The 72,089-nt window shown below is 45.7% G+C and overlaps 1 protein-coding gene across 1 annotated transcript; it reads left to right on the top strand.

Annotated features, from left to right (window-relative positions):
* Positions 1–10,414: 10,414 nt before the first annotated feature.
* LOC139050330 (sodium/iodide cotransporter-like) lies at positions 10,415–57,460 on the top strand. Its single transcript, XM_070526565.1, has 16 exons — positions 10,415–10,477; positions 15,295–15,555; positions 16,836–16,901; positions 19,314–19,365; positions 22,133–22,200; positions 23,867–24,024; positions 27,256–27,396; positions 28,872–29,001; positions 40,467–40,555; positions 41,536–41,645; positions 46,157–46,224; positions 47,298–47,384; positions 49,876–50,060; positions 51,664–51,764; positions 52,386–52,480; positions 54,861–57,460. Exons 1-16 carry the CDS (start codon positions 10,415–10,417, stop codon positions 55,041–55,043), a joined length of 1,857 nt encoding a protein of 618 aa, XP_070382666.1. The 3' UTR covers positions 55,044–57,460.
* The last annotated feature ends 14,629 nt before the right edge of the window (positions 57,461–72,089 follow it).

Here is a 72,089-nt window from a genome sequence, read left to right on the forward strand (position 1 = left end):
AATGTAGCAATAACATGCTTACCACACAATGCCACACCTTTATTTCTGTGTGTTCTAAAGCAAAACCAGCTTTTATCGCAAGGAACAAGAAGAGACTTATTCTTTCCATGTAAAAAAATATATGCTAAGTTTATCATGTGGCCTTGGTATTAAATAAATGCGTTTTTTTAATAACGTGTGAGTCGTAAGCAAACAGAAACTGAAAAGCTATGATGTCCCAGAGCTATCTTCGGGTCAAAAGAGGTTGACAGGAAAGATACGCCTTAGAGGTTTTCCTTTGATACCAACTTATGACGCCACTGGCTGACACGTTAACACCCATATATAATTATTTGCAGAATCTAGCGTTCCGTTGCTTATTTCTATCAGTGTTCTTTGAAAAAATTCAGCCATTTTTAAATGTCTATATGTGTCTATCTGTTTCCACGCCTCACATCTTTTGCGCCAACTTCAGCCGCTGGGTAGATTATGGGTCGAATGCCAGACTGGACTATGGAATGCAGCCAAACGCAAATGTTGGACCAATTTGGGTCATCATGTGTCTAACACCAGGCATGCGCTGTATTTTGATGAAGTTACTTGAGGCAAACATTGGTCACAGATTATATGTCACAGGGTTTGTGTCCCTTATATATAGGCATTATATATGCAATTCATCCACAGCTCCGGACTAAGGATAAGATGGTTTGTTAATAGCTACAAAGTCAATTGTCTATAAAGGATAGAAATACAGCTAATTTTTCTTTTGCCATTAGATAGGTTAGCTGGCGTTAGACACTCAGATCGAGTAACTCATAGTGTATTGATATTCAACTGCTGTAAAAGCTCACGATGCTGAACCCAGGTGAATGACATTGTCGCTTATATGAATAGTTCTTGAACAATGTTGCTGCGAGAATGCTTAGTAAAATATACTGCAGCTATGCCGAAAAAGAAAATCTGAAGGCGATACAGGCTGCTGTGGAAATTGGTGAACATTGGTGAAACATACTTCGTAAGCTAGTTGGGGTCGAGATAGGGTTGGAATCACACCGCAACGCATTTTACCGGGTCACTTTTAGCGTGAGGGAAGTAGTAGCAGCGTCGTTCCCACTATTTGTGACTGCACTGTCTTCGGGATTGGCACAGAATTTTGGACTGTGCTATGTTCGAGATCAGCTTATGTTTCTTGACTGCACTATTCTTCAGATGGGTCAACAAATTGACGTGGGATGACGAGTTAATTGCTTTTAAAAATTTCCCCTGTTTTAAATGCCAAAACTAAGATCTCATTACAGGGCACGCTGTGGTAAGGGAAAAGCGTCCGCGGCTCAAGAGTTACAGTGTGGGTTTGTGTGCGAGAGGTATTCTGCTTGAATTGGACCGTCGGATAATTCTATACATTTACATAAATGTAAATAATTGAGAATCATTCGTTTTGTTGCAGTCAATAGTTCCGGTGAACCATTTACCGCGATATCAAGGCTCAGTGTTGGACTTGAACTCATCAAGCGCCTATCAAAACATGCGTGGGGGCAGAATTTTGGCGCTGCACAGCACATGTGCTGCATGCTCCTGCTGGAGCAGCTGCGCCATGTCAGCTACGAAACGTCTTAGAAACGTGGCATAATTAAGTGTGACACCAGTGGTGGTGCACATGTCGCCCATCGGTGGTACAGTATCTGAAAGCACCGGGATATCAGCCGCTTTCGAAAAATGCACCACGCTTCTCCACGTGCTTGCTGGCGCGCGGGAAATCCTTGAGGACGTTCTAGTCTGCGGCATGAGGCAGGCCTGCGTTGCGTAACCCGACTTTACGTGTCAACGTAACTGCCTTCAATTTGTAGATTGGCGATGCGGGTGTATGAAGCTTGTTGATACGCGTTGCCACTGCACCAAGAATGAGGATGAGGGATGGCTAATGACGTAGATAAGAATCGAGCGGCACTGCGTTTCACGTCATCGACAAGTGGCGCGGTGCCAAGTCGCACTGGCTGCGCGGCGCGAAGCACATGGCTTCAGCGCCCGCTATGACTTGGCACTCGCAGAGGCACGTGACCTGTTCTGCATCGATGATTGAAAAGAACAATTAGCTAAACAAAAGGAGGCTAATTAGACTTTGAACTTTAATTGGACGGCGTAGCATGTGTGCGTTTGTTTTTCTTACGCGTGTATTGATGTAAATAATTTTCGCATTGAATTACGCAGATTTCCGCGCAATAAAGATAACATGCCTGTGCTGCGTATTGGCTAGAATACCGGGCCTCTGCGATATCACTGCGATAATCGAATCCCACCAGCGGTCATACTTTAAATTCATATTTACATACCGCATGCTTCAGTGAACACAGCATTCTTGAAACGTTACCTATGGCAGACAGCACAATTCTAGTTCATGAGGTGGTCTGCTCGAAGCAGCGGACACTGCTCTCACAAAAAATTTAAGTGAAAATCGGCTAATTAATGTAAATTCGCGAATTAATTTTTAAGTTATTTACCTTATGACCCATAGTGCGAATTGCAAATTCTAGACGTAGGGTTCGCAGGGCAGATCCACTTGGAATGGATTCTCAGGATGATACCAGTTCCGAGATAAAAATTCCCGAACTTTGCGGAGAAATGCATCGGCGTTCCAGTTCGGGAATAATTATCTAGAGATTACTGTCGCCCTAGTGTCTACGGGAGCTGCAATTGTGGTGGTTGCAGCTCCCGTAGACACTAGGTGGCATGGGGATTAGAGTAAGTACATGGATTTGCCCAGAATTTGTCCTTCTGGCTTTAAGCGGCTCTTTGACATTGCAAATTTGTCATTTTAAATATAAATACCATAAATAATTATATAGACAATAATATACTCATCCGCCGGCAGGATTCGCACACGTGACCTCTATCCCAGAAGACAGTCGTTGAAACCATTACGCCTCTGACGAATGCATCGACAAGCGGCTAGCATGCCCTTATGAATTTCTTGTTGGCAAACCAGCGTCTTGAGCCACTTGGCGTGTTTCAATTTGGACACCTCGACAGATTGAGCCGCTATTCTCAGAGATCTGTTCAGACATCCGCATACACATCTATTGGTTTTCAATTAACTGCTCCTGAACACTTTGTTACTTTTCTGCAGCCTTGTCCATTATACAGCCTATCGGACTGCGAGCCGCACAGGTTGAAAAGTTAGACCCTACGGGAATTCCGACTTCGCAAGTTCTCGCTACAGCGGCTCGCCTCTGCCGAGCACGCTGTCCACGCGTGCTTTGTAATCTATCGGCACAATGGGTAAGGAACGCCGCCGCGGTTTTTAACATACTTTCTTTGACAGCATGATAACAACGAAGGCGCCAAAATAAAACAACGGACGAAGGAAGGAGACACGAGAGAACCACGTAGGCGCTACGTGGTTGTCTCGTGTCTCCTTCCTTCGTCCGTTTTGGCGCCTTCGTTGTAGTCATGCATAACCAACTCGCCCAAGAGCACGTGTTCTTTGACAGCACTCACGCGCACCGCTGAACCGCATCGGAGTCGCTGCAGGCGCCACCAGAACGATGAACTTGCATCTACATTGACCAGTTAGTAAAGCATGGCAAACCGTTGCTTGAGCCACAACATTTATGCGCTCGAATCTACTGGTGCTATGATGGGTGGTGCGGTTTGACTTAATAATGAGCGGCAGACCCGAAAAAAAAGAACACGCGCTCCAAAGGCAGCTTCGTATATAGCTGCCAGTCGGCCGTTGTGGCGTAGTGGACGTTTCCACGATGCTACCGTTGGCGTTCTTGCCTGCTGAACACATGTTATAAGAAAAAACAAGCCCATCTTTTTGGGCTATTTTTTTCACAAATATTGCGCATGCACATATTATATAAGTTAACACTTAATAAATACACAACAATAAGTCAAGAAGAATATCTATATACCTTTTTGTTGAGGGATGCTCGACAGCAATGTCATTGAATATGCTTTGTGTAAGCTCAATACCTGATGGAACATCCATGTAGTTTATGCGCCAGATCAAGCTAGCATCATGCAATGGCGTCGGTCGGCCGCTTTGTTGGAGTGGATTCTTCGTTATCACACTGCTTGCTACAACAACATACAAAAAAGAAGGAGCTCTCCGTTTGGCTACCTTTTACACACACACACACACACGCACGTAAACAAACACACATGCACACGCACGCAAACACACACACATACACACACACACACACACGCACACACACACACGCGCGCGCACACACACACACACACACACGCGCGCACACACACACACACACACGCACACACACACACACACACACACAGACATACACACACACGCACACAAGATCATATACATGGGCACTGCATAATTCCGCAGCACTGAGTAAACATATTTTGGTCAGTGCCTTTTTTCGTAAAAAGTAATCAATAGGAATATTGCTCGATTAGTATTATGTAAGCCCAAAAGAAGTTTACACAAGAAAAAACAATTGATTCAATACTCTCCACCTTGCGTCCGAAATCAAGTAATTTTCATAAAGTGGATATGATTCCAGTTTACAATTTTCGCGGTATGATTCCAGCCTGAATAAACTGACTTTTGGTTCATTCTCGTGCAGTGCAAAAATAAACATGTTTCTTTTTTCTTTTAGTTTCTGTAATATACCCTTCCGTTGACAAGATTGTTGCACAGTTCTCTCTAATGAGAGCCATAAAAACTTGTAATCCAATCATAGAAATGGCCGACCGACAGATAGACATACAGACTCAATGTGCTAGAAGTAGGAAAAGAATGCCAATCGAAAACATTTTCCCTCGAAGCTCGTGCCCAATTTTAACTTTGTCACTACAGCATTGACATCACGGTTGCGCTCAATTCACTCGTAGCTTTTCTGACGGTTTTTCGTATTGCTGTTTACGCTGGAAAATGGGGGTGAGCGTACAGTCCAGCTGTGCAAAAAACATAGGGTCAGACAGTCGGAGTACGTTTCCTGTGGAAGCACAGACGCTCGACGAAAAAAAAAAGAGCTTAGCAACTGATGTCGTGAAAGCGTAGCCCCTCGTAAGCTACACCTGCCACCAAACTTTTTGTCCTACAGCTAAAACTACAAACACAAAATGTCAAACATGCTAATGTATGAAGCTACGTTGGTACACGCAATGTGTTTCTGGCGCGTCAGTCCAAAGCACCACTGAACTTTAGCTACTGTGGTCTCCTTAGCTGGTAATTCATTGCAGTGTGAGACTCCTGGCAAGCTGCACTGTGGATGAAATTCTCTCCTTGCTTTGCCGGGGACGGAAATAGCCTTTACAAGTGGGATACTTCCCCAGGCATATTTTTTTACACTTTTAAGCGTGTAATAGCGCGCAAAACGTTTGCATACGGAAGCGGTGAAAGATGCCACATGTTTGCCGAGGTGCAGTCGATTATGATTGGAAATGAACCCTGGTAATCTTTCTGGGTCTGATAAGTGAACTGGAAAGCATACGAAGAGTGCCGTTCCATCCCAGAAGTTCACATATCCCTGAATGGCTACTCTTCCGTAAATGGATTCCTTTCTTGCTTAGCCTCTGTTCTCATAGGCAGTTGATAGGTAGATTAGTAGGTTCTTGAGGGATGTCGAGGTCATAAGGCACATCGAGTTTAGCTTCTACGTTGTCTGATCAGTTTGCTCATCTTCCTACCACTTTGTAAATCCGATCGGCTTAACATTATTCCCAGTTCGTACTATATTAGCGATCCACTTTGAGCTAGAGGAGAATTACGACTGCTTTAAAAGCACAGACCGTATAACCCATATTGAACGACGTGCACCGATAGATATGACAGATCGAGCGCGAGGAAACGAACCAGCTGCGGGGAGCCTGGATGCTGTGGACATCGCGGTGTTCTGCATACTAACAGCTGCCGGATACATCGTCGGTCTGTACTTTTCCTTCAATGGCAGACGGAGTCAGGTATGTAAAGTTCATTGCATTACATTAGCTATATATATCCTTATTGGCACTGGAAAGAGTTAGAGCCTAAAACACGAAGCTTAAACGGCAGTAAAATTGTGTGAGTACAGCGATTGCTTTAAGAGTAGTCGTTATGTATGTTACTTACTCCTACAGAGTGTCAACTACTCTCTGATCACACCTCATGAAGACAAACTTATTTACGCCTTTTGCGGGGAGCAAGGCTACTTCACTTCGCTCGATAATCTCAATATAGCACGTCTAAAAAATGTTCGATAATAAAAAATATATGTTCAGAGTATTCCCCAAATTTAGCAAAATTTAGGGTAACATTCATTATGATTGTTGTGTTCATATAGGAGATAGAAGAATGATAGAAGAATGATAGGTGTAACGTTAAGGGATAAGAAAAGAGCAGATTGGGAGAGGGAACAAACGGGAGTTAATGACATCTTAGTTGAAATCAAGAAAAAGAAATGGGCATGGGCAGGACATGTAATGAGGAGGGAAGATAACCGATGGTCATTAAGGGTTACTACTGGATTCCAAGGAAAGGGAAGCGTAGCAGGGGGCTGCAGAAAGTTAGGTGGGCGGATGAGATTGAGAAGTTTGCAGGCACGGCATGGCCACAATTAGTACATGACCGGGGTTGTTGGAGAAGTATGAGAGAGGCCTTTGCCCTGCAGTGGGCGTAACCAGGCTGATGATGATGATGATTATAAACACTACTTGCTAGTAAATTGAAGTATTCATAAATAGAAGATACTGGGATGTTTTCTCATGAAGTGTTGTTAGCAATAAACTTGGCGGTATAGTGAAACAAATGCTACATCTATCGGCATCGAGCAAGAGAATTCCATGTCAGACTTTGGTAAAGCAAAATCAAAGTCCTTGACCGCAAAATATTTTAGGCTACTCCTTTTGAGATCCCACCAGCACCTATGTACTTCCAGGAGAACTTTCTCAAAGTTTTGGAACTCGCAGCTCTAAAGTTGAGATGACTATTTCAAGTCCTGCTGCTCGAAAGGAAAAAAAAAGTCCGAAAAGGTTCGAGTAGCCAGTGCGACAACAATCGGCGGGCAGCCATCTTATGTTCCTTTTCGAACCGGGCAGTCTCCGGCTATTGAGAAAGTTTTTCAGCTTTGTTGTGCATATTAAGATCTCTTTAACGCGTACACCTCACTCTGGTGCTGTGAGTTTTTGATGGTTTTGTGACGTTGCGTGACGGACATGCAAAGTGAATGCAGCCCGAAAAAGGGACCAGTAGCAGTTGGTCAAACCACAGTCTAATCATGCATAATTAGTGTGCATATATAATATCAGGTAGGCGGTTTTCGCGTTTTTGGGGGGTACGTCGTGTGACAGACAGGCGCCTTGGGGGTGGCGCGAAGATTTTTCGACCAATCGTAGAGGTCTTGATTGCAGAATTGGAATCGAAAAGTTTGGAATGGCTTTACGTTATAGCATCATTGCAAACGAAAACTTCTGAATAACTTTACGTTAAACCGCCTCTGGTGTACCTTCTAGAAGTCATGCGGGCACCAACAATTACGCCTGAAGGTTCGTTGAGCCATGGAATAATAGCTTACTGAATACTTATTAATTCAGCGAGAAAACAATGGAAGACACTGAGTTAGAAGTACGCAGGGCGAGCGCTGTCTAGCAACTGAAATTTACTGACCAACAACCAAGGGAAGGAGCTGGTAGCTGCCACCATACCGGCCAGAAATCCAGAAACGGCGGAGGAAGTAGCCATCAGACACAGCAATCACAGCAATAATCTTGAGCGATTCGCAAATGGCATGTAGAAACCTACGAAAAGGCCGAATTTCTGCCGCAGCAGTGAAGATTCTAAAAGAAATAACAAGACGCCAAGAACTACCTGAAACCTACGTCGCATGAACCCTAGGCCACGAACACCTGGCAGGAAACGAAGCAGCACATGCTGTGACCTCAGAGCATACCAGCCGGGATTTCCTGCCGCACGGTCTCCAGAAAGCGACGACGGTCGAGGACATTCCCATCAACTACGCCGTAATATTACAACATTACCGACTGGAAAGAAGAGAATATCCTCTACCACATCCAAAATTAAGGAAGGAAGAAGCCACCGCTCTCCGCAGACTACAAACGAATACGTTTGTCCATGGAATTATCATGCACCGGATGCACCACACTAAATGCTCATACCTATGGCGATATTGTCATGTACCAGACACCCTCCAACACATGGTGTTGGTGTGCCCACACAGCGAGAAAAACAGTCACGATGACGCCTCAGAACCTCTACAAGCGACCGAAGAAACGTGGGAGGCACTGTTAAACGCACAGAGCCTGGAAGATCAGCGAAGTCTCGTGGATCGGGCCCGGGCTGCGGCATTAGTCAACGGCTTTCCGGACTAAGAGAGCCGCCCACCTAGGGCGAAGAAAGAGCACTTTCTTGCCGTTTCTCACAATCAACCTTCATTCCTCCTCCTCCACTGATTCGACGCCTTTTTCGTCATTTTCCCTAAGCTATTAGTATAACGTTTCTGGCCCGTGCACTGTCTGTTACACGATACCACAAAACCGCGAAAATGAGATTAGCTCTAACGAGAATTCACATGGAAATGAATTAGTAGTGACCGGAACGTTTTAATGAAGCGTTAAAGTTAGGGGTACGCGTTGTAAAAGTAATAATATGCCGAACGCAGCTGAATTCTTTTCTTAATAGCCGGAAACTGCCCTGTTCCTAAAGGAATAGAACGTGGCTGCCGGCCGATCGCTCTGAGCTTGGCTACACGGGGGTGCCGGTTATCATGGATTTATTTGAATATAATAGAAATTTTATCGCGCCAATATAATGCTATTGAGCTCTTCCGACACGGATAAGACATTGCTCTGCCAACTACACTTTGCTGAGGATCCGTTATGGCGGCATTTTTAAGCTTCCGATACGCTCCGCCGCAATTTTTGACCAACCATTCAAAGCTCAGTAAGGGGAAGCGGCCCAATCGCAGACGCCGGCACGCTCTCTTCATCCGGTTATCTACCTCCACTGTGCTGGCTTGGCCTCATGGAAACCCTTTACAGTTCAGCATGCTCCTCCCGTTTTGTCAGCAATTCGATGAGGAAATCTCTTAAGTGTAGGCAATGCTGTTCGTTCTGAAAGTAAAAAAAAAAGTCATCTCGCATAAACGAGAAGCACCCTTGATTAGGCTTTCAAACTAACACTGCGGATTACAGCCCGGTGCTTGCGTCAGTCGTTACGTCAATTTGATGTCAGGGCATTGGAATAAAAAGGGGTTGGAATAGTTCTACGTTAAAAACCTCAGGCTTTCGACGATCACCAACTTTGCACACCACTATCATTGCGCTTGAGTGTTACTTGTGTTACTGGGCACAACTTCGCCGAAGAAAGAGCGAAATTTGAAACTCACAGTTTCAATACTGCGTGTTCTTCCCCGTGAGTATTGCGTAACAATATTCTACCAGTATAAAGGCAATTATAGTTAACCTGCCTCAGTAAAAATATCGCACATGTGAACAGTTCTTGAACATTATACTATGGCAGCTGGAATAATTAGCAACATGTACCGTAGCTACAATAAAACAAAAAATTGAGCAGCCATTCTACTGCAGGAAGTTTTTAAAATGAAAAGCACTCTGGACGCGAGTTGAACCGAATGCATAATGTTGCAATGGCCAAGAGTTACTAAGGCTATTATTTATTTTCCACTTAACTAATGTATCATTTATGTTTAATTAATCAACTTTTTTATGTATTCGCAGTAGACGCTAAGTGTGATACGTAATGTTGTAGAGCACCTTCAGAAACCTCTCAATAAATTGTTTTCAACACAATATTTCTCACGTGGTCTTTTCTTCCGCGTTCCAAAGAAAGCACGCGTAATATGAAAGAAAATACCACGTGACGGTGTGATTGCGCTCTGTTATTGCGCAGTTCTCAAGCCTGCTATGGATGAACAAGGTCGGCTGCAACGCGACTAGCCCGAGGGCGTTATGTCTGGTGTAGGTATCTGGGCGTGCGGCCGTTATCGCATGACGGCGGAAATGCGTCCTGCTGGCGCGGTGCCGAAGCGATAAAGCGTCTAAGGAGACGAAAGAGAACAAGAACATAGCTTTATTTTTGATGCTAGCAATGGACAAGAGAGCTGGCAGCCTGCCGACGGAGTGGAATGGGGTTGGGTGGGGAAGCGGCGTTACGGCCGGAATGATTTTCCAGTGACCATCAATCCAAAAAGCGCCCTTTGATTATAATGCTTGTTCGAAGAGGCCAGCATCTGCTGCAATGCAGATTTGGCATCTCATAGGCATATTATCCGAGGCATTCTTGGTCATGGTATCAGGCGTCGAGTTGCAGAGGTGTGTTATTCTTTTCTTTTACGTTCTTTAATGTTGTGATTGGTGTCCGGTATACTTGATCCTTGACATAGGCCTAGAGAAAGAAATCGATTGAATTTAAGTCTGGCGACCATGCCAGCCAAGCAATGGGCCCATGCCGTCCAATCCACTGCTGCGGGAGTACTTCATGCAGCCAGTTGAAAGCTTTGCTGCTGCCGTGCGCGGGAGCATGCTAATACCAAATATTCATGTTGCGAGCCGATGAAACTTCGCAAAGAAAATCCTCAAGCGCCCCATCAAGGATGTCCTTGACGTAGTTTTTGCCTGTAAGCCTGTTGTCAAAAAAAGAAAAAAAAACACGGTGCCAATGATGGTACCAGCGTAAATTCCACACCACACATATTGGTCATGCGTCTTCAAAAAACATGCAATGCTGAAACTATTGCACGGTTCCTTCTTATTATATTTCGTGCCTCGTTACTTGCTGGAAAATTACCGGATGACTGGAAGATAGCCAGAGTTGTACCCGTATTCAAGAAGGGCGACTGTTGATTGTTAGAAAATTACCGTCCCATATCATTGACATCCTCTTATTGTAAACTAATTGAACATATTGTTGCGGATAAGATTAACGCATTTCTAGATGAAAAATCCCGTACTGTATAATTTTCAACACGGTTTAGAAAAGGTTATTCAACAGTTACACAGCTTGTCACCGTAATTCATTCACTCGCCTCATGTCTTGATAAAATTGGTCAAATTGATGCTGTATTTTGTGATTTAAGCAAAGCCTTCGATACACTTCCACATGGCAAACTAATACTAAAACTTGGACGTCTTGAGCTTCCAGAAATATTGATCGCATAGATAACTAGCTACCCCAAAAATTGCCGCCAGCTTATGGAAAATAATAAGCATCAGTCTGCCTGTCTTCCGGTAAACTGTCAACTTTGAAGTTCCTCAAGGATGTGTGCTAGGACGATTGCTCCTTTTACTTTACATAAATAATATTACTACTGCAATTCATTCCGGTAGTGCAAATGAGGTTGTTTGCGACCGACTGTGTGGTTTTTAGAGAAATCACTTCAACAAATGTTCAAATGGATCTAAATACTTCTCTTGCTGGCATTATAGATTGGCGCAAGATGCGGGGTCTACAGCTTCAATTAATCAATCAATCAATTAATCAATTAATCCTGCATGCTATCTGTCCAGTTCAACGTCTAGGCTTTCTCGACACCATCATCCGAATTCACTAACACCTTATTTTGCACGGACGGAGTTATTCAAGTATTCTTTTTTTCCCGAAGTCTAGCACACTGGAATAACCCGTTGTTGCCTGTTTCAATTGATTGACGCATTGTATTACTGGTATGTGTTAGCACCCTTCTTGACTGATTCATGCATTGTATTACAGTTGTGTTTTACCACCCTGCTTGGACCTGAACGAGGTCTGCAGTATGACGTAAATAAAATACCATAATAATAAGTAAATCCCAGTGAGGGTTTTTGTCACTCCAATAGTGAGCGTTGTGGATGTTCACTTGGGCATTAGGTGAGAAAGTAGCTTCATCGGTCCCCAGTATTTTGCTGACAAAGCCTGGGTCCTCTTCCATCTTGATTGTAATCCAGTTTGCAAATTCCTTTCGATTTTAGAGATCGCAGGGCTCGAACATCTGGTGCGGCTGAATGTGGTACGGATGAAGTTGCCTCTTCTTAAGTACTCTCCACACTGAAGACTTTGTGTGTGTGTAGTGTTTTTATTTTTTTAAATAATTCTCTCACCTTTCGCATCCCCTTGCCCCTCCCCCAGTACAGGGTAGCCAACCGGAGATAATATCTGGTTAAACTCCCTGTCATTCCTTTGCCTTTCTCTCTCTCTGTCTCTTTCGACACTTCAGCTTTAGCATCCACACTACGAACACTTGCATGTGGGTCTGAAGTAGACTTTAACAGGATATCTGTCTCCACGTCCTCGCCCAAGATTGAAGATTTATGTCGTTTGTACGTAAAAGTCCCAGGCTGTCTCAGCGTTTGATGTGCACGCACAATATTATTTGAGCTTGGACGCGTAACTGGATGCCAGCATTGAAATGGCTCAGATGCGCGCCTTCTATGTCGACTTGGCGCAACTAGAGCCAAAACCATATCCGCTCTTTCCTCATTGTAGAAAGCCATATCTGCTTCTAAACGTTGGTCACAGCCAAATACCGTTGCTCTGGAAAACACGTAGGGACACGGGCGCCTGAGGAGCACTGGATATAGTGCAGTTCGCTGGGATTGGTTCAGACGAGTCACATACATGAGGTATGATCTAAATCCGGTAAACTGGAACAGCCTGCGGGCGCACTCTCTCAGGGACTGACGCGCCGGTCACGGTGCACAAGTGTGAAGCCAGGCACGGCCACCCCATACTGCGACCACGAAGCGATGCGCACGTGATGGGTGCTAGATCCAAAAAAAGAACGCCTGGTAAGCAGTAAGTGGGAAAAGGAGAGCACACGGCGCCTGTGCGCAAAAGCGTCATCGTCTGAAGACATGCGTAATCTTCCTCGAATATAGCCAAGGTTTTTTTACGACTAGTTAGTTTTGTCCCTGCGTGATTTATCCGCTGTTAGTCGAGCCCTAAGGTTTAAAGTTGTAGCAACATCGTTCAATTCGAAAACTACTACAAGTTCATTTGTGTACAAAGGCAAAATTGAAGCATCCGTCATCGCCTTCCATCGTTCCCACGCGCTTCGCCCCTTCCTTCTTTGAAGCGCAATCAAAATGCTGCTTTCGTCTTTTCTCTTTGGTGGCCTTAGACGCTTTATCGCTCCAGCAACGCTCGGCCAGCAGTATGCATTTGCAGCGTCATGCGATAACAGCCGCATGTCCAGATACCCACACCAGGCGCAACGCCCTGTCGCGGGCCAGTCTCGCTGCAGCCGACCTTGTTCATCCATAGCACGCTTGAGAGCAGCATAGAAACACAGAAACATAGCAGCATAGTACGCAGGCTCCCCATCACGTGGTGTTTTTTTCATATTTGGCGGGCTTTCTTTGGAACGCGGAAAAAAGGACCACGTGAGATATATTGCGTGGAAGCAATTTATTGGGAGGTTTCTCAAGGTGTTTCACAACTTTGCGTATGACACTTGGGGTCTCCAGCCAATACTTAAAATGTGGATTAACTAAACATCACTTATCCGAGAGTCAAGGGGCAAATAAAAAATAGCCTGAATAGCTCTAGGTGAGTGCCAACATTATGCAATTGGTTCAACACGCTTCTGGGGTGCTTCTCATTTTTAAAACTTTGGCTCAAGTTATGTGGGCCAACCTGTATACACGACAGTGGTTGAGTAGTTAACTGACTTGGATTGGTGTGGCACTACGAACTAAATTCTTCTATCATGAACTGATTGAACCATTTCTTCTCTGGTTTTCAAATATCTACGTAGAAGTCTCAGGCGAATATCACAGGGTAAGTGTCCACACGGCTATTCCATGCAATTTGCGTGGCCACGAACTTATTCATATCACATTTGGGTTTGCTTGGAGATATTGTGTCATTGTGATATCCACAGTGGACATTACAATGACACTGCCTCGTGATCGTGAGCCAATATGCTGCTCACAAAGGATTCCAGTATACGCATCAACTGGAAACAATGGATCCCGATTTATTTATTTCATTTATTATTTATTAATGTTATTATTATTAAGGGCGGAGTGCTCGAAGAATGCCTCACCTCAGCCGTGGATCGGCCTAGCATTGCACTATCGCCGGGATCGGACCACGCTCACCTTGTTTATTGTTGATTCAATAACCCCAAAAATACATGAAAATCTTCATTCATTCATTTCACTTAACATCGTTAGGCGCGCAGTGCATGAAGCGTGCTTCACTTCTGCCACAGGTTGCCAGGGTACTGCACAATATCCGGGATCAGCACATGCTCAGCTTATTTATTGTGGCCGCACGGGCGCGAAAAATGCATTGAACCCTAGCTTGATATACCTTCGCTGTAAAAACATTCTGTCATCATCCGAGCACACACACCAAGAACCGCTGCATGGGCTTGAACATGCTCACATAATATAGTGCTCAAGATGTTTTGCCAATGGCTTCAACGCATTCAGAATAATAAAGAAGCAAATTAGCACAATAGAGTGGCATACTTCAATAATTATATTCTACGACTGTTTAGAGAGCGGCGTTATTTAAAAAATCCAGCACAAATACTGTTTTTTTATTATTCTAGGATCATAGTCATAGGTGTCATAATGTATTAGCATCATCTAAAAAGGAAACGATGGTTCCCCTGTTTTTAGGACGAAGCAAAAAATGTATTTGGTGTACAGACCCACAGCAGCTTGAGAGGGGATGAGGTCGCCCGGAATAATCAAATGCACTTCGGGATGAATGCCGCAGAAGTGGCCCTTGAGAAAGCGCTCCGCCTCATGTGGACATCCCCGTGGCCAGCAGGCGAATTCAACGCCTGCACGAAGATTCCTAACTGCCCTGACATGCACACTTACCTTTTTTTTCTGCTCAGGTTGTCCTTCTTTGCAAAGAAGGCACATGTACAATATGATACACTTTTGAAGAAGCAGAGCACCGAAGAATCGATCACACATTGTTAACTCGAGCATGTCCTCGTATGCGTCGGTAAATTGTATGGTAAAAAATAAATGACTGAGTAATAGTTATATTTTATCGACAGTTGAATGACATCTTAGTTGAAATCAAGAAAAAGAAATGGGCGTGGGCAGGACATTTAATGAGGAGGGAGGATAACCGATGGTCATTAAGGGTTACGGACTGGATCCCAAGGGAAGGGAAGCGTAGCAGGGGGCGGCAGAAAGTTAGGTGGGTGGATGAGATTAAGAAGTTTGCAGGGACGGCATGGCCACAATTAGTACATGACCGGGCTTGTTGGAGAAGGATGGGAGAGGCCTTTGCCCTGCAGTGGGCGTAACCAGGCTGATGATGATGATGATTGACAGTACTGAACCGTACTCTCAGCAAATCTTCATTCTTCTCGATGAAAGGTGCCGGCTGGCGACCGCAGCGGAACGTCGGCCATTCTGGACGCATTTCTGGGTGGTCGCAGTTTGCCGGCTACCGCACTAGCCGTGTCCGTGCTTGCATCAGTGGCCTCCTCAGCGAGTGTGGTGAGCTTCGTGGGCCACTACTACGCGTACGGATTCCACGTCGAGTGGACACTGGCGGCGATTCCGCTTGCTGCTGCCACGTGTTCGCTCGTCCTCGTTCCCCTTCTCTACGATCTGCAAGTGGCGTCTGTTTTTCAGGTTAGTCCCAGCCACGTAGTGTGTCTCTGCGTTCATGAGTTCTGCTTGGAATTTTGCGAGCACCATTCCATGTATTTTTTTCGCTTAATAACACTTGGCAGAAAAAGGTTATTGATGGCTTCTGCTTTATAGGGTTAAAGGATTAGTGTTAAATGGATAATTGCGCGAAACTCGTCAATGAGTTGCGTGTGTTTGTCGTGGAACTGAACATTCGTAGGCAAACGTGCATGGCGCACGTGACACAAAATTATTCTTTATTTTACAATTGAGAAACAGGTTTCAAATAACGACTTTCGAGGTTTCCCACTTTTTAAAAAAAAAGACGTGCCTAATATTTCTGAGCTGTCATGTTATTTCAGCTGTTAACATTTTCATCTGGCAGAGACGGCGCCATTGGGCTTCGAAGGAAAAATGTTCCAACATTATCAAACAAGAGTTTCAGTTTTTGTTTACTGTTATTCTTTATGCGATAACAATAAGAATAACTGCAAGTAGGTGTGAGCAATATTACACATCTTTCTGAAGTTTTATTATTCAATGGGCGCCTACTGCTCGGATGCTTTAAGTCCACAGAAAAGGGTTTACGCCAACTAGCTATCAGTTATTAACATGCAGCGAAAAAAAAGGACTGTAAATCGTTCTCTTTAACATTACAATTTTTTTAGCACATGCAAGTGATACTGGTGGTCGCTTTTTCTCTATCTACCTAATATTTTAAATTCGTGCTTTGTAGCAAAAACACCCAGTAAGTTCAATACAAGTTTCGCACTAATACATTTCTCTAAGTACATCCTATGATGAGCCACTTTTATATTAACATGCCTACACATTTGTGTTCCGCATCCTTAAGTGTTGCATCTCTTGCATTCTTGGCAAGTCCTATGCAGGCGCTTTATTGGTACGTTTATATCAAATAAAACTGCTGCTATATCGGAATGTATGACTTCTAAGTTCTCAATATATCCCACACATTCTTGCTCAATGCACAGAAAATTACTACTGTACCAGCACCACAAACACATCTATAACGGGAACCAGTAAAGCAATGAACTCGAGCAGGGTTTGGGTCAAATTACCTTGTAGAATTCATGTTTTGAATTTGCAGTGTCGCACGCACGTCCCTTAGATACGTTGGCTTGACAAGAGTATTTTATTTCAAGGATAACACTTCAAATATAGATGTCTAAAACAGTGCGCGTTACAGAGCGTAACAAAGTGCCGTCGTGCTGAACTATTATTTATGAATGGCGGATCGGTCTTTCTTTTTTTTGTAATTACAGTACCTACGCATGCGCTTCGACAACACAGTGGGCATCACTGCCTGCGTCGTCTACTTCATCCTCAGTGTGAGCACAAATTTCCTGCTTGTCTCGACAGCAGTCTCGCGACGCATCTTAAGGGAAGCATCACTGAAAAGAACAGTATAAACCCAACGTTTTCAAGAACACTCTGTTCTTTCTATGCTTCGTGGCTATTTCCCTTTTCTCAATGTGTTTTGGACCAATCTGCCACCCGAGAATCACATGACACTGAAGCTGCTGACGAAGGCAGGGTAAACCATCCTGAAGTCACGCCTGTATAACACGTGCAACGTTTTCAGTGGTCTCAATTTACGCTTTAGTGTCTGTGCGCTCTTTAAGTGTGATCTCGTCTGGCCTAGTTTATTTATTAGGTCAAGAAATGTAGTTTCGCCCTAAGTGAGACGCATTGACGGCTATATTAGGGTATAACAATCTTACACCATCTAAGTCTCGTAGATTTACGGGGGAATTTACTATAGTGCCGTAAACGAACACGCCCAAGGAGACACATAACCCGGTCCGGTGTAACGTAAGACCGTTTCAATGCGTTTTCATGGCAAATCCGCCTTTGGCCCTCCGTGGTACGTGAAGATAGCTTAACCGCCACCCACATACTTCGGAACCGGGCCATTATAACCTGCCACGGAGGGCTACTGGCGGATTTGTAGTAACAACAGATTAAAATAGTTTTACGTTGTACCAGCCCAAAGCTCACATGATGACTGCGAGCAGTCGTGGTCACAACTCTGGCAGGAGGAATGCCAGCACCGGGGTGAGCGCGGGAGCCTCGAACAACGAGTGTTACCTCCTGCACTTGACGTTGCCTTTTAATTTTGCTCCTCCACCGAAAAGCTCAGCATAATACGTGACCCACACGAATAGGCGTGCCAGAAAACAGCACGCACCGGGACCCCGCTGCTTTCGTCGCGTTAACTCCTCGTCCTCACTGGAGGGATGCAAAACTATCGATTGCATAATCCATAATATCGGCAGCTTTTTCGCTATAAAACTAAATTTCGCCATCAATAGCGCCCAATAAATTAGTGTTGACAGCAAATTACTGATCGCCATAGTATTATGGGGCACACTATATCGATAGTAATATTGATAGTGTTTAAAATCACGCGATGTACCGCACGTATAACCTTCCACACGAAACTTGGCGATGTTTTCCCTGTTCTGCATTTGCCTAAACTGAGTGTTACTGATGATAAGTTATCGAAAAAAAAACTAGAATGGCGAAAAAAATATTATCCGCCGTTATGTCAGTAGCGAACCACCGCAATACTAACAATAGCACTACCAGATATTGTTTTTGTTACATTATCGATAGTTAGCAAAATATGGTAATTCTATTGATATCGCTGTCGATAGCAATATCATCGGTAGTATTTTTTACACTATCTCAGTATTTACACTATCACAATGCTATTGACAGAACTGATAGGCAATTTACCGATAGGTCTGCATCAGTGTGCCGTACTTGCACTGTATGCTAACTCTCGCAACCACTGCCGATCACGTGACCTGCAATGACCAGCGCGTCGCCTGCGCATACACCGACTCACCCACGAAAGCACAGCGGAAGTAACGCCGCGATGGTTCCTGGAGTACCCGTTGTCGCAAGAAAACGCTGTAAGGGGTGAGCGCGTGAGTATTAAAAAATGCTAACCTCACAATGATAGCATCGTGTCAATAATAAGTAGTATGGATATTACGTTTTGAAAGCCATTATCTGGGCTTTTTTCTGAAACCCGCCATTGAGACTACGCTGCCGCTTGGGGGTTGTAAGTTCTGGATTTTTTTTTCAGTTTAGAACGTAACAGACTTCTAAAATGCAAGCCCTGATTTCCTTGCGTTGTCCAAGTGCAACGAAGATTTGGCAGTGAACAACAGCATGAAATAACCTGTTTAGTGCAGCCAAACTTGAATGTCGGTGTGGCCTGATTTTTTGTGAACAGCCCATTGCAATATTTAGGCCAGTCCGTTTGATAATATTAGGCGCGAAAATTTTACATTGAATGTGGTGTCGCAGTTAGCCTTTCTAAGCGACAGTGATTTTCGGAATTTAATTCTTACTCTTTATAATTAGCACTCGTAAACGACAAAATCACCACGACCGCAGAAGGTGAAGGCTGCCCTTAGATGCGCGCGAAGAACGTGGAGAGAAAGACAAGACAGCTGGAACCGTGATTTAGATGGTCACACCTGTTGTTTAACTGATAATTTTCTTATTGGGTCTGCTCAAAATATTACACGGCACTCAATCAACGGCCATCAAAGAATATAATTGCAAAATGGAAGTGCTGTTTGCTTGCATTGGTGATGAAACGAGTACCTCGGCCAAGCATCTACAAAATATTCGACCATTAAGGAACGAGCTTGTACATCATGTACACCTGTCATGCGCACGGTAAATAATTGATAATATATGGCCTGATCTTTTGTTCATCGCAGCAAAGCGTCGGCGCTATCGCAATGTTCAGCTCTGCCATTGCAGTGTCCACAAGTGAGTATACTTATTACCAAGTTATGGCTATGTACTCGAGAAGCAACGGGAAAAAAGCCTCACTTATTCGTTGTGTTCGCTGCATACTATCCAACAACGTTTGATGTGTCCGGTTAGAGATATTACATAGTGTAGTCCTACATAAATGCAGTGGCAGTGTCGTTTAAAGCGTGGTGTGCTAAACTTTAGACATGCACTGTAGTCTGTTTCGCTTTATCTCTGCACTAAAAAAAAAAAACGTTTTCGATGCAGTAACGATGACCAACATGAAACAAAAATTTCTTGCGTCAAAAAGAAGGAAATGGTAAAATGTTCTGAAGTTTCCCCGCTGTTCTCAAGACTTCAATCAGATTTGAGATACCTGCAGCAAGTTCCCCAGAAGACAGGGCCTGACTTGGTACCTAATATTTTAACAAGTTACTTACCAATTTTATACACCCTTTCCTAAAAACACCCTATTGAGACACACGTGTTTGCCCGAGGAATACCGGTGTATATAAATGCCTTGCACGTCTCTAGTCGAGTAGCCTTGCCAAAAACACGTCGCCGTGCATGCGCAGGGAATGAGAAACAACAGGTTTTTAATTTCCTCGGCTATGTCTGTCAGCTGTGCTCATACATTTTGTATTTCATTTATGAAAAGGGGTAGTTGTAATGGGAAAGCCTCGCGTAATGTTCAAATGGCCTGCGACGAAAGGTTTTGGGGATACCTCTCGGATCGCAAGTCACAAAGCGTGGTATGCGTATTTTAAAACTGTTTTCGATTTGTCTCTGAGAAAACGACGACGAAGTTTCCCTGCTAAGGTGGCTGCTCATCGCTCCTGTGAAAAATCTCGACTTCCGCGTAAATACGTTCCATACATCAAGAGATTGGACCCGAAGACATCTGAGGACGCTGCGAATGCTCGTGCGCAGTCTGGTGTTTTGACATTCAGCGAATGTCACTCCATCGGCTCTGCAGCTGAATTGTACATCGGGACTAGGCCTAGTGCCTCCGGTGACGCGCTGGCGGCGGTAGATTCGCCGGAGCCGCTCGTCTCGACGGCATTTCCGGCTGCGCAATTGACACGTGATCCTGGATCGCAGCTGCTGCTTCCTGCTCCAAGTCCTTCGGCTACAGCCCACCCATCGCCTTCCCAAAATGCACATCAGACCGTGAGTGATCTGCCCTCAGGGCGGAGCCCGGCGATGGCTTCCCAGACACCGATCGGGAATGGGGCTCCAGTTGTTGTGCGTGACGAAACGAGTACCCCAATGGACTTGTCTTCTGCGCTACCATCTGTGCCGTCGGCCTCCCGTGGTTCTCAGAAGCGTCCTTAGGAGCAATCTGCACCAGATTCGAGCGCAGCCAACAGCAGCTCCCAAGGCATGCGTTCCTGTCTAACGACTGACCAGCCAGTTGTGTCGACACCGGGCTCGGTTTGCTATAAAGCAACCATTAAAGCTCTGGCCTCCACAAGCCTTACGGAGATTCCGATCAGGATTATTCAGGCGAATCTCGACGCTTGTCTTGGCACCACAAGCTCCTATTAGTTACAGTTAATACACTGACTCAATAATGGCGGCAATGTAGTTGTACTACAGCACATTATAGCAGAACGAGCGGCTACCTATGTGTCATCCTCACTTCCAGTTAGCCAGAAGAGACTGTGTTATCCTGGTTGATTCTCCACTGTCGAGTAGTGTAACTGAAATTGTTTTCTACCAATAATAAAATACACATCAGTGCGTATCACATGCAAAACTGTGAAGCATTTTTTAACCTTTCGAGCTGTACACGCCAGTAATGTCTTTGCAAGGAAGCTTAACATTCCAATTTAGACTGTACTCATATTTTAGGCCCTGCGTTAATTCGCGATTGTGTGCCAGAACTTTAATCAAACAGCAAGAAGTTAATGGTACCAGGAGGATCAGTAGGAGGCTCCATTGAATTGTGAGGAGGCCTTGAGTAACAGGGAGAGGATACTTACCTAAACGAATTATTCCGTGAATCAAGGATTTAGCCTCGCATCCCCCCTTTGACAGGGGGGATGCGAGGACTAAAAGACGCAATGGCTGGACAACGGGTTCCGAATCCCATCAGTTGCATTGCGCTTGGAAGAAATTATTTCCCTCGAAATTTCGATATCTTCAACGCTAGGAGTGATTTGCCATGTAACTTTTTATGTTTCAAATGTGAAAGCAAGATTACAGTCACAACAATACCTTCTAGGTATCTACACGTGCGGTTTGTAAGCTGCTGGACTGCATTAGCGGAATTTTTTAAAAATTTATGCTGCAGCTCGCTTAGACGACTGATTGACCATTGAAACGCGATTGAGCACAAAATGTTCGATTGAGCATAAAAAAGGAGCCTAGGTTGAGTACGAGAAACATACTTTATTTTTGTACTTTATGGTACTGCTAAAACACGAATCTGCAGTTGAATCCGAACAGTTTCACATAAAGATAAAGAGCAAGTAATAAACTGTCGTTCAATAGGGGCTTGAGCCGGGCGACATTTCTGACAACACTTGCCTTCGTCGGGTCAGTGGGGGTTAGGCCTCTAGCCAGGCAATATGTGTAGTGACTGCACCGCGCTGGTAACGTATTCGTGTTGCTGGCACTTTACTTATCAATCATTAGAAATTGATGGTTCGAGGATGATTACAAGGTCGAAGATTAAACCTTCTCGAAGTCTAAATTTGTGGTAGGCCGAACAAACTCTTTCAGAACTGACGCACAATATTATTGGCTACAAATTAAAAATTGTTTCTTCTTGTTTTAGTGTTTCCTGTTTCCCTTGTCTACTCGAACATTGCAATTGGTTTGGCAGGAACAATTTATACCGCTCTGGTAAGTACACGAATTATATATGCGCTGATGTTTTCGAGTTACAAAAAGGCGTGGCAAGCTTTCTTAGCCATATAAACTTCACAATGTCAATAACATTTAAAAAAGGGCATTTGGAAATTTTATTACACTTTTTAGAGCACTGCATTATGCAGCAACTGACATAGACTGCTAATATAAAAAAGATGGTCATGACAATGAGTTTTCGACGTTAAACGCTCAAATGTGTAGCTTTACAAGCGCCGGTATTAGGCTCCCTCACTTCTAAACAATAGAACATTGGAGTAATTTGAGGGTACGACGCACGGTACAAGTATGCGAAGTATATGATAGTTATAATGTCGGGTCCTCTTTAAGCGTGCGATTAAACGTGCATCTTCTCTTCGCGCCATCACGATCGCTAGCGAATAGGACATGTAATGAACCTTCCATAATTATAATATGCATAGTAATCAAACAGTTATTGAGGAATCTGCTGAGTATGACTAACTGCTCCATATGGCTTCATAGATTATCAAAAGGCATTTGATTTAGTTGAGTTACCATCCGTCAGGCACTGCGTAATTAAGGAACAGAGGAAGCACATGTGAATAGCTCATAAAATATTTACAGAGATACCTGAAATCTCCACAAGAAATGTGGAACAATAACTATCAAGAAAGAATGAAGAAATGAAACATTCTATTCACTGCTATTCACTGCACGCTCAGAAGTATTCAAGCTATTGCACTTAGAAGGATTACAAGTCTCAACAACCTTAGCTTTGTAGATAACGTGGCTCTCGTCAGAGATGATCGGGACCAATGGCAATAAATTGTTGTGAACCTTAACCATGGAGATCTAAGAGTACGGCTGCAGAATAATATGCAGAAGACAAAGGTAATGTTCTATAACCTGTCAAGAGGAGAATAATTCGTGATTGGGAGTCAGCCTCTAGAATGTGTGAAGGGCTGCATTTATCTAGGTGAATTACTCGAATGGAATCTGGACCATGGGACAGAAAATGCTACATAATAATAAAAATATTTCTGAGTGAACACGGCACCCATTGAAATATATTGGCCAGGAGCTTGCCGCTGTCGTGGAAAAGTCTACAATCCTTGCATTCAACCTGCATTAACATGTAGGGCGAGAACTTGGAGGTTAAAAAGCAAGCTTCAGAACTGGTTACATCCCGCGCAAACAGCAATGAAAGGAAAAACTTTAGGTGTAACATTTAGACAGGAAGAGATCGGTGTAGATCAGAGAGCGAACGGCGGTGCCCATTACTCTAGTTAATACTAGGAGAAAAAGTGGAGCTGGGCAGGCTATCTAATGCTTATGGCATATAATCAGTGGTCTATTAGAGTAGCACAATGGCTGCCAAGAAGAAGAACAGTACTGTCGAGGACAGCAGAAAATTACGTGGCACGATGAAATCAGGACAATTTCAGGACATAGCTTGGAATCATCCAGTGCAAGAGAACAGTAATTGGAGATCGCTGGGGGAGGCTTTTGTCCGGATGTGGACATAAACGAAACGCGGATGATCATGAGTTATTGACTGTAAACGTTGTCGAATCTTGCCAGGTTTTGCTTAAACCAGGAACAAAAGATTCGGAAAGGCAGTGCTTCTTTGTGATTTTGCAACAGCATTGCCGTCTTTTTCTTTCTCACTGTTTCGCACAAGGGAGGTCTTCGTGGAGTTGTTTGGGCTGACTGCGCTCAAGCTGCTGTCATGGTTATGTCACCCATTGTCATCATTGGAAAAGTGGTATACGATGCGACCACTGCGACACCCCCCCTCCGACCCATGAGCGATACAAACATAACAGACTTTGCGTTCCGGTGAGTCTCGAGGGCATAATTAGCATGAAATAAAATGAAGTATCCCTCTGGCTGTCGTGCATGAGCACCTATCAGAGCGAAATTCTGCCTATGCGGTTTCCGAGGAGGTACGTTGGTGAAGCAACTTGTTACTACCGCACTTTTCGTGGCAACGACAGGAGTTATCACGCTACTTCCACTAAGTGCGACCTAAAGTTGCTTTTAGTAATCACTTATTACAGCAGTTTGTATAAACAACGGGGGACAATCGTAAATATAAGAAAATATCTGAAGGCTTCTAGGCAGAAATGTGGTTCATTATTGAACTGTCAGCTTGAAGGCGTGTGGTTTATGCAGCGAGGATATGTAGCTACCTTTTTTTTGGGGGGAGACACATGGTGCCACATGTTGCGTCATGTGTCTCTAGCACGAGACATATGATGCGATTTCGCGTGCGACTGCTCGCATTACCAGCCCCGCCGGGCTGACCCAACAGGTTCCGACAGCACGCGGCGTCGTATCGGACACCGCACATGTGACGAATTTGATGAATGAGTTCGTGCAGCTGCCTAATCACGCTGCCTTAATAATCACGCCTATATCCGTAGTGAATGACAGTGCTGGCAGTCTGTGTGCTTCATGGTCACGTGGTGCGCAAGAATAGATGTGGCGCATTCGGCGGAGCGGAGCCAGCGAGCCTAGGGTGTCTCAATGTCCTCCTCTGCCGCCGTGTCCTTCAGGATGGCGACAACTGCGTCATCTACTAGGGCGCGTGTTGAGCTCAATGTCACTGGACAGCACCGTGCACCTACCGTGGGAACACGAGATGGCCTTTCTTTGCGGGCAGGTGCTGGTGCAAGGTATAACTATGCTATAGCCTTCTGAAAAGGCGCAAAGTTTGACGTATTGCGATTCAGGATATTTGCCTATCATTCGCTTTCTTTCTTCTTTTTTAGTAGCCTGGGAGGCAGCTCCTAAAATACAGAAAGAATTGTGAGTGCAACGTTGGTTGGGTAGAGAAAATACGGGGAATGCGGGAGATGGAAATTCAAGAAGATAAAAGGAAGAACAAGCTGAAAGTAGCACCCACCTTTCGACAAGTGGACTTGTCTTTTTCAAGGCGACATATGCTCTCCTCGGCACACTATGTATAGGACGGTTCTGCTAAATTGGGGAGAGGGTAAAGTGGGTAAGCGGTTGTAGCGACCAGAGGGTGTATTAGTAGTGAGTGTGTAGAATTGAAAAGAAAGAAGATGTGCTACTGAACGTCGGTGGAGGAATGCGAGGTAGCGCCGTGTGTCAGCTGGTTGATGTGCCAATGTACGGTCCTCTTTTCGTAGAAGGGGCCTAGACGACGAGGGGGGGAGGTGGTGGTATTATCTGCTCCGCTGGATGTCAGTGAACTATCGTTTCTCTGAAAAAGAGAGTACATGTAGCGGCGGAAAATAGGGCACCTGAAAATGACTATATATATATATATACATATATATATATATGAAGAACGATAGGCATGAATGAAAGGATGGGGAGGTGGGGTGGTTCAGATGTCATTGAACATACAATAACAAAAAATACAAAGCAACACAATGAGAAATAAGTAAGTGATGTTGCCTACAGTTTGGAATTTAGCATAGCTAATACCTTCTAAAGCTCGCTTTGATACCTTTACGCCTATTGGTTCCAATTTCTTGAACTTTTGGATGAGGTATGATTCTGTCTATTTTTCGTCTTGCGCGGAACGGAAATGTGACTGTATGATGTAGAGTTTAAGTTCATCAAAGTTTGATCTGGTTGGGTGAAATGCTCGGCAAAGGGTTTGGGAAGTTTTTTAGCTGTGCGCATGCCGATGTCCGTACAACCTGACGTTCACTGATTGTCCCGTTTCACCGATATGTTGTTTCTTACAAAAGAAGCATTCAACAATATAAATTGCAACTAACACACAACACAATATGCAACTAACACACCTTCGGTCGTTACCTCGCCCACCCGCGTTGCCCTCTCCCCACTTTAGAGGAACCGCACCTATATATGGTGTGCCAGAGAGAACATATGTCGAAACATTGGCTCCTGCTTTCATCTTGTTCTCGTTTTGCTCATCGTTTTGGTTCTGTACGTACTTCATTTCCCTGCTTTGCTTTGTGTGCTCGCTAAGGTGTTATTACTTGCTTATTATATTTGCATGTTTACTGTTCGGTATTGTGCTTTTATTATTGTAATAATTGATTAGGGGTCCCGTTGCAGTCCCTGACCGTGGGACCCTTGTCTGTGTGTTATTTATTGTAACAAACTATGTGAACGAATAATAAACTGAAACTTACCGCTTAACCTCCAATACCTTCCAGGGCATTCCGAACAAAATGAGAACCGGGAGCTTCGCCGAATCGGGAGCAGTTCCCAACGGCCTCCTATGCAGCACCTCCTCTAACTGTGACTGTGCTGTGTCGGCCGCGAATGCCCGTGTCTTCTTTTTTTTACTCTAATCTCTATGTTTTCGTGAGTGACGGCTTACGTATTTTTTCCTGATTAGCGAAGCTTATTTAGCTCCAGCTACGGTGAAAACTACGGCTTTGTGCTGGGAAAACTATGGCGCTCCCTTTTTTCCCTTCCGTCCTTCCTTGTTTGCGCCAGAGCGATCATACTTATGGTCTATTCAACAATATGAACCGACTAGCCCAGCCACATGTACTTCTGCATGGCTTTGCGTGTATTTTGTGTCCTAGACTCTGCAACTTGTTTGAGAGGAATTTTTTAATTTTTTAGGAACCACGTGTCTTTTGTCCAAGCAATAGGAAACAATAAAAAGCAAAGTGCCTTTGGCGTTGCTCTGCTAAACCCGAGGGGGTGGTATCAAATGTAGGCCATGGTGGCTGTACTTCGAGAGGGCCTAATGCAAAAAAACAAACAAACAAAGATGCCCATTGGGCGCACCTTCAAAAGTAAAGGAGCCGAAAATTATTCCTGAGTCCCCCACTACAGGGTGCGTCATATCAGACCTTGCATATTTAGGAAGAACTATTTTAGCAGCATGAGGCCCGCGTCAATGGCACTGCTACTCCTGGGGGCTTGTCGCGTTTCCTTGCGAAGCCTTTCGCACATACTAGCCTTTAGAGCTACTACGGGTCCTTCGTGCGGGTGTTGCATCCATACCGAAACAAGCGTCGTGTACAATGACTGGAATGAACCTTGAAGCTTTCCATTTGCTAGTTATCCTTAATTTATGGCGGAACAACTTCTCTCTCGTACGCAAAGGGTGACTTTGGACCTAACAAGTGACGAGAACGTCTGGAGTGGGCTGGCGGGAGCAGTGCCCTTCTGCCTCGTCCGAACTGGGTTTGACCAGATGGCGGTGCAGAGGTTTATGGCTGCGCGGACACTGCGGGATGCCAAACGGTGACTACGCCTTTCTTGGTTGAAAAGAACAAAGAAACGTCTCACTAGGATGTGCACTGAGCGTAAGACGACATGCGAAATGTCAACAGGCGCATGTTGCTGGAAAGTTAATTTACAGCTGCGCTTACGAAAACAAAGTTAAGTTCTTGCTTCTATGTGTGTGTCCATTTTGTTGCCCTTATTTATTACGCTGGGAAAAAACATTGAATTCGCAGCACCAAATGACCGAACGCTAAACCTTGGTGAGCCTCTTTCAGCAATCTTAAGCCCTTGATGCACCACTTATTTCTGTCCATTGGAAAGTTCGTTTCACTATAGCTCTTGCATTCTCATTTGTGAAATAAATGATAGAGACTCAGAATAAATTATGAATTACTATTTCTTCGGTTACAGTGGCCAACTTTCAGGATCCTAGCTCCATGCGTGAACTCTTCACAGAAACGTTCGGTATCAGAAAGTCAGTTATTGTATGTCTAGCGTACCTGGAAAGTCCCAATCTATAGGGACATAAGAAGAAGGCCCTCGTAACATATTGCGAAAGACAGCGGAAGGAGTGAAGTGATGCTCATGGCGTAATTGGAGCACAAAGTACTGGAAGTGCGGAAAGACAAACGTGATGTTAGCGGGAAAAAGCGCTCCGGTGTTTGTGCTTTTTCCCGCTGAGGTCTCGTTTGTCTTTCTGTATTTCAGTGCTTTGCACTGAAATCGCGCTATGACAGCCTATCTCATATGAGATGCGCTATGAGACGACTCGTCTGTCTCAGTCTGCACGTGTCATTGCTTGCGCTGTCATTCGCTCGTTTCGGGCAAAAGTCAGCCAACTGCACCACATAACCTGCCAACTCGTTTTTAGAAAATGCTCGTGACGTTCTCGTGACGCCTGCGGCAGAAAGGATGTGCCACATCCGCCGCCAAGGTTTGTGAGTGATGGTGCTGGATGACACTTCAGGGGTTAGTTCTAGTAGAGGCACACAAATACCCCAGAAAGTGTGTCGCAAAACGGGACCGCGGTAGCTCAAATGGTGGAGCATCGCACACTGAATGCGCAAGACGTGAAATCGTTGCCAACTTGCTGCAAGTTGTTTTTTCATCCACTTTCATTTCCATCAATTTATGTTGTTTTTAATTCAATTATTAAGCACAATTAATTTCCCCTGTGTTGTCCTTGTTGTCTTTGTAGGCTTTTTGTGATATTTTTTCATAGATATTTCGTACTTCAATTTTAACTTCGTTCAGCATTGGTTAAATGCAAGAAGCGCAATATTTTGCAAGAAGTGTTCTACTTACATAGGCAAACCTACGTGGAACTAGATGAACAGTGTCCTGATTACCTAAGTTAGCGTGCACAATTGTGCACAGAGCGCCTGCAGTAGTTAACTGATTATGTAAAACGAAGTAAGGGTGGATAATAAAGCTTAGATGGTCTTCGCAAGTTAGTCCAAAGCGCAGCTTACGAAGGTAATCTTCTTTTCCAGAATAGCCCTTGCGGGACCACTTTTCGTGCTGTTTTTCTTCATCGTGGCAGACTGCGGGGGCATAGCCATCATTTACTGGTTCAGAGACTGTGATCCACTCCTCCGTGGCGCCATCAAAAGTTACGATCAGGTGAAATTCTTGAATTAGTTACTCTACTTTCAGCACTAGCGTCATCTAAGGCACAGTATCTGTAGATAATCAGCGCAGAAAAGTGAATATGTAAATATTTATGCTAGGTCTGCTTTTGTGCCATGTTTTAGGAAAATTTAGCCAATGATGTCGAGCCATTCTAAGAGGACGCGTTGAAACGCGTGTTGCTTGTCATACAGAGGAGCCAGACACATTTTGTACTTGGCGCTTCATCCAGTCAATTTACAATATTATTTGGCTAACTTTGCACGTATTACCCTAACGGAAAAGCATGTGGTGAGAATGCAGTACAGCGTTTCAGGAAACATCTGACTTAGGAGCCTATCATTTTTCACGTTTTACGTAAATATATTTTCAGCGTACCAAAACAATCACACGCAATATTAGAAAAAAACAAAACAAACGAAATGCCCTCTTGGGTGCACCGATTACAATCTTTGAAACCCTCCGCGTAATAACAAGCCCTGCACGTAGGCTGCTCAACAGTCGCTTAAAATAGACCGTGGCTGAGACGCAGGCGTCGGCTGCGCAGCTTGTCCAAGTGATCATCATCGCCGATGCTGCGCGCACTTTCTGTAAGCCTGCTGGTGGAAAAGCGCGACTTATTTTATTAACTTTAGCTTGAGAAGCTTGACATCGTTGTTTCCCTTCCCTCTCGTCTTGCCGAATGGAACGGCTGCAAAGAAAGGCTAAAGAGACAGCTGGTGGTTGCCGATGTTCCTAGCTTGACGAGCGAAACACCTTGCGATGTTGGTTCCCAGCTCAGGGGGCCATCGCAGTGTACGGACGTGTAGCGCGCTACCACATGCCATAGTGATCCGACCAAAAAACAACGAAGACATGTCTAGCAGGCTGACGGTGCGCGAAGAGTGGAAACGGCAGTTGTAAGATCGCAAGGGCCAGCGGCTCTTGGTTCCACTCCCGACTGAGTGAGTGGCTGGCAAAATATAATTTATGGACGTCAGGCACCAACGTCGTTCTAGTTTATGCTCGCCCACAAATTCGTGACTCCGGACATCGCGCCATCGCTCTCAGCTCCTGCCCTACACTTGCCTCGGACGCTTCGTTAGGCCTAGCGTTGGCAGGAGCTCGAGACCGTGTACCTCGCACTGCGCCTTCAATGCAGTAAGCCATGGCCTCGGATTCCTCTCGTCAAGTACCGTCACCAGTGGCACCACTCCGCGAGCCCGAGGTCTCCACTCTCAAGCCGTTGCCGCCCTGCGTGCCCTGTGAATCAAGCTAAGCTGATCGTCCTGGGTCTCGCTGGCCGGCAGCGACTCCCACTGCTCCGCGCTCGAGTGTTGGATGGGGGACAATATATTGATTGCACGGCACACCCCACATAATGTGGATCCCACATTTATCCCTCATAATGTGGAATAGAGTGGCTTTCTCGGAACACCATGGGCAGCGTGAATAGCATGCCGTGGTGTGGATGTTAATGAGGAGGAGAAACTATGGGTAGATACCTGCTTGGACATGTCTCCAGCTGGTAGGTTCCTCTTTGGTGAGTGAGGGTTGGGGGAGAGTATTTTCTTCGCGTGACCTTATAATAATTTAAATTGGACAAACAGTCACACGGTACTGAAGAGGCTAACGTCACATGGTACAGGCTCACCGGCTTGCTGCCAGCGGAGCTTGTCGGAGACTGAATTCCTGCAGGCCCAGTAGCCTGACCTTCCAGTTCTCGTGCTCTGCCCTGGCGCTTTTGTTTTTGCCTCTGGTGCCACGAGAGAGCCAGTTCTTATTTTTGTGTCGGACTGTGTGCATTGTTGTTGACGGTCTGCGGGAGCAGCGGGGCGAAGGCGTGGTCGTCGTCACTGGTCGAGGTGAGTTCCTCTAGCTCATTTAGGTCCGCGAGCTGGAGCGTTTGGGGGCGGGGGTAGACGTTATAGCAGGGGCTGCATTGCTGGAGGTCGTCCGGCTTGCAGACCTGATATCGTAGGCGGTGTACCCATGGGGGTTCAGGAGGCCATGTTACGAGGCGTAGCCGGCCCTCGCCGAGGGCGCGCTAGGCCTAATTGCGAGGCTTAACGGGTCGGCGCCTGCTTCGTTCTTTTTATGCCGGTCGTAGGATGCTGAGTGACCCTACTGGGTTGAGATTGGGGCCCTCAGGACTCCGCCGATGAGGGATCGAATCTCCGGCACAGTGCCTGGGGCGATAGCGAGGTGGACTGGTCAAAATGGGTGAAGGTGGAGGAGCTGAGGTACGTGCGACCACTCAGCCATGCGGCCATGTTGAATCCCGTGGTGTACGGCGTCGACACGAGACAGATGTGCTGCTCATGAGCCTGGCTGCTCCTACCTGCCATGCGGAGTGGCGACCAGAGCCAGCAATTCGTGACACGTTTACGACCCGGGTCGTCTGCGACTCAATGTCCCAAATCTATTTCGGCGGGGAGCTTTCAGATGGGATCGAGCGGGATGAACGCGATTGCTGGTAGCCAGGTGCACCTGTGAGCAGGCTGGCGCCGAGCAGACGTGGCAGGCACATCACAACTCGGATAGCCCCGAGGCGTGTGACTTCGCCCATTATTGCACAAAGCTCTCTAATAGGCGCTGCTCCGCGTCCGTATAATAGGCGCTGCTCCGCGTCCGTCGTTTGTGTGGCCGTTTTGACTGCAAAAACTAAAGCTAAGGGGTTCGAATCTGTCTTAGGCTCCTGACGTGAGCGGGCCAGGCGTCTCATCGGCATAGAAAGTGTGTACACCGTAGACATTAAGTATAAACCCCATGAAAGCAATCTTGCGCATGACAGTGACAAGTGACGCGCTGGAGATGGCTGTCGCGTTCACTCGTCGCCCGCTAGTCGTATCCGACGCGAGCGACGACTTTAAGCGACGTCTCCCCAGTGTTAACGGTATGAGGGCAGCAAATAGGCACGTAAACTGGCGTGAGGCGTGCTTTATAATTTAAGTAGAAATCTTTTACTGTGTTACTAGCACAATATGTATCTGAAAGTCTTGTAGTAGGTTCTTAACCTTGCACGTATGAAAATTTAGTCGCTTGCTCATTCCGTGGGACAACCGGTAGTACTTGACAGATGTACGTCCAGTCAGGCTTCGCGCTATTGGCTAGTTGCTCATACAACTTCCGGAAGACGAGCGACGAATTCAAGTTTCAGAAACGAGGATCTAGCGCAAGGACGAGGATCTGTTCACGCTACTGCCTTTTTTATAACTAGTCACTGTCGCCCACATTATCACTATCATGGGGTTAGGGCTTTATACACTGCATGCTTCGTGGCCGTTCTGACCATCATCGAAGCCTCCTTTAAGACTAAGGGGAACCGATTAGTTTGGTTCTGAGTAGATGAGGATTTCCAAGAAGTATTTACTCGCGAAGTGTAGGCGAGCCTGAAGTGCACCAGTGACAGCTTTCTTTTGTGTATGGCTCGCAATGACTACGTTATCAGATGCTCAGAAGATCGTACGCAGGTACGAGCGATGTGGCGGCACAGCATAGTTCAATCATGTAGGAGAGCAGACAGTCAGGCTAGTTGGTTGAAATGCATACTGAAAAAGTCTGCGGAGACACACGAGGACATGCCGAGAAAAAGCAAGGATGGTGCTCATCCTTGTTTTTTCTCGGCTTGTTCTCCTGTCTCCGCGCAAACATTTTGATTAGATGTATATGTATATGTATATGTATATGTATATGTATATGTATATGCATATGTATAGGGGCTTCCTGTATCTTAGTACTTAATTGCGCCCACTGTGTAGGGCTCTGTTTCTTTAGGCTGTGCACGCATTTCCAATCACGGAACGAACATTTGCTGTACGCTGGTAGCCCTCCTCCTTGTTGAATTTCTGTTGTTATTTTTAGGGAAGGAAGCAAATACTTTGAATTGCGGTGAAAGAAAGTGAGCCTAGACGTTGTTCAACGCTCGATTTACCGACAGACCGCTCACACAGTAATCCTCGTACACGTTTGGTGATCAATGTACCGGCGGACCATTCTCAATTTCGCTCGGTGGCGATTAGATTGTAAATGGTTGAGGCGGGGCACCGAGGGGTAGCAGATGTGGCTCGTTGCCCCGATCAAGCGTTCTGGAATAAATTGAAGGTGCTATGCACCATCCGTTCTGCCAATATGGGTAGCGCTATAGGTGTTCCACTTCCACCTTGTATATCTATGGATATCCCTTGTAACGTCTTCTTGTAAATACCAAGTATCTTCAACGTTCATATGTGCCTGCTTCTATCCAACCGAAGCCTCCAGCGGACTTTTCGCCGCTATCCTATGAGGCGATAAGTTCTCGTCTTTCCGTCTAACTAATTTTTTCCTGTGTTCGCTATTTGACACGAGCAACTCTTTCTAACATAGCCATTCACCAAGTCGCCTGGAAAGAAGTTCTTCTAGACAACCCGTGGGAACAGAGAAGACTGTGAAACTTCGGCCTGTATTGACCGCGAATATCAGAACGTGATACTCGCAGTAAACCAGTATGGCTAACGTGCTTCATTCCATGTCACGAATATGCATAACAATTTAATGAGGAATGAATATAACGTCATGAACAGAAAACATATTGTGTAATGCACAACAGCAGTTTCACTGAAGTCTCAATATGGTGGCTGAACGAGTATTAAATCTTCGTAAAATATCACTTGAATCAACCATGGTACAACAAATTGACAACGAAAATTCAATTATCATTTATGAAAGAGATGTGAAGCTAAACATTTCGACAGAATTGCCTGTCTGATGGGGAAATCGATTAGAACTTGAGACTGACTCCAACCAAATAACTGAATTTTATTAGCCCGACGTTTCGGAGCCCATTCGGCTCCTTCTTCAGGGGGTTGTTCTTCGGGGGGTGGCGGTGTGCCGCTTTTAAAGCATCTTTTTTGAAGAAAGGAGGGGGGGAACACGGGAGGTGGGGAGACACTTCACAGACGGAAAGGTGGGGGGGAACAAAAGGAAAGGGGTGTGTGTTGTTGAGCGCTTCCATGGTGCTGGGATGACCGGTGCTGGGGGGTGTGCTCGCGAGGGTGCCCTTGATGGGAGGCGGGGGGGGGGGAGGTTACAGGGTCGCGCCGACGTTCTGTGTTGGTGAAACAAGCGGGAGTCTATCTGGCTGTGCGTCCTTTTCTTCTTTTCGTCAGGTCGCCAAGGCCGTGGACATACACCGAGGGTAGGTTGCCCTTCACGCGGTTTATGTTATTCCCCGTATTCTGAATGTGCCATGACTCCAGTAGTAGTCTCTTTCGCCAGTTCGTTTCTGTTTGAAGGATTTCAGTTTCCTTGAAAGCAATTTTGTGGTCGGCGTCTTCAGAGTGTTCAGCGCCGGCGCTGCGAATACGGTTGAATGTCCTGACGTCGTTCTCGTGCTGTCTGATCCTTTCTTTTAGATTTTTGGTTTCCCCGATGTACGACGCCGGACAGTCGGCACAACTGATTTTGTAGACGACGCCTTGAGCTTTTTCTTTAGGTGGACGATCTTTTGGTTTAGGGAGGAGGATATTGAAAGTGTTTATTGGTTTGTGCGCCACTTTGAGGCCTTCTTTTTTTAATATTCGGCTGAGCGCTTCGCTGGCACCTCTGATGTACGGGATGGACACTCGCTTCTGGGGTTGGGGAGAAGTCGACGGCTGAAGGTCCCGCATTTTGCTTCTTCTTTTTTTGTTGTCTGGTTGTTTTTCGAATGAAGTCATCTTTGTAGCCATTCCTCTTAAGTTCGTTGAGAACCGTTCTCTTTTCTTTCTTTAGATCCGATTCCGATGAGGAATGAGTTTCGGCTCGTCTGAATAAAGAATTTACAACAGATGCCTTGTGGTTTGCCGGATGGTCGGATTGGAAATGAAGATAGCGGCCTGTGTGGGTTGGTTTTCGGTAGACTGAAAATTTTAAAATGCCGTCTTTTCGTGTAACTTGTACATCTAAGAATGGGAGTGATCCGTTCTGTTCGCGCTCATATGTGAACTGTATATCCGGGTCTATGGAGTTTCTGCAAGGAGTTTCCGGGTTTAAGTGTTTCTGCAAGTTTTCGACTTGGCTCGTCTTCACGATGCAAAAACAATCATCCACGTACCTGAGGAAGACTTTTGGTTTCGGGGAAAAAGTATTTAAAGCTCTCTCCTCGATGCTCTCCATAGTCAAGTTAGCCATGGCAACGGAAATTGAGGCCCCCATAGGAGTTCCTTTAACCTGTTTGTAGTAGCTGCCTCGGAATGTGAAATAGGTATTGGACAGGCACAGTTCGAGAAGGTGGCAGATCTCGTCTACACTCAAAGGGGTTCTCTCACTGAGCATATCGTCACGTTCCAGTGCATCTCTAGTTGCGGAAACAGCCAACTTAATGGGTACTCTTGTGAACAGAGAGATTACATCAAAAGAGACCAGACATTCATCATCTTCGATACGGACTTTTGATGTGAGTTTGATGAAATTCTCGGAGTCGCGCACGTGCGATGCTGTCCTTCAGGGTGAGTGGTGATATGATCTGATGCAAGTAAGTGGATAGTGATCGTAGTGGGGAACACGAAAAGTCTACGATTGGTCGTAAGGGGATTCCGGGTTTATGGAGTTTTGGCAAGCCGTAGAAAGCTGGGGCGGATCCGTTCCTACAGATTAATTTTAGGTAGAGATTTCGAGAATTTGGGTGGTTGCGGAATATTTCAATCAGCGTCTTGTTCAGCACCGACTGGGTTCTCGTAGTGGGGTCCTTCTTTAGTCTCTCGTAATCTTGGCTGTCAAGTAGGGCGGACGCCTTATCCTCGTAGTCCTTTATGTTCAAAACAACGGTTGAGTTCCCCTTGTCCGCCGGTAGGATCACTATGTTGTTATCTTCTTTCAGCGTTCTCACTGCTTTTATTTCGTCGGAAGTTAAGTTGCGTTCTCTTCTGCGGTTGTTATTGGACCTTATTATGCCGATTGCTTTCAGTCTGACCTGTTCCCGCACTTTAGGGTCTAGTTGCTGGATGCCGCTCTCAAGGGCGGCGATCATCTTGGGGAGGGGTGGGTTATCTGTCGTAACATTGAATTTTGACCTTTTGCGAGGATTGAAGTTTCTTCGCTTGTGAGCTTCCTCGATGATAAATTGATCACTGTGTGCTTGTTTAACACTCCTGTTTTCTCGTTTTCGTTGATTAGGGAAGAGAATTTCTTCTTCTGCGTTTGAATGTGTTTCATTTCCTCTGAGGACGCTACGGCCTTTGCAAACGATTCAATTGATGAAAAGAGATGGGGTACCTGGTGTTCAAGTTGTCTTCTGGCGAAGAACGCGTCGACTTCTTTCTTCCGGATCACCATGTGGCACTCATGTATCCGTGCTGTCACCAATCTTTGCTGGGCCTTGTTGATGATGTCCCGGCCTTCTGGTGTGTTGATTGGTTGGCGTAGCTGGAGACTTCGTGGCACGACGTTTTTGTCCTTGCATTTCCGGGTGAAAATTTCACCCTCCGAGGCAGCTACTACAAACAGGTTAAAGGAACTCCTATGGGGGCCTCAATTTCCGTTGCCATGGCTAACTTGACTATGGAGAGCATCGAGGAGAGAGCTTTAAATACTTTTTCCCCGAAACCAAAAGTCTTCCTCAGGTACGTGGATGATTGTTTTTGCATCCTGAAGACGAGCCAAGTCGAAAACTTGCAGAAACACTTAAACTCCATAGACCCGGATATACAGTTCACATATGAGCGCGAACAGAACGGATCACTCCCATTCTTAGATGTACAAGTTACACGAAAAGACGGCATTTTAAAATTTTCAGTCTACCGAAAACCAACCCACACAGGCCGCTATCTTCATTTCCAATCCGACCATCCGGCAAACCACAAGGCATCTGTTGTAAATTCTTTATTCAAACGAGCCGAAACTCATTCCTCATCGGAATCGGATCTAAAGAAAGAAAAGAGAACGGTTCTCAACAAACTTAAGAGGAATGGCTACACAGATGACTTCATTCGAAAAACAACCAGTCAACAAAAAAGAAGAAGCAAAATGCGGGACCTTCAGCCGTCGACTTCTCCCCAACCCCAGAAGCGAGTGTCCATCCCGTACATCAGAGGTACCAGCGAAGCGCTCAGCCGAATATTAAAAAAAGAAGGCCTCAAAGTGGCGCACAAACCAATAAACACTTTCAATATCCTCCCCCCTAAACCAAAAGATCGTCCACCTAAAGAAAAAGCTCGAGGCGTCGTCTACAAAATCAGTTGTGCCGACTGTCCGGCGTCGTACATCGGGGAAACCAAAAATCTAAAAGAAAGGATCAGACAGCACGAGAACGACGTCAGGACATTCAACCGTATTCGCAGCGCCGTCGCTGAACACTCTGAAGACGCCGACCACAAAATTGCTTTCAAGGAAACTGAAATCCTTCAAACAGAAACGAACTGGCGAAAGAGACTACTACTGGAGTCATGCCACATTCAGAATACGGGGAATAACATAAACCGCGTGAAGGGCAACCTACCCTCGGTGTATGTCCACGGCCTTGGCGACCTGACGAAAAGAAGAAAAGGACGCACAGCCAGATAGACTCCCGCTTGTTTCACCAACACAGAACGTCGGCGCGACCCTGTAACCTCCCCCCCCCCCGCCTCCCATCAAGGGCACCCTCGCGAGCACACCCCCCAGCACCGGTCATCCCAGCACCATGGAAGCGCTCAACAACACACCCCCCTTTCCTTTTGTTCCCCCCCACCTTTCCGTCTGTGAAGTGTCTCCCCACCTCCCGTGTTCCCCCCCTCCTTTCTTCAAAAAAGATGCTTTAAAAGCGGCACACCGCCACTCCCCGAAGAACAACCCCCTGAAGAAGGAGCCGAATGGGCTCCGAAACGTCGGGCTAATAAAATTCAGTTATTTGGTTGGAGTCAGTCTCAAGATCTAATGTAAGAGATGTGACTGGAGTGTTCGGGACTATGCGGCACTTTTGCTATTGCGCAGTGATGTAGAAGACAGACAGAGTCATTTAGTTACATTTACAAAAATAAGCAGCCGTTAATATATATATATATATATATATATATATATATATATATATATATATATATATATATATACACATATATTTTAATGACCACTTTGATTTGTATAAAAGCAACCAAATGCTTCTGTCTTTCTTCCACATCCATATATATATATATATATATATATATATATATATATATATATATATATATATATATATATATATATATATATATATATATAGAGAGAGAGAGAGAGAGAGAGAGAGAGAGAGAGAGAGAAAGAGAGCGAGAGAGAGAGAGAGAGTTTATAACCGGCGTAACGGCAGTCAGCGTGTCTGCACACATACAACACTCCGGAATAAACAGGCTGAAACAGTCTCGTGTTGTCAGGCTCACGGTTCGGTCGACAAGGCGCTGTGGGTTAACCCGTGCTCGAGTTGGCTGCGACTACGACACGCCCCGTGAAGCACGGTTCTCGAGCTCGGCACGCTCAGGAGCCGCAGCTGGCATCAGCTAGGGGATGCCTCATTTCGCGCGGTCTCGGTGTACGGCTCGGACGCCGCTTGCGAGCGACGTGCTACAGTAGCACGTCCAGCACGGCCTCTGGGCCCACCTGGTACGCCGCTCGCAATCCACGTGCGGCGGCCGCACATTAGGCGCGCGTCTAGCACAGCAAAATCTGTGATGGACGGGAAACATGCTCGGCACAGCTCAGGTGCGGCAGCTCAGGGACCGGCGTCTCTCGGGTCAGCCAGCGTCTCGAGCACTGGGCAGCAGGAGGCCTGATTACTCGTACGTCCTCGTCTGTGCTCGGCTCCGCGATCCTCCGCCCATTGCTATGGACGTCTCGCCTGGCAGGAACTCTCACCTCGTTCACCACAGGAGCTTGGAGCTGCTGCTCGCCTGGTTCGAACACTGCGAGATCTCGTCTCTTCCACCGTGCTTGTGCGCCCGTTCCCTTCTTCGTTCTTCACGAAGCTCGGGTGGCGGCTCCGATCTTCAAGAGGCACCTCGCGGCACTTAGATGTGACAGCGACACTGATTTCTTTTTTAAAGCGACAATGCAGGAAGAACTACGCAGCTTACAGAAACAAATGGCGCGTAGTTCGTTTTGCATAGGCGTTTCTGCTCAACATTGCACTGACCTCGGTGTTCTTTAATCAATCCGTTAATAGAAACAGTTCATTGTCAATGCTCGTGTTCACGCTGTGTGCGTCTCTCAATGTTGCAGCGCTGTGTTTTAATTATGATGTTCCAAGTAGCCTCAGACAAGCCTGAATCAAAAATGTGCCTTTAGTATTTTAAAGCTGAAATATTCTTGAATAAAGAGGCAAGCTCGGATGCATGTTGGAAATTCGCTTAAAACTCACGCTATATACGTGCTCCTGGGGCCCCAACTTGTGGTTCTCCAAGCGTTAGCGAGGATCACAGAATTTTCGCATTGCTTCTTTTCATTTATACAATACTCGGGTTTTAGCTTGACAGCACGTTGGCCAGGCACCAATGGTGGTGACAAATAGCTTCAAAGATGTTTTACGAGAATATCCAACTATACAAGTGATGACCCTGTTTCCTTATCATCAGCGGAGCCTGCTTAATCTGGCGGAACGCTTAGTTACCTTTTACATTATTGATTCAGGGCTGTCAGAACACTCTGAGGCGACCTCACAAATATGCATTAGAAATACTTTCATTGGAACTGCTCGTTTTGTGAAAAAGGGGAGTGTATCTTACACAAGTAGAAATACAGATGCGTGACTGAAAAACGTTTTCCACCAATGATCCTGAAGAAAAGCGAGAGGAAATATATTCAAGAACGTAAACTCTTTAGGAGAGTTCATCATTAGTGTGTAATATATTGTTTAAGTCACGTGAGTAGAAGAAGCGAGAACAGCCTTAAAATATGAACATGTCTGCGCGAAAAGCGGCAGAGTTACAGCAACCGTGGTTGAACGATATATAGTTGGCTGCTCAACTACGCCAAATGCATTCGTAGGCTCACAACTCTTACGGGGCATTCGTGGTCTTGAGAAAAGCACCCTAATACTGATTTGGTTGACTGATATGACGCTAGTGCGCTTTGCAGTGCCTGCACGGCGTAACTGCCGCATTTGACTTTGTTTACACGTAAGATGGCGTCGGCTTTTGCCCCTGCTTCAGGGCGTCTTTTCCAAAATGAAAAATTCACGCGAAGCATTTGGAAATTTCATATACTGTATGCTGCAACATAATAATCCCATGCCTAAGTTTTGCGACGATCACGGAATGACAATTTCAAATTATTCTTTTCATGACGGTACAAAGGTGGAAATTAGTACCATACGAGGGCGTATTAAAGCAATAGGTAGCATTATCAGAAATAATGAATGACACTTTCTTGCTTCCGACGCTTTTTCTTCCAATTGAGTTGTTATTTTGGGGCGTGCTGTTGCCCAGGTAACATGCGTCATCCGCCATACATGCGCACGTAGCGGAAGCTATGCTCAAATGTTTGATGCCTCGCTAACTGTCCGTATATTCTATCAGATTATTCCTCATTATATGATGACGCACCTCGCCAACGTGCCCGTGCTCAGAGGTTTATTCTTGGCTGGTCTCGTTGGAGCGTCAACAAGGTAAGAACCACAACTGCTTTCGAGTGCGTAGGCATAAAGGAAGCTCCCACATTGCTCTTTTCTGCGGATGCACAGAGATGCAGACACATCGAGCAAGATGTCATAAAGTTTAATGCTAAAAAGCACGAACCGCGTTTAATCTGCTGAATTTAAATTCGTCGGCAACACTTTAAAAGAATCTCCTAAGCGCAGGTCTTTTTTTTATGTGGCGCTAATTTTACATATGGTGAGAAAAGGCATCGACGTACGTGGAAGAAAACTTCGAGGGGCTTCAATGATGGCATATATAATCAGTCATTTAACAGATTGAGTTATTACGAATCTGAAACGTTTGCACTTAGCGTTAGTCATAACGTTCCTTCTAAGAAGTATATGGTTGCAATAATATACTTGCATCCTGCTTTGTACCAAGAGATTTTGCGACAGCTCTCTCTATACAAAATGTGAATTATACCTGTGTTTATTCTGCTGCTATAAAGCCAGAAATGATTCACGATGGACGATTACTGAAAAACAGTACGCGTGTCCTCAGAGGAACTCTATTATTTGCTTTAAACTTCATCCTTTGTACATCTGAGAGCATAAAAGGAAAGACATTTTTTGCGTCACTCTGAATTTTCCGAAATCATTGTGAATGCGAAAGTTTATAAATTTACAACTTGTTGGCAGAATGCTTATCATTGTTGTTGGTTAGGCATTTGGTTCCGCATGTTCTCATTGCACCTTTTATTTTGAAAAAGAAGCAAATATGCGGAAATTGGCAGCATGATACTGGAAGACAAAGGCTGTGCTCGTTTTTTATTTAAGAAAACGAAAGCTTATGCAGACGTGGAAACGATTGGAACTATTCGGATCTCACTTAAGACGTCACCGATGGCCGATTTACTTACCGGTCTCTCCACCTGGAAAGAACAAGACCTCCAAATAAATTTGTGATCGTGTCGCCTTGCCTAATATACATTTTATTTATTCGATCGCAGCACCGTATCATCGATTGTGAACTCCCACGCAGCAATATGTTACATCGATGTGGTCACAACTTACGTCAAGATAAGCGAGCAGAAGGCTGGCCTCGTAATGCGCCTTCTAGGTATGTCGAATGACCTTTGGATATAATATTTGGCCAGTGTTCTTTCGAAAGCACAACACTGTTTTTGTTCGTAAATGGCTGAGGAATAAAGATACTGCTTTTCCTTGCATGGTCATTTTGCTAAGGAATGTCTTTCCTAGAGCACCATGTTCTAGTTCTTTTCTGGCATGCGTGATGTCTTCTGATCTAGTCATCGTGAACATTTAAGAAATGCGGGAAATAGCAGTACTGCTGCACGCTATGCTCATTTATTTTATAATGCTTATGAATTGCTTTGTGAAGGTGAGTTCTGTGTTTTGTGTTTCTCAAAGCAACGCCGTCATTCATGAAGGCATGACTGCATCTTGTGAAAATGAATGCAGCTGTATTTAATGTACGCACTGTGAGCCTAGAAAGATTTGTTTCTTCGCAAGGCACATATAGTTTGTCATAGCTTACTGCCTAATAAAATTCACACAACAGACGAGAATGCCCGCATTAAGATTGTTATTGTTTTCCCGCCGGTGACAGAAATTACAATGGTATTGTTCTCACATTTAATTAATACAGAGGAAGGATTCAGTAAAATTAGATAATGACTAACAATTTATATATTTCTTCAAAGTTGGTTAAACATAGGTTTTAATACACAGTTTTTTTAGACATTTTCGTGTAGTAATAATTAGGAAATAAAAATGGCCAAGGCGATGTATATACTTCCCACTGCCAGGCGAGATGAGCTATGCAATAAATATATGGCGACCCGAGTTCGAAACCAAAGTTGTGCCTGATCTCATAATAGTTCAGAAACTTCTAGCAAAAATATCACCAAGTAACGTATGGGACATGGAATGCAAAAATCGTAGTTTCACCGCAAAAGCGGGTCATCTTTATGTGAAATGTTTCAAACACTATTGTAGAAGGAGCTGAATACTCTACTGTTGAACGCCTGCATTCTTCGTAAAATGTTACCTGATGACGTGTGTCAATTATTAGATTAGCATCTCTTGCGTCTAATAATTCCCCAGGGGAAAGCTCTTCCCGCTTAGCTGCGGAAATCAAATCTCACACATCTGAATAGTAAAACATCTTCCAGACCAAGAACAATGCGCACAAACATGTGACTTTTACAATCTGAAGGCTAAGCGGCTCAGTTTAAATTTTAATCTGACCATTCAAAGTAAGCATTTATACTTTGCGAAGTTGCAAACTGTAACCTACCTCTGAGAACCTGCAACATGTCTTGCTCAATTGCCCAGTGCGCTTTAAAAAGCACACAATCCTACAGTTCAAAGTATGAAAGCGCAATTCATTAATCTTTCGCAATGCTTTCAATGTTTGAAAGCACCACTGTGTACAAAAATTCAATCAAATCTAGATGTAGACAACTTGTGTCCCAATGCGGACAAGGACTTAAATCAGGTGAGACGACGAATTGTTGGTAGAAAAGATTACTGCTTTTATGCATTTCGTAAAAACCTTATTATATATCAAAAGCTCAGGCAACGTATTTTCCAGTTGTGGGTGTTCAGGCAAGTTAGGTTACCCAGCGCTTGTATACGTTGCCTTTCTGCGACGACTGTCACTGATTACTAAAAATAGAAAATTTCAGGTAAGATAGAATAATGCCTTGCCAAGCGTTATTGCTACCGCAAACACAAGGCTTATTTTCGCTAGAACAGTCTTTACAAAAATATCATTAACAACCTTTTTATTACGAACTTTTGTGGCGCGTTATTATAGCACAACCAAAACAAACACGTTATCAAGGCATAACGCTTCGCTAAAACCTTTTGTCTTTTACTATAGGTCTAGGAAAAACGGTATCAGATATATGCCGTGGAAATGTGTTTGTGTAAAGGGAAAATCAGACATCCACCTTGTGGGTTTCCGCAGAACTATCACGTCAAACTCTTGCCTTTGCTCCGAGGCGTTCACAAATTCAATTTTGCCCTGCCATCTGCCAGCCGCCTGGTTAGCTCATATGGTAGAGCGGCTGCAGCGGAAAGGCGGTGGTCCCGGGTCCTAGTGCCGGACGAGGACGCATTTTCTTCAACTGCGAAGCTTTTCTTTTTTTCGAGAAACCCGTATGGGTTTCCTTTGTGGATATTGCTTCGAACGGGTTGATGTCTGATTTGACCTTTAATAATTACTTATCTCCGCCTTGCGGGTTTCCGCAGAACTATTACGTCAAATGTGTTCGTACTATGCACCGTTATTAGCGCGAAAGCCTTAGGTGGATTATACTCCCGATGGTGCGCAAAACGCGGCATACGGAACAGAACGTCATGTTAGGTCGCTTCACGTAGATATGCGCTCGTTTCAGTGCTCGCTCGATGGTTGTCCTCTTTTTCGACAGGTGGCTCCGATGTCGCTCATCATGCCAGCGTTCCCATACTACACCCTCGCGCTCGCCAATTCTCTAGCCGTTCGTTATCGCCTTCATGTCGCTCATCGTGCCAAAACAAAGCCAGAGTTAATTAAGACAGAGGTAATACAGGCACTCGAACCCACGACATTCGGTGGGAGTAGAACCCCGGACCTTATGTGGAAGTCGAACCCACCTCGGTTTGTGTTAGTTGCGGCAAATTTAATTAAGGCAGCATCAATTAGGGTACTCGAGCCCACGACTTTTGGTCGGAAAAACAAGCAATAAGAACTAACGATACGTTCGAATGAGAATGTGAGGTAATTTAATGAATGTCTCTTGAGCACGAAGGCTTTCGCCTTCACCCTTGTTGGTGTACGCTAAAGTGACAGCCACTTTTTTTGTGCGGCATTGGTTTCGCATAGTGGGAAAGTGAAAACGAAAACAGCAGTTGATATGCCTGCAGAATTTTAGTACGTATTCCTTCAACTGGCGAAAGGAAAAAATTTATAATTGGTGGGTATTTTTGTGTGAAAATGCATTTTTTATGTTTTTGTAAAGGATGTTTGAGGTTTAGGATATTTGTTCTCCGCGAAAAGGAGTGAGAAGTGGTATGCCGGGTGGCGTGTCTTGGTGCTATGAGGCTGATTCAGGGGCTCCGTTTCTCTGCAGTAGCGCTCGCTGACAAAGTTTCAATATGCACAACATATCCCAATAGTCGTTCATTGAATAGGCAAGCAGACAAATTTGAGGCCGCGAGTTGCGCAAATCGTGGAAATTTATTCACATTTTGGGCGCTATAACGTAAAACTATTCCAGACTGTTCTATTCCAATTCTGCAATCAGCCCTCCACGATTAGTGAAACACTTTTTAGACCACGCCCACTTCACCTGTCGGTCACGCGACGTCACGAAAACGGTGATAGCGTCCCATCTGATATGACATGGACATGCTGATTATGCATGATTGCACCGTACCAAAGAAAAATAGTTATTGCTGATTCGACGCCTTTTAGACATTAGGTCTCGGCTGTTGGTCAAAAGTTTTCGGGCTGCACCAACTTCACCTGCATGTCATGCGACGTCACAAAACCACAAAAACTGACCGCGTCAAAGTGATTTGTACGCGTTAAAGATACATTAATACGCCGAACAAAACGGAATTTTCTTCTGGAAGGCCGCAAGCTGCCCTGTTCTGAAAGGAATAAAAGATGGCTGCCGCCGGATCACTCAGGCACTGACTACTCGCACCTGCCGGAGAGCATGGGTTTATTTGCGTGTGTGACGAAGATCGGCAGGCTGAAAAGCTCCGTTGCCATCGCGTGGCTCGTACCCAGCTCGTTCGCTGGCTGCGCCCCACCTGCTGGTGCTGAGTTTGTCGCGCTGCTGCTTCTACGAGCAGAATAAACCCCCCTTTACACGTGCAATAAAACTTTTTGCGTGGCCGTGTAACGTTTTCAAGCACTTTCGGCACGTTTACGTCCTCGTTCTGCCAACTCTTCTTTGCTGAGGATCCGTTTTAGCGCCATTCTAAAGCTTCCATTGCATTCCGCTGCCATTGTCGACGAGCCAGCGTAAGCTAAGTAAACGAAAGCGAACCAATCACAGACGACGGCACAACCTTCTCCATCCGGTTATCGATTTTCAGTGCAGTGGCTCGACCCGATCAAATCCCTATCCACTTGAGCGTGCTCTTCACCTGTTGTTAGCTAATTAGATAAGACAAGACGCTCAGTGTAGGCAATATTATTCGTTTTTCATGCAAACAAAAGTGACCTCCTATGAACGAGGTGAGCGTTTGGTTGGTCTCTTGAGACAACCCTGCGTGTGACCACCCGATGCTTGCGTCGGCGGTTACGCAAGTTTGACGTCAGCAAATTGGAATAAAAACTCAATGGAATAGTTTTACATTATAGGACACTTGTACTTCTCGGTTTCCAAAAAAATAGTCAAGTATCGAGCAAATTTTGATGCTCGTTGCTGCTGTGAAGTTGGGCTTGTGAAACGTTTAATGTTTTCTCAGATGCCTCATTTTAGTAATCTACAGAGCAAACGGTATAATGGAACGCGACTGTAGCCTCAGCATTCTGACGTTTGTAATAGTGAAGTCGGAACGTGAAATCTTGCTCTAAATCTCAGACACGCCTGCAAAATCTCCTTACAGCTTTCACAAGTGGCACTATAATGACCTTGTGCGCAATTGCTGTACCTTATCTTGGCACCGCAACACGGGTACGTATGACCATTCACTGCACCTAATTGTACAGGTTCGGATCACAGTAGCCGGGTTTCTAAGATTGAACACGCATATCAATTGCTATTCTATCGACGTTGTATTACAAGGCAGCCACACATGAGCGCCATATGCAATAGAAGTCTGCGAGGATTATAAGTTCAAAGAACATTACATCTTTATTATCTATTCATAGACACCTGACATCTTGAATATCTAAAGGGATAACTTGCAGAAAGAAACCACTTCCTAGCAATGAAGATAACATGTACTTAATAGTAAATTGGTTATATTTAGCCCAGCTGTAGTACCACTTTAGATGTGCTGTTAAGAGGCTCAAATCTTCACAACTTTACGCAGTGATCGAACAAACAGTGCCTAGATATCCTCAGTGCAATAAACATACGCCTTCAAGGTAACTCCTTTATAAGGCGAAACTTTTATGTCTTCTCATTCGGCCCTCCTTATAGCTCTTAGTGGCAATGGTGTTGCACTACGTAGCACGAAATCGCGGTATCATATCACGGTGACTGTGGCCATATTTTGATGGTAGCGAAGTGCACGAACATCTGTGTACAGTGCATTGGGGGTATGTTTTGGAACTTCAGGCGGTGAAAAACAATCCTTTGTCCCCAACTACGGCGTGTCCCGTAATGAAGTTGTGGTTGTGACAGGCAAAACCCCAGAATAAAATTCATTTTCTTCTTTGCCGGGGACGTAACCTGTCTATTCGGTGGACTGGTCGCGGCGATAGTGAGCAGATTCTGGAGATATTGAAACTGTGAACTAGGCAGACGCCGGCTATTGTGCAGTGAAAAAGTATTTTGACCCAAAAGAAAGTGTAATCTGCGGTCACGTGAATCGCGTGGGAGGGGGCAGGAGGAGGATTGCACGTCTTGCTCATTTTCCGGGTGTGATAATGATTACCCAATAGGAACAGTTTGACGGCATTTTATTTAACCGCCTCACTATGCGTAGATTCCGTACTGTGCGCTGCAGATGCTTAATTTTTGTTTGTGTGTTTTGCACTTTTCTTGATGGTTTCTCTTCATTTCTGGGCCTTTATTGACAGCTGTTCATGGCACTTTTTTGTTCCGCGGCGGGACCATTCACTGGGCTCTTCCTGCTAGCCCTGTCGTCGCCTTGGGTGAACGCAAAGGTTTGACGTCTCTTTAAAGTTTTGTAAATGTTTGTTATCTTTTTGCTTTGTAATACTTTGCCAGAAAAGTGTGTCACCAACTGGTATGTTTTCTCGCAGAAAAATGACTATGTATGCTTGATTAAATGAGTTGATGCGATATATGTAGAATTCTCGGATCATGGTGCAATTTAAAACAACAAAACTGAAGTGCAACGCATACAGTGCAGGAAATTAGGCGTCTATTCACATCGTCACAGACACAGCCTGTAGAGTGATTGGTGCATTACTGCCTGAACATGCAATGAAGACAGTGGGGCAAGCGTGGGCTCTTTTAAACGCATACCTAGATTCATGCTTTGTATGCTATTTTTATGACCCTTTTTTGTGTCTTCCGAGAAAATCGTCCGAATTGACATGAAAACTTTGCTTAGTTACATTCGAACTTGATTTCATTTCCGACACATTAATGGGCAATGCTCAAATAAAGTGTGTGGTTCTAGTGAAGCCTATTTTCGGTAAATGAGACCAGTTTGAAGAATCTTCCCGCATATACCACGAAAAAAGTTGTTGTACAGGTTATAACGTCTTTATTTGCGAATACTTTCAAAACTTGATATGAGCCTCTTAGTAGCGGGAACCACTCATAGTTAAGGCGGGTGTTCAGTTATAGCTCACATCCCCAGCTTTTGAATCCTGCTCGTAATTATTCCACATGAAGTAAATCATTAGTGCTTCTAGTAATTACATATTTTTTCATTCATGTTGCAGAGTTTGCGTTATTTTGCCGCTTTCCTAAACACATAAATGTAGACGGTGCCTTTGAAAAAAAGAACACTAGGCATGATTTAACATAGTGTGAAACATTTTTGTCTTCACTGTCACTTTGGTAACCTTAAGATGGCGACTGTAAAAATAATGCATGGCGCTCGGCCCAACCTGTCATGCTGTGCTTTTGTAGTGCTGGTGGTCGTGCTTTGGACGTTTCGACTTGGGAGGACATCTTTCAAAGAGATGTCGCGCTTTCTGTAGCCATACGTAATTGGTTAGAAGAGTTGTTAAAGAATACCCCATGTAAATGTATTTAGAGGGCGAATAAAAAAAGTACTGAGAATTTTCCTATAAAAATTTTATTCCCACGCGGGATGAAGTTCTACACATATCCTCTTCCCACATGTGCCTATCCATGTCAATGCAATTTTCGCAACGTTTAGTGAGCTTCTCTATTGCATCCGTGAAGAACAAACTTGGATGATCACAAAAGTGCGTACTCACCACTTGCTGTATCTCGCCATATGATACGACCCGAAAACCACATCGCGCCTCCTTCAAGGACCAAAGGCACGTTTATAAAAGGGCACCCTATCAGGAATGTACGTGCATTTCCATACAGAGGGCGTTTGTGAAGAAGGGATGTGTATCAATCTTCTTCCTCTGTTGAAATAAGTTTTTATGAGAATTTGCCTTTACATTTTATTTGCCTATATGCCGAGAAGTTGACCAAAGTCGATTTTAGTGCAACGAGCTTGCGACCTATGTTATCAAAAAAAAAAAAACGTATTGCATAGTACTTGTTGCTCGTTAATGAGAGCCTCCAGAGTAATTAAAGCTGTAAGTAGACAGCAAGGAGTCATCAAAAATAATATGAAAGAAACAGAGAGTGAATTAGGTGCAAAGAATGGAAAGAGAAAAAACAAGACCATGAACATTTACAAGAATGTGAAGAAAGAAATTAAAAGGGATAACCTGTACAATTACACAAAGTGCAGTGCCTTACTATTTGAGGCTCTAGATGGTGCCTAAGGAGAAAAAGATGCCTAAGCAAACGTTCGCAACGAAGTGAGGCAGGTATCTGTGGCACCGTAAATCTGGTGACAACTATGCGCATCGTAATGAAATGCAAATGTATTCATCCAGTGGGAACCGTAGTTACGTGCATCTTCCAACAATGTTTTCATCTCAAGTTGACGGAAGCATCGACTGGTCAGCATTTGAGATAAGCAAGAGTCGTTTAGACTACTGGTGAAAAAAAAATGCAAGGAAAAAATTAATGCGACTGGGTTTGTTAAAGGCGTAAGTGGCTGTTCAAGGAATATAGAGAAGTTTTCAGGTATATAAAAAAGCATTAAGGAGGTGTATGCAAAAATGCTAGAATAAAAATCATGTGCAGCATACCTGATTACCTCAAGCAGGCAAGGTGAGTATTAGCCGCTGCTCCATTTCAAAGGGGATGGCAATGTATCGTCATCACCGAAGCCCGCGAGAGGAGTCTCGATTCATGCACGCCTCATACATGACGCTCCTAAGCGGCGGCGATCGGTTGCATCGCTTCGCTGTTTCGATGGTTATCTTATAAATACGGGCAATAACCGTGAGAATGGTCCTGCTGGAATTTCGCTTCGGTCAGGAGATTTAAACGGAACATTCGATTGATTTATGTCACCCGTACCTCTTCTATGATACTTCATTGGAAGAATGTACGTTGAGCTCACCAATAATGCATTTTTTGCAGGGCGTGGGCTTGGCGACGCTGCTGGTCTGCATATTCATCCTCTGGCACGCCATAGGAAGGAGCCTATCGGAAATCGCGCTACCTCCGTACCTTCCTAAAACAGTCGACCGTTGCCCGCTAACTACAAACACGAGTGGCTGGACTGAGCAGCCTCTAGCTGGAGCACACCAACAACAGGACACGGGGTTGGTTATTTCACGCATTAGGTACACGTGGCTGATTTCGTCCCACTAGATGTACCAGCGCATACAGTGAAACTTGAGCGCTCTGGGTCAGCCCAGCCCAACAGATAGATACCATGGAGAAAACGTCCATGCAGAGATAATGCTGCTGTAATGCAACTCGTGATACGATTTCTTAATGTAGGCATATTGACTATCGCGTAAGTGTAATAATTTCAGACTGAAGCATGCGTATTCATTTTCCGATATAAAAAGGCGCAGCTTTTTATGAAGCGATAAGTATTGATATTGATAGCGAAGTATTACACAACCACACATAGTAAATTTCGTAGTTTATTGGCAGTATAAATTGAAGTAAACACTGCATTGCTAATTTTAAATCAAGTTAACACGCACGGTTCCACGTATGTGGAACCATGCGATCACTCGATCAGTGATGCGATGCGATGGGAGGCGACCACGATCCATGCGACACATCCATGCGATGCGACCACGATCACTCGCTGTCGCAACGCTGGTGCGATGAAGAGCGCCGGCAGCAGGCTGTGAATGTTTCTTGATGCCTCTTGCTTCAAAGCGTCTCCTGAACATCTAACTTCGCAATCTGTAGCGCAAAGCACGTCAGAAGACAGCACGCATTAGGCAACCAGCCATCTTGGCTCGTCCAAACATTGCCCACGCTGCAGCTCAGCTCCAAGGTAGGGTGCGTGGCCCACGCATGCGCTCAGGAGCGCCTTGCACGCTGGAATGTTTCGACCTTCTCAGGTGTGCATACACAGCAGCAATAGCCTCCGCTGTGGTCACTGCGGTTCTGAGGAGTGGACGCCTGCTCATCTGCCTCCACTACCGCGGGCTTGAGTACGTTAACGCGCGATCAATCACCCCCCCCCCCCTCTCTCTTAGCATGCGCATGGTGGCGTGAGCTTCAACTTTGGGTTCGCGAAACGACGGCGAGCATCGAACCATCAATGTTCTCTACTCATTCTCGCAAGCTTTCCCGCGCACCGACATCATATTGCACGAGGACTACGATATGATCTTATGTGTAACACCACGACGACTGCAAAAATTTACCTAGATGGTCCGTATAATTGCTATCACAATATAAAAGAGCCTCTTTTAGAAATCAGAGGTGCATGTCTAAAACAACAATCCCAAACCTTGCTGGATAATGCAAGCGACCAAGCGCTGCCAGCATGCGGAATGTGCGTGTGTGTCATGTATGATTGGATTGCCTTTACCCTACGTGGTGGTCTGCCTTGTTCAGTTGTAATTTTCAAATTTAAATTTTTTGCATTTGCATTTGAGCGTATCCTGCGCAGGCTTGAAACACAAGTTTGTTTAGACGCGGTCTGCGTTTCATACACTCATTTCGTTGTTCTTACTCTTTCTGCAAAGATTTGTTTGTTGCCATCACACTATTCAGCTCCCCTGCTGTGTGGTGCTAAAATACTGCTCTATTGCCTGAAACCGACAATTATGAAACGTTCAGCGCAGAACGAGGCTCCTCTTCTTTATCTATTCCCTTGCAGTTTTCGCTGACAAATCTGTGCCACCTAGCGCTCTTCCTTGCTTAATTTGTATATCATATTTATGCGAATTGCAGTTCGAGCGTGTTCGGGCTGTACCTGGTGTCTTTTTACTGGATATCTTTCTTCGGGGCCCTGATGACCATTTTCCTGGGTACTGCTCTCAGTCTTGTGACTGGTGAGCTCTTGATACGTATTAATTTTCTTCACTCAAATGCAGCGAAAATTTCGGAATATAAGCCACAGATTTGAAATTCGCAAACGTTTGTTCATGGGGAGGAAATATATTTCATTATTTTTTTAAAGGCAACCCAGCTTCATTCATGTTGACCAGTTCTCTGGTAAATAGTATGCCTCTGAACTGAAAGAAATGATATTAATATAGAATTTTCAGTAGTAACTATCTCAATAAAGGACGCTGCTAATTAGGCTAGTTGGAAAGCTGGGTTCATGGTTACGAAAATTCAGTGCAAACGCATGCTGCGCTAAGACTTGTTTGCGCTGAATTTTCGTAACAATGAAGGCCGAAGTAAACCGGTTAAATTAAAGAAGTGCGGATGAGGAAACGTTTATCACTGTCTTTTGTGTTTTCGGCGTCATCGTGTTGTTCAATAAACATCGAACAGAGATTACAACTCACTTCGTACTTACGAATGCGGTAAATACTTTGATGACGATGCTAGTCCTCTGTGTAAAGTGAGAGCGAAGAGTTTACGTCGTCAGTACTATTTGCACCTTACTAAAAAGCTGCAACATCTGCTAATGCAATGAATAATCACCGAGGTGGGCAACATTTCAGGTGGTCGCCGAAAGACAAGAGCAAATCTACAGTACACAAGCCCAGTTTTTCTGAACTTCTGGAAGCGGTTCAGGTTTATGCGTCGAACATTTCAGGTAAGCGATATCCGAAATCAGCGTCTAGACTTTTTAACGTTTCAGAATACCGGAGAAGGCACACCTAAGAACATTGCGCGCCACGATTTCTTTTACGTTTGCATTTTAGTCCCCGGGCTCGCATCTCCGTATCGTCGCGTCATTGCTGTCCCCTCACTTCGGCTTCACGGGCACGCAGTACAGCGCTCTCATTCAGTATGTGACGCTCCGCTTAGATGTCCGCTACACGATGCTCGGAACGTTCGGCCCGCCGGTGCCATTTTGCATCTGCTTTCCACTGAAGATACTCCGGATCCTCGGCCGGCTTCTCCTGCATGGCCTCCGCCTCTCTCGCACAATATTCCGAAACATCGCCCGCCTCTGGCGGTTCGGATCTCCACGCCTAGACTTCATCTCCGCCTTCTTGGCATCAGTCTTACGTGGCTGACCCAGTCGCCGAGCAGAATACGTACATGCGCCATCGGCGTTCGTAGTAGGCTAGATGGATGTATGGATGGATGGATGTTATGAGCCACCGCCCCTTTGGAATGGGGTGGTGGATTGCGCCACCAAGGTCTTGCTATTATACTGCCTAATCTTCTACCTAGGTTGAAAAAGAAAAAAAGAAAAAAAAACATTTCTAATGAAGAAGAAGAGCACAAGGATAAGGCCAGCCAGATCGTCAGTTCCGAGCCTGCAGTGGAACCAGTGGGCCAGCCGGATCGCCAGTGCTTAGCACGAGCGTGAGCCGTTCGGGCAACCAGCTGTTCCTACTCTGCGTGACCTTCCTTCTCGATTACGAACAGACGCTACCAACGGAACTGTTCAAACACTGCATTACACATTATTAACTTCCAAAACCAATTTTTCTGATCCCCTATTGCGAACTTTGCTTTTGTACGTCTCCGTATTTTGTCGTTTCCCAACTTTTCTTCCACCAATCTTCCTATCGCCTCCTACTAATCTCTATTGTGGACATGTTTACTTTTCTACTGCTCTCGCTGAACACAAGGGCTTCAAGACGGCCAGTGGTGACTAAATGGATCGCTGGGCAGACGTGTTCACATTCTAATAAAACATGATCCATCGTTTTCCTAGCTTTACCACCGGAAGCACATGCTCCTTCATCCTTATATTTCGCTTTATAGGTGCGTTTTCTAAGGCATCCGGGTCTCACGACAAAAAGTGGTGAGCTTCCCTTTGAGTTGTCATAAATTGTTTCTTTCCTGTTTTCGTTTTTTCCTCTTAAGTAGTTACTCATGGCAGGTTTATTTCCCGTCGCCGCCACCCATGAGACTACTTCCGCCTCTCTGACATTCCGCTTGACGTTCTTTGTTGCTGCGTTGTCCACCCTACAGGCCGCATACTTGCTGGTAAGCTTCCTAGTTCTCTTCCTCCACTGTGAATCAATGTTTTTCCTGTACAGATACCTCAACGCTCCCCAGCCCATTTACTCCGATGGCGACGACTGAGAAGAGCGCCCCTTGCTGACAGACGGCACCCCATCCATCGCATACATGTTCTCTCCCGGCGACCTAGCAGCGGCTCCGCGGCAGCGTATGCGCTCTCCATTGACGAACAATGGCGTCTGGTTCACAGCGCCACTCGGCGGATTCTACGATGGGTGGAAACTTTCCGCTCTTCCAGACAGGCCTTGACGTCAAAGTATCGCGTCACCACGTGGCGGCATACTTCACGCTCCCGCCATGGGTTGATACCCGTGCCTCTCCCTCTCCGACACAGGTGGTCGTGCATTCGCGTAAACAGCACCTTTGGCGTACATAGAATGACAAGGCGTAACTCGCATCCGTTATCACCTTATCGACCAATGAGTCTTTTCGCGTCACAACGCCATCGACGCCGGCTTTCCTGCGACACGCTCTCCTTAACGCGATCGCATTAGAAATGCTTCATTCGCATGTGTTTGTGAAGTGAGCACTGACTGTTCCCCAATATATAGGATTAAATTATCGCGTTTAAGGTGCCGTAACTGCATAGAGGATTTGAGTGCTTTGCCTTCTTTGTCGCTCTTCGAAATCATGGTACGCGATTGTTTTTACATTCCGCATCTACCAAATTGCGGCCTCCGTGACCGAGGTCTTACCCGCAACCTCGTGCTCAATAGCAACATAGAAACTGCGCAGGTGATAGGACATTGTGTTGTGCTCCCGGAAAGATTGCACAGAACTACGAAATTTCTAACTTTCTCAGCCCTGAAATGCATGTCTGGACGGATTTCATTTTACATATTTCGTTTTCGCTTTTCTCTTTGCAAAAAACATTGATTGAATGACGTGTGCCCACTTTTGTAGCCATGAGTAAGGCTGCTTAAGAATGATAAGAAACGCTGTGTGAAAAGTTGGCAAAAATCTGGAATAACCCTTGGTCTTTTTTTCCCCAGCTCCAAGGAGACGAGAGGAAAAATGGCGTTGCAGTATTGCAATCCAGAAGGCGAGGCGATGAAGATGAAGAACTTGTATGCCTCGACACAGAGCTGGCTCCTGTGAACAAAGACAGTGATCGAGTTGGAGGATGGCCTAATGATTTGAAACGCCCTACAATTAATATTAGTGAATCAACGTAGAAAATACGCATATTTATTACTTTCCTTTTGCACACATGAGGCGGCACGCCTTTTCGCACGGCGTTCTCAAAACATCAGTAGGGTACGCCTAGAAATAGTCTTTTCTTGCGGGCTTTACGGTTCCGGTAACACGTTTCAAGACATGAGATGTGTTGCGATTGTGCTTGTCGTTTGCAAAGTTTCCAGGCAAATAGATTGGCGCTTATTTTGTCCTGGTTACAGTCGGCTGCAGTATCGCTGCTTTTGCGGGCGGCTTTCACTCGGCCACTTTTCCACGAAAGCGTCCAACACGTCAAGTGAAATTCGTAAAGATGTGCATATTGTCCGGTGTTTCCAATGTCCCAGCTAGAGGCCGGAAAAGTTGGCTGTTTCACGACAGTGACGCGAGGTACGCCTAGTGCTCGCCTCTCGTATCGCAAGGCGCGGAGAGCATGACCCCCGTCAAAGCGGTAATCGAGCGCAAGAAGGCACCGGATTCGCTGGAGTGTAATATGTTACCTGTTTTAAAATTTTTGGTAGATGTGTGCTCAGACGACCCACTAATTCGATTGCCTCTTCTCACATCAATGGCTTCATGTTTTTCTCTGTCTTAAGTAATAAAAAGCGTAAAAAAACTCTGCCTCATTGTGACATTTGTAGTGCATAAGGGTCAGCTAACGTACGCCCTGTCATTTTTTTTTTTGTATTTAACGTCCAAGAGCAAAACTAGGGCAACGGTAGACACCGCAGCAAAATGGTGCAGTGTAATTTTGTACACCTGGGATTCCTTGAAACACGTCTAATTTTATATATGCAAGCGCTTTTGTATGTAGTCAAACATCATCTGCACTTATTTCAGGCAAATAAGGAAAACTAAAAATAAGATTTCGACCTCAGTAGACGTTTGAAGTACTGCATTATTTTGTTTAATTTGGCGCTGCCATTATTACAGGACGTTCCAAAGAAAACTGAGAGCAAGCTGTGTTGGAAGGAAAGGTGTAGAAACATAATTTTGGGTGGATTCAAGGGCAATAGCAAGATGAGACAGTTGGTGGACACCTATACGCGTTGTGCGCGCCGATGGACGCGCCACTGGTGGCGGCCTTGCGCAGAACACACGGGAGAGTAGCCAGCCGCGCGCCGTACTTTGTTTTGTCGTTGACAGTGCTCCTCTGTCTCATTCACGTTTTCACAGCAAAATAGTCAAGATCCTCCGCATGTGTGGGGTACCCAAAGCTTCCGAGGGATGTCGAAGAATTGTTGCAGGGTGGGGGGCTCAGATAGCGGCGAAAACGTGCCGGCGATACGGTTCTAATCATTCCCCGCAAAGCCTCATGAGAGGAAGCAATGGTAGCAATGGATCATCGCTTCGGCGCGAAACTTCTTGTTCTCATAATTTCCTTTGTCGCATCGGTGTTTTTTTTCCACTCGGTCATAGTTTTACGTGGGAGCGACGAAGTTCTTCTGCAGTGCGGCATGCGGTTTGAAGACATTTCGCTAAATGCCTTTAAATGCCGTTTGTCGCTTCTTTACCGCATGGCGCTAGATAGGCAGCACGACTGCATGAACGCATTGTGTTGTATATTAAAGCTACTGAAGTTTGCGAGAACTGAAATTGTTGGTTTTATGTGGCCCGGTAAATCCTATCACCAGCTGTCGCTCACTTCATGTTTTTACATCTATTTTATGCGTGGCTTCGCACATGCTTAACTGTTGCTAGTTCCTTAATTTATGCACAACTCTTGATGATTCTTTAGAGCGGCGAGGTTTTCACCCTGCCTCGTTTGTAAAGGGTATAAATCACACTGTGCCTTATCGGAATAATACCAAGCAAGTACTTCTTTAACAGCTGTATTCTTTTCGCCCTGCGGCATCATAGATATTGTGTCTTTTTTGGGAAAAGTGTTTAGAAAATAGATAGTTCAGGGCGAGAATTAATAGTTGCTGCATATGGTATCTTTGTACCATTTTTAGCTGAAAAGTTCGCGTCACATTTGGGAAGTCATCACACCTCGATGCTGTCTGAGCAGACTTAACACGACGAGTGATTTGTTTGTTTCACAACATAGTCCCTTGCTGCATGTGAATTTTGTACTCAACTGAATTCCTTCTTATTATGCTTACGCCACAGATGACTAAACCCGGCCTTGCCGCCAGCACTCATCTGCTTCGACTGGCGCTGCTTTGCCTTTAAATATATGATGTGGCACCTCTGTAGTTACACTTAAGAAAAAAGTACTAAAAAGTTAGTCAGACTTGAGCTTTGTACGTTTCCAAGCAGCTCCGTTGGGGAATTTAAAATTGCGAAAACTGCAGCAGGAACAGCAATTCATCGGCGTATGCAGCAGAATTGCATCGGTGGTACAGCGCTAACGCGCTCTTTTATTAATCCGTGCGTTTGGTGACTTCGTGGACTAGGGCACGCGTTTCCACCAATAAATTCGCAATGACCCTTTTTGAGGCGACTTTGACTGCACTTCTTCGGCGATGTCGCATGCATTCGTCTGCAGAAACGCTACTATGGCACGTGCAGACATCTCACAATGCGGATTTGTTTGATATAAGTCTGCAATAACGACAGGTGCTTATTACTGAGGTACTGAAGCAGCATTACGGCAAGGGTACAATTGAAAAAGAAACCATCGAGACATCGCATTACACAACACAATTTATCGGCTAGCTAACATGAGCTCCACTTCATGTAAAGGGGGTTCATGGCGTTTGTCTGCGGGACGCACCTGGCACGTATGTGGACCGCGTCCCAAACACCGGTAACATCGTGTTTATACCCTCTCTCATAGTGGCCAGCATCTTCGCTACAGCTGTCACCGCAGAAGAAGCAGTTTGGACCCGAACAAAGGAGAAATCGCAGCCTCGAACTTCAGCCCATCTTTGCTGCAAAGGGTTGCCGTCTGCTGCTGCTCCCGCGCGTCCTGTTGAAAGTGCCCGCTAGGTGGCTATCAGCGGGGCCTCTATATGCGGTGCACTAGGCGTATAGATCAGATGCATTTTTTCATTCAGTTTTGATATTGATTTTTTTTTTGACGCATGATTGTACGTGGAGCAAATGCGGATTTGAAAGCCAAACAATTTGGTTTGCTTACGAGATGACGTTAGAAACATGTACTCACCCAGATGAGGCGTTAGAAATTGTCACCAAGGTTCTTAAAATATTAGACTAACTGACAATCTGCAAAATTATGTTATCGAAAATCTAAAAAAAAGTATGAATGGGTTGCGTGAACAAGAAACATTGGCCTTCGTTGGCTAGTGTACAGAGGCATTTAGCTACTGCCCTCCGGAAATCTTTCCTAGAAGTGAACGTCTCATGAAACCTCCAAACAATAGTCTCTCACTGTATCCCTCGCTACTGCGCACTACAAACATATTTCAAGTGGTAAGGAGTCTCCTACAGCGCACACTGCTCATAAGTGGGGCTGTAATTTATATTACGGCTAACGTCTTGATGACATTGCCATTGCAAGAGCGCTCGAAATCTGACTTCATGTACAAACATTACATCACTTCTCCGGATATAGATGGCACTCGGAACGCAGCTTTGCAAGTGGTCTGTGATGACGGCGATTGAGCAAAGCCTAGTAACTTTGTAGTGACGGGCCTGACAGGGAATACCTTCATTTAACGTTTTTCTACACGACAGAACGACGTTGGAAGCAGAATTACAAAAGTGCATCTTCGTAATAACGTCCGCGAAGTCAATAGGTCCAAAATGTGACCATGCCCAAGAACCGAATCGTTCGTTTTCAGAAGGAGGAGACGTGCTGTTCATCCACGTCCTGCGCGAGGAGCCGATATAGAAGTCGTCGTCGTAGGGAACTGCTAATCTACAGTGCTGGTTCAGTATCACATAAGACAGTCTGAGCTTCAGGCGATAATCTGGAATTAAAAGGAAGAATCGCGCTTGTGCGTGCAACCGTTTCAGACGTCAACCTTGCCTTGAACATAAAAGAATGAAAGAGAGGAATACCAGTCTTGCTGGTGTTATTAGCGTGTAAATTGTATGAGTAGCGTTCTGATTAAACATGATTGTGTAGCATTGTAAAGACAACACTGACTTTCTTGTTTATATCTATTTATGCGGTAATATCTTGTTTTGCTCTGAAACCCGAAGTTTTCAAATAGGTAATCCACCATTTAGAAATTTTCTTTTCGGAGCTGGAAGCTTAGAAATGATAACAACACCTGAAGCATGGGTAGGAAAATGTAAAACATTCACTAAGCCTTTCAACTAGCCAGGTCACAATTCCGCTGAACTTACCTTTTATTACACAGTCACGCTTTCGTTCACCCAGATACAGGAAATGTAGAAAATCATATATAGTTCACACGTTCAATACAGTTCAACCAAAGGGCATACACGTTCGCAGGGGAACTCAAATTTCATGGCGAATCTATTCGTTCTTGTGCACAAATGTAATCTCGGAACCCACCAGGCCCACGATGCTAGCGGCTACTGTACTTGGTACATGTATAACCAATATGCAGCTAACTGACTGCGCTGCGAGACTGTTATCCGCTGAGATAGGTGATATCGGCATGTATTGTGCTTCATCCTTTAGGCGCATGAAGGAGGGGTGGGAAGGACAAATACACTGAATCATAATGTGCACGCAAGTGGAATAGAAAATTTCCGTTTCCTGATCGTATCAACAGACTGGTCATGTGTATTTGAAGAACAAGGTCAAAATGCGGCATACGAGTTCCTTTCTGGTAAAATGATTATGTGCTATGAGTAAGCGTTTCCGTTGAAACTGTGCAACCAGAGGAACATCTAAGTACGATAACATTGGATAAATACTACTTTGTTAAAACTGTTAACAATAAAAAAAATTATAACCTGTTCCTAAATTGCAAGAGTGCGGAAGTGTCTGCCGATTTAAAGAATAAATACAGGAACAACGTCAAAGCTCATTTAAAATAAGCAACATTTAGGTACCATCAACTGGCACTTGCTAAAATAAGAAACATGACCCTAGGAAAGTTTGGAATGAAGTTCACACAGCCATTGACGTGTTGACAGGCAGAGAAGCAGCAGCTGCTTTGAATGAATATTTCATTTCTAGTATCCAGCATCCCGACAGGGAGGGACCCATGGTCACACCAAGAGTAAGCAAATGCAGTCTTGCTAACTCAGCAATACTTACATCTGTTATACCTGCTGAAGTTTGGCAACCATAGCTTAATCTAAAAAAGTTCCTTCAGGGTATGATGCCGTTAAACATGTACCAATAACATATATTGCGGATGTAATTCCGCCTGTAATAGTTCACATCATAATCATAATGTTTGAAAGCTGTATCTTTCCAGATATTCTAAAATAGTACGAGTATTTCCTATCTACAAAGGAGGTGATAAACGTTTATTGACAAATTACCGACCCATATATGTCTTACCTGTGCTATTGTTACGCGAAGGAGGAGTCAGTAAGACGAATAACTATTTACAGGTTATATTTATAGGAGCGGTTAAAGCGCTGACCGGTTAGATTCACCCGCGCGAGCCCAGTTAGTTCTCCTTCTTTTCTCGAGTGATGGCACTCAGGCGCCTCGTTCAAACAGTCAAATACCACACGCGTGTAGCACTATCAAAAGTGTTCGAGAGTGCCCTGAATGCTAGATTACAGTATATTTTAGTAAATTTAACTTAATCAATGACACGCAGTATGGTTTCAAAAACAAAGAAACTTTGTGAAGCAGCTCTTCCTAATGTCAAAAGAAAATAATAACTATTAAAAGTAGACATCTTACATTAGGTTAATTTATACACCCCAGCAAAGCCTTTGAATAAGTACGTTCAGATTTATTATTTATTATGACTATTATTATAATAATATGGAAGGTTTACGGAATTACTTAAGCAATGGGTATGTATAATTATGTTTCATTTTACGCGGAAATCATAACTGGTGTTCGACAGGCATCAATATTTCGACCACTTTTGTTTATAATTGATATCAATGACCTATGAGGCATCGCCAAGCCTTCTCAATTAGGTGTGTTTGCAGAAGATACTAACACATGCTTTAAAGCTGCCTCTATAAAAGAGCTTGAGTTCAAAGTTAACAATTACCTGAAGCAGCTCTCATGCTGGCTACAACAAAATAAGCCGCAAATGAATACCTCTAAAATAAAATTTGTATTTGCTCCTACTATTAAAGCACGTAACTGCAACATAGCTATTAATTTTTAAGATAGGATGATCGAACAAGGAAACTCACAAAAAAAAATTCTCGGACTGTGGTTCCAGGACAATTTGGCCTAGGAAACGCACATGGACAAAATTGCTAGGGTTGGTTGGTTGCTGTTGGTTGCTTATACAGAATGAGTACCTTGACTTCTCTATGGCTAAAAAGTTATGTGTACACGCACTTTTATTTTCTAAACTAACCTATTGCATAATAACTTGGGGCATTACTTCACAAAAAAACTATAATAAACTGATAGTACTCGAAAAAAAAGAGCCACACGTGCATTCGAGGGATATCTTGGCCACGTACAAAACCTTAAATCCCAACAATTTCTTTATAAAGCATTCTACGTTCAAGGCGAACAAAGTGTATTGCTACAAGTTGATGCAATTCAATGAACAAAACAAATCACAGTATCTTCCGAACGTTCCCACCAATCCGCACTACAGCTTTCGCCAACATAATATGAAAGCACCTAAAATAAGAACCAATTACGGAAAACAGCTAGGCAGTTATCAGGCAACTACACCACTAAATCACCTACGAGATTTTGATGATCAAATTACGAAAGGTTAAAAAAATCACAGAAAACTTTTCTGATGGCGAACAATATGGAGTTCGTCTGATTGGAGCCGCGGTATCAATTGTCCGTCTTCTTGTTTCTTTTGTTCTCGTGTTGTAGTTGTATTTTGCAACAAAATTTGTCTTAAGTGTATTCTGGCGCATTTTAATATTTCCAGTAGACATGATCTTCTTTTGTTACGAAAATTATGTTCTGTAACGCCGCACTCCAGTTGATTTCTATATGTTTGTATGATTTCTGTGCTGCCTATGGCCTGCGTGGCGCATTGTTGTTGGGTAGAAGCCTTGGTCAGGAAACATAGCCTTTAGCTTTTGCTTCCTTTTTGCTGTAAAGAGGAGAAATAAAAATAATTAAAACATTCATTAATTTATGCAGCATACTAATGGCAAGAACATAATGAGCAGGCCTTAATTTTATTGGCTTGTCGCAGCTGGCTAGATCAGGGCTGATCGTACCTCCCATGCCAATTTGTTAATTTATCGCAATTTTTATTAGATAATCAAATTTTTGAGAAGCCGTGTTTTGCAAGTGGGCTACTTCACCCAGTATGGGTTTATCTCACATTTATTTTTTTCGGCAATCTAGTTTTCCTTGCACTCAGGTCTCAAACAGTTTTGAATTCGTTCGTTTACTTCAACGTCTGCCGAGAATTGTTTTTACAACAAGTTTAGTTTTTCTGTTTCTTCTTTTCCTTCCTTTGCATTTTGTTTTGTCTTCTTGCGTGTTTGAACAGCAGGCCTTGGACCCTGAAATGTAAAGTTATTTCAATTTCATTTTTTTTTCCGATTTTCGGATGTCAAATTTACGTAACCGCGGACGCAAGCATCGGACGATGACCCACAGTGTTGTTTCAGCAGAAGAATGAAGCGCCGTTCTCATTTCAGGAGGTCACATTTTTTTGCTGTTAACAGAATAGCATTGCCTATCTTGATAGTTTTTAAAAATATCGTTCGCTGAAAAGGCGCGAGGAGGATGCAACAGTGGCGAGGTTTTCGGTGGGGCTAAGCTAACTCCGTGAAAGTGGATAACCCATGTGGGAGTTTGGTGCCGGCGTCTACGATTGGCCCACTTACTCTTGCTTATTTTGCGGTGGCGGGCCTGAAATCGAAGCGGGGTGCACCAAAAGGTTAAAACTGCCGCTACAAACGCATCCTCAGCGAAAAATATTCGCCAGAGCAATGTCGCAAGCCTGCCAAAAGGGCTTGGAAACGTTAGAGGGGCTCGTAAAAATGTTGTTGTTTATAGACAAGTTTATTCATGACTCGCGGAAACTCCGAAAGGTAAAGGACCACATGATGTATATAAATCTATGAATAGAGATATCCTTCTTGCGCCATATCATTTTATTAGCCTGAATATCATATGTTCCGTTGCATGCCGTTAATATTGACCTCAATGGCGGGATGTGTAGCGGTCCCCACTCCTTTTATTCATTCGGCCATATATAGCTGTACGGACGCACAACTTTTGGGAATAAAATACAGCGGAGGTCATATCACTGTTACAAACGAATAGAAATCAACTGCGTGAAATGGGAAACATGCCTAAAACCCAACCATTCACTTTCTATATGTCAGCCCGTTTCGTGGAAGAAGGGTGTTAGGAGACTGCGGGCAACTCGTCATTGTGTTTCCTGCCGTTAAAGTGTGAGTTCAACGCCTTCTAATGGTGTCGTCCGCATCCGTTTTCTGTCGTAATCCACGTGGTAGGCTAAATAGCATGTCAGGGTGCAGGGAATACGAACGCGATCTGGTAAAATCCCATGAACTTTAATGTCGAAGTGTAAGCTACAAGCAAGTCAGTAGAGTTGCCGCCCTAACACGGTTTTTCGCGGTGGTATTGGTACGCACTGATCTTGCTGGTGAGCCGAACACGCTGTTTCGTCTGCCCTTTCGTTATGGGTAATTCTAGCCGGCTTCACTTGTCATAAAACTAGTGTACCGCCTGCGGCTGCGCGCCGCACGCATTCACGAATTCAGTCCTGATTGAAATGGGAAACAGTGCCCTATACACTCTTAAGCAAAATTACACCCTTTTTCCACACAACAATAATCGTCATCTGTGTTGCCCGCACTTACTTTCTTTAACGTGGCGAGCCCGGTACTTTCCGGTAACGATTGGCATGCGCATTATCAGCATGGCATCGCGTTCTCGAGAGGAAAGTAACGGGCGCGGCGTTTCCAAGAAAGGAAACGCAAGCAAGGCAGGTGACGATTATCGTTGCGTGGCAGAGATACACCCAAAACGGTGTAACTTTGCCTAAGTGTGTATATACAGCTGTTGTGAACAGTGGCCGTCGACGCCACAACGCTGGGACGCTAAGTTCGGTGCTCTTAGCGGGCGCCTTGATGTCGGCTGCGAAAGACGAAGATAGTAAAGATGGCCGGCGCGTGCTTGCTGCCCAAGCTTTGCACGCACAGTCCTCTTCTACACACTTAAACAAATGTACACCCTTTGGGTCTTGCCACACAACAATAATCGTCGTCTGTCTTGCTTGCGTTTCCTTTCATGCAAACGCTGCGCTCGCAACTTTGCTGTCGAGAGCGCTCTGTCATGCTGATAACGCCAATGCCGTTCGTGACTTGGAAGTGCCGGGCTGGGGGCGGTTCCAGCGCTCGTTCCGATCGGACGTGTTTTGCCGTGGCTCCGGATTTTCGCCCCGTTTGCTGGTTTCTTTTCCCCACTACTGGAACTCTGTTGTTTATGGACCGCTTTGGCGGTTCGTAATTACTACTGACGCCTATCTACAAGGTCCGTCGTCATCTACACCCTCCTGCTGCGTCGTCCAACTCCACTTCTTGCGCTGCTTCGCGATTGCAAGTGCCCCCGCGGCACTCGCCGCGTCGGCGCGGAGCATGCTGTCCGCTGCGTCGAAAGAGCGGAGCGTTGCCGATGCAATTGCCGTCCAAGCCAGGAACGTCTCCTTCGTGGGGACAAGTGCAACGTGCGATGACGGCACCCTGAGCATGGATACCACCAACATGGAGCAGAACAGCCCTGCTGTCGTGGCGCACACCTCAGCCAAGAGAACGAAGGAAGCTACTGGCCTTCCATCGGATATAAATGTAGCTCCAGCAGCCCCGAAAAGACCTCGCTCATCACATGGCCTGGCCGCACGACCGACACGCACGTCTCCGGAGTCGCCAATGACATCGTGGTACAAAGTGGTTGTCAAGCCTCGTGCTAGATATGACATGTCCACTCTGCACAACCATATCATTCAAGCGGCCCTGGACGCCTGCCTCGAGACTTCCCGATACCAAGGTTTTGCTCTACACAAACCCACTAATACGGTCTCAGTATGGGTGTCTGCTATGGCACTAGTTTATAAACTCGAAGAACTGCAACAAATACAAGTCTCGGAAGAGTGTGTCCTTCCAGTCCAGGCGTACCTCGCCAGTGGTACCGATTTAAGACGCTACGTGGTTAATGGCGTTGACCTTGACGAAGAGCCCGAGAGGCTCCTGCAGGAACTATCGTGTCCCACACACAAGGTCGTGGCTGCTCGCTACCTAGGCAGCGGTCGTACGTGCCTAATCACGCTTCAAGGTCCCAATTCCCCACCTGAACGTATCCTGTATTACGGCTGCGTACTGCGCCCGCGTCCGTTCAAGCCTTCCGTTGTGTACTGCTACTCTTGCTTTAGACAGGGACACATGAAATCATCCTGCCCTTACCCACCTAAGGACGACACCATGGAGCCTGAACCATCGGCATCGTTTAGATGCGGCCTATGCCAAACAAGCGATCATGATATCACTTCCACGACATGTCCTACGAGGTTGAAGGCGACTAAGAAGGCTCGACAACGCCATTCTAGACAGCCAGCAAGGACCCCTCGATATTCATCAATGAAACAAATCCCTGTGTGCAACCGTTACGCCGTTCTGGCATCGCTGGTAGAGGACGCTAGCCAGGTGACAAAAGCAAGTACAGCGACAATTGATGCTGCCACTCGTACCTATAGCGCAGCTGTTAGTTCATCCACTTCACGACCGCAACAGGCATCACAACCAATAGAAGACACGCCGCTTCCTTTGGCAGACGAAGAATTCGAGATCGACGCTCGCCTGGCCAACCTTGAAAAGGAAATCCAACGGCTCAAAGAACGCCGTACAGTGCTCCGGCGTCATCATGACGTAGCGCGGCCGTCGCATTCGCCGTCGACGTCTAGTCCTGCTCATGCGGCTAACCCGGCATCTGTGTCGAAGCCTCTTTCACCCCAAGAACTCCTGCGCTTCGTTGCGCAACAGCTCCAGCATCTCACCTCGGTTCTACTGGACAATGATGGCTGCGACGTCTTCAAGTGTGCCAGAAGGCATCTTACAGTGGAACTGTCGCGGCATCGCGGGGAAGGTTGGAAAGCTGCGTCAGCGTCTCAGATATGGGAAGCTGCGTGTTTGGGCTCTACTGCTTCAAGAATCCAACGGCCTGCCACCGATTCCTGGATTTGTGGCATACTCATCGCCTTCAATGTTGGACCGTAGGAGAGCAACGCCCGATGTCCCTCCAGGAAAGGCTGCAGCGTATGTAAGATACACTCCTCATCAGACTCGCCTTGATCTTTCCGGGTGGTGTACTCTGTGGCAAGAAGTCGTGGCTGTATTGGTTCGTCTCCAACGCACGGACGTTATCATGGTTTCATACTATGCCCGCCCCTACAGCGGTCGTGCGGCTCGGTTGTGTCTCGGCTGGCTGGCGCACCTACGACAGAAACATCCTGGTTGCCCCATTATAGTAGCAGGAGATTTTAACGCGCCCCACACCACATGGGGATACGCAATTTCCAGTGTGCGTGGTACATGTGTGCTGGACACATTTATGGACGCCCAATTCACTCTGCCTAATAATGTGTCAGTGCCTACTCGTCGGCGAGACCATCCTCGTGCGCCGCCACACTCACCGGACTTATCTTGGTGGCTAGGAAGGACGACCGTCTAGTGGTCATGTGAACCCGACTGCTGGGGTAGCGACCATCATCCGATTCACCGTGGCTTATCTTCGGGCGGAACAGGCCGCCTCCGCCGACAATGTCGAGTGGTGGACTGGGATCGATACAGGGCGGTATCAGAAAGCAATGTATCCAACTTCATGGTGGACCCGTCCCATTGTCTTAAGGCGGCATTAGTTGAGGCGACACGTACGTCGTGGGCTGATGAATCGCGAACCGCTCCTGATTTGCAACTTGTGCGCCTCTGGGCGTCGCGCCGCCAAGCAGAACTTGCATCAGAACGTGACCCTGCATCAAATACCCTACGCTTAGAGGCCCAACGCCTTACTGCAGTAGCTCGGCGCCATGAACACCGCTTAGAACGTGGCCACTGGATGGACTGGTGCTTTTCTCTCGGACCTTCTTCGTCCAATGCCTCCATTTGGCGCACCTTCCGAGTAATGGAACGTGGTCGGTGCCCTCCAGAGCCCGCAGCCTGCGCCCTGTTAGCATAGGGCCAGACACCAGCAGTATTCGCAGAAACTGTCGCCCACACCTTTTTTCCGGCTTTGGACACAGCACCGCCTCCCTTCGTTGTTCAAAACTGCCTTCCCGCGGACGCAGGCACGCCGCCTACGCTTTCTGACATCGAGGGTATACAAGATGCCTTAACTATGGCGGAAATTTTAGCGGCAATCGACCTGTCGAAGTCATGCAAAGCACCAGGACCGGATGGCCTACCGTATGAACTCTATAAAAACACGGAAAGCAAGGTTCTCGAAGTGTTGTTGGGGGCCATAAACGAAGCTTGGGCTACAGGAGTCATTCCCGATTCTTGGCGGCATGCAGAAATGGTCCCCATTCCCAAACCCGGAAAACCCCAAGATAATATCGCTCATATGCGCCCAATAGCACTAACCTTAGGCAAGCTGATGGAGCGTATGCTCGCGATACGTATTACATGGTGGCTCGAGCGGTACTCATGGTATCATCCTGGCCAAATCGGTTTCCGTGCTCATCTAGGTGCAGAGGATGGCCTTGCGTACATAACTCCTATGGTTCTCATCGGAGGCCGCTCCCGAAAAATTCGCACGATTCTGGCAATGGATATTCGTAAAGCGTACGACCACGTGAGTCACGAAGCAATTGTCGAAATTCTCCATTGGCTTCAGTTCCCTAGCCGTGTCTGCACATTCGCCGAAGCCTTCCTGTGCGCTCGCACCTTCTCCATTCACCTGGCTATCCAAGCAGCAGGTCAGTTCGTCGCACATCGGGGTGTCCCACGAGGATCTGTGCTCGCACCAGTCCTTTTTAATATTGCTCTCCTTCCACTAGCCTGGAAGCTAGCCACGATACATAACGCACAGTACATAATGTACGCAGATGACATCACTGTCTGGTCAGTTGATCCTGAAATCTGCCACCAAGAACAAGCGCTCCAAGAGGCCCTAAACATGACGCACAACTGGTGTGCTCAGATAGGCCTTCACATTTCCAACGACAAAACGACGTACATGTCATAGCGAACAAGTATGGGCGCCGTCTACTGGCACTCCGGCCTCTTCAGTTAACTCTGGATCAGCAAACATTACACGAGGCTTCAACTCTCCGTGTACTCGGCCTTGAAATGGATTCCTCCGGATCTGCGGGACCATGGGTCAAGAATGCAAAGCAACAGGCCGCAGAAACGATACAGTTGATACGTCGGATTGCGAAGAAATCTGGCGGAGGGAGCACCAACATGGCTCGCCTTCTTGTCCGTTCTGTATTGCAACCACGACTCATCTACAGAGCCCAGTTTCTTCATCTCACGAAGGCACAATGGGCTCGCCTTGAGGCCGTTAATAACGAAGCTATGCGGGCCATAACGGGACTACCACGTCTCAATGCGTTGCGAACCCTACAGGCCGAGTCCCAACTCAACACTATTGAGGAACTCGTACACCAACGTCGATGCGCGCGTGCCCTAAAGCCATCATATTTCGGCTCAGCTGCTTCATTGGCCTGGTACATGGGACACGAAATAGACCATCCAGCATCTACGAGACCCGATGTAGCTCCGTGGAAAAGGGTACAATTAAGTGACAATAAGCCTCTTGGTCGTCTGTATAGCCCGGTTCCTCGTCAGGCGAATGCCCATGTTTCCCACCTTCATCGCGCCGATGGCAATCAAAACGATGCGACTCTTGTAGCATACACTGATGCCAGTGTTAATGGCACAATGATTCACACAGCTCTCGTGTGTCCATTGATACCAGAGGCAGGCCAAACGTGCTCGTATGTTGCCGATCCTGCACCACCGGCCTACCTTGCCGAGCTTGCTGCCATACGAGACGGCTTGGCCGCGTTGCTACCTACTGTTAAAGATGCTCGATACACTCAACTCATCATTCGCACAGACTCGACTCAAGCCATCCACGACATACGTAGGGTGTCTCGGTCCACTCTATTTTCAGATATCATTCACCGTCTTGCGGCCACTACGAATATCCTCATACGCGTCCAGTGGGTGCCTCGAGCAGCCTTGCCGGGTCTCCTTGAAGCAGATATGGCAACCCCCCCCCCGCCCCCCCACAGATTACATCATACCCACTTCCACATTTCCCTGAAGATGCCTGTGGACGACTGATCCGGGAAAAGGAAAACCTCCGACGTACCACGCGAGCTCTCATACCTCCGTGTGGGTCAGACCTCCCTGGTGGTTTAAACCGCCGAGAGGAGGTTACGTTAAGGAGGCTACGTGTCGGGGTCGCGCTCACCCCGTCTGTGACCGCTCTCTGGCCACGACAGTACCATGGTCCTTACGGCTCAACGTGCCCATTTTGCAACACAGGAATACAAAATGTGACAGTGACACACCTATTATGGAGTTGCCCAGGACTTCATCTAAGCCGTCTCCGCCACCTGCGGGCAACGGGCCTTCGGCCTGGCCGCCCACCCGACCTCGAACGTTGGATTCATGGGCCCCATCATCGTTCACTCCTAGATATTTTGCACGAGTCGAATCTGTTCGTGTATTTTTAACATCTTTTGTATTATGCCTAAGGACATGCTTTCGAATTAAAAAAAAGTGCCTGGCTCGCAGCGTTAAACGAAGGAAATGCGGACAAGACTGATGACGATTATTGCTGTGAGGCAACATACGACCCAAAGGTCATAATTTTCTTTAAGCGTGTAGAAGCCTGATACGTTGGTCCTTTTAGGCAGTCGCTCTGCCTCGACTACTCGGTTGCCGACAGCTTTGACTCGGACGTGAGAATGAGAGAGCCGCAAAGGCCGGTTCAGCATCGGCATCTACCGAGCCCCGCTTATCGCAATTGTGGCCCTACCATCCACAGAATCCTATCGTGTGGTTCTGGCAGGTATAGATGTGCCGTTAGTGCTCAGGCGGTGCCTGCTTCTAATGCGAGATATTCCCACCGACGTGTGATCTCATCTTGAGCTTCACCCACCGTGCCATAACATGTACGAGGGCCTCAATACCGCCTTCTTTCGAAACCTTGGCGTATCATTTCCTGATCAACTACGCATAACGCCACAGTCTCGTTCAATCGCTGGTACTTCTGAAGAACCAGCTCAACGTATCCGTCATTCTTTTCTCCATAGGCATCTGGTGGGAGCGGCCCAACTGCTCGCAAATCTTCAGCTGCACCTACACCACAGGAGCCACTCTTGGCACATAATATGAAAACTGCACTTCCCGCGTCTCGTTCATCCCACGACGACCAACAACCTCCCGCCCCAATACCTGCCCCATAAACGACAGAACCAGTGTGCCCACTACTTCTCATCAACGACCACCTTGTACCCACGCTCGAGCGTGCAAAAGCGTCAGCGTGCGTTCACCCGAGTTACGTGGCGTCCCCAGTCGAAGCCGTGGAGACCATACAGCCAAGAGCGCATCCTTGGCAGCAGGGAAGACCCGCGTCAGTGCACCTGTTCCGAGTGAAATCTTGCGGCAACACTGCTGTGAGACTGTTGCGCCAGTTATCACGTGCACTGCCTTTCCTAGCTGCACCAGTGTCCTTCTCGTTGAACCCTTGTCTTCTTCCCCTATTCACAGTACCTTTTCAGCGTCCCATCTGGCACCTTCTAAAGGTGCCGCCTTGACGTTTGCCCACAAATGCGCCTCCTCGACTTAGGGTACTCGGCGTCGGAAAACTCGTGCCCAGCGCAGTCAACAGCCCTGCTTGCTCCGTACTTTTCGGTACCACTTGTTATTATCCTCCAGATTGGAGGCCTGCGTCGCGCAACACCACAACATGTGTCCCAGGTTCACATGTCTACAACATTTTGCACAATTGAATCGTCCGTTGCAGTCCGGGTGCATTTGGCTCATACGGCAAAGATTGGGATACCATTTCGTGTGTAGCAAGAGAAGATTGACTGACTGCGCCCTGTTAAGTTCCTTGTTCAGAAGAGAGAATTCACTACGTCCTCAACAGAAGTTCTCGGTGATCTCATTATATGTCTGAAGTTGACCTTTAAAGGATTTAGGAGGAGACGAGGGGGTCTGCAGGCTAGCGCGGCTGGCAAGTCCTCGCGTGGCCGTATGAGTGGATTCGTTAAGGTTCCACTGTCCTCCCACGAAATCCCCCATATGAGCAGGAAACCAAGCTATAGAGTGGAGACTAATGCATGCACCTTCCAGTAACTTGAAAACGTTCGCATATACCACTCATCTAGCAAAGGCGCGGGTGGTTTCCCTAGAATCACCATAGATTACAGAGCATGGGGATCTAGCAGAGCGAGTACAATGACCAATTTTTTGGCCACTTCCGGATTCTTGCTGTAAACAGAGAGTGCGTTGCGGGCTCGTTCCTAGGCATCTATTACGGATACCGAAAAAGCTTCGCGGCTGACCACCTAGGCAGCGTCTACGAAGACCATCCGTAGCACCCTCGGCAAGAAGAGGTTAAAGACGGCGTGGACGTTCCTGGGAATGGCACGAAGCACAGTCGCGTCCTTGATTTCCTTGCTAAGACGTCTGATGTTATCCCTACCGCTAGAATAGAACTGGCAGAACTTTCCAAGTTATTCAAGAAGCGTAAGACAGCTGACATGGGGAAGTATAATATGGACACAATTGAACATGCTCTCAGGAACGGAGGTAGCCTAAAAGCAGTGATGAAGAAACTAGGAATTGGCAAGAATCAGATGTGTGCGTTAAGAGACAAAGTCGGCAATATCATTACTAATATGGATGAGAGAGTTCAAGTGGCTGAGGAGTTTTATAGAGATTTATACAGTACCACTGGCACCCACGACGATAATCAAAGAGAAAATAGTCTAGAGGAATTCGAAATCCCAAAGGTAACGCTGGAAGAAGTAAAGAAAGCCTTGGGA

This window comes from Dermacentor albipictus, chromosome 10 (assembly GCF_038994185.2).
Source record: "Dermacentor albipictus isolate Rhodes 1998 colony chromosome 10, USDA_Dalb.pri_finalv2, whole genome shotgun sequence".
Lineage (NCBI taxonomy): Eukaryota > Metazoa > Arthropoda > Arachnida > Ixodida > Ixodidae > Dermacentor > Dermacentor albipictus.

What these genes read in the sequence shown, in the direction of transcription:
- LOC139050330 (XM_070526565.1), top strand. Translation starts at nt 10,415, where the DNA reads ATGCCGTCCAATCCACTGCTGCGGGAGTACTTCATGCAGCCAGTTGAA. An exon ending in ATAACAGACTTTGCGTTCCG is followed by an intron (nt 24,025 to 27,255) that starts GTGAGTCTCGAG and finishes TCGTACGCAAAG; the next exon opens with GGTGACTTTGGACCTAACAA. An exon ending in ATCTTGGCACCGCAACACGG is followed by an intron (nt 46,225 to 47,297) that starts GTACGTATGACC and finishes CTTTATTGACAG; the next exon opens with CTGTTCATGGCACTTTTTTG.